Below are 72,089 nucleotides of genomic sequence, written 5' to 3'. Positions count from 1 at the left end.
CTCTCTCTCTCTCTCTCTCTCTCTCTCTCTCCCCCCCCCACTCTCACTTTAACTCTCAGTCACATAGTAACTCTATCTTCCTTCCTGTCACATACTGTTCTCATCCCATCCCATGATTTCTTCTTTTTTACCTCTTCCCTTTGAACATAGAATCATTACTAAAATTTTTTAAATCAATCAAGCCAAACTGAGCAAACAAAAGCTATGTTTTATTGAAAATTTATATAATGTGGTGATTATATGATGTTAATATTTTCTAAAATATTTATTTTATTGTTTAATTCAAATAGCAGTTGTTCTAATCAGTGACTTTTGATAAATGTAAATAAATATTTTAAAATACACATATTTTAAATCCTTTTAAAAAATTAAGTACACAGTGATGTTATTGTTAGATTAATAAATATTCAGAGCACACAGTGGGTCTAGATACTTCATATAACAGTTCAATAGTCAAAAGAATCTTAAATTCTTTAAACTTAGAGAACACTAAATTCTACTTGTAGTTCAGTTCATTACGGAGGATAGACTTTATAAATGGTCTGAACACCTTTTTCTGCCTAAAATACATTTTCCAAACATTTTTCATAATTTTTCTACAGATGTTTTTATATTCATGGATATGGCTTACCTATGGATTTTCATTCTTTTGACTGAACAAACATTATACATCAGATCAATAATTATTATGAACTTTACATAATATGAGCACAACTGACGTATTGTTTACACTTTCCATACGTCATATGCTGACAATTTTTTTTAGCAAGTTAGAATATGAAATATAAAATAAAGTGATGCCATTTAAACATTGCAGGACCATTGTATGTGACCAACATAAAGTTGAATACATATTCTTTTCTAGTTTTACTAAACTGTTTTTTTTTCTTTTTTATCATTTCAACACATGTGTGGGATACACCTGACTTAAACAAGTTATTAAAAAAAAAATCACGGGTTCTCCCTTAGGCCTTATTCCCCAGTTTCTTTGGGATTGTGGATTGTAGCATGAACCTGGGATGGGAGGAAGCTCTGGAGAGTCTACATGGGCGAGCCTAGCTAATATTCTTACTAGCAGGGGATTTGGAGACAGAAGTTGTCACCCAGAGCCAGATAGGACTTCCAGTGGTGGGAGGGGGGACATCAACTTCCACACAAAATGTTCAAACCAAAAATTGTCTTGCCTACAAGTTGGGCAGGGATAAAGATGAAGAAATGAAGGGAACGACAAACCAAAGACTACCTCAACTTGAGACCCATCCCACGTGAAAGAACCAACCCCTGAAACTATTAATGATACTCTGCTATGTTTGCAGGCAGGAACTTAGCAGGTGTACTGGAAACATAAGCAGAGATTCACAGCCAAACATCAGGCAGTGTTCAGGTAGTCTTGTGGAAAAGGGAGTGATGGTGCATAGTAGTGAGCAAACTGGAAGAATACCACAGGAAGACCTACAGCGTAAACTCATCTGGGGATATGAGGGCCCCACAGACTGGACCACCAAGCAAAGGGCATGCAGGGGTTGGACCTGGACCCTACACAATTGTAGCAGATGTGTAGCTTGGTGCTCACGTGAGTTCCCTAACAGTTGGAGCCGAAGCTGTCTGACTCTGTTGCCTGCCTTGAATCCCATTCTCCTATCTGGACTACTAACCTGGTTGTGCCTCAGTGGGAAAGGATATGCTTAGTACTGCTGGGACTAGGTGTCTCAGAGATGAGTGATACCCACGGATGGACATCCCCTTCTCTGAGACAAAGAAGTAAGTAATGGGACTGAGATTTATAAGGCTAGGACTGGGATGAGAAGGAGTAGAGGGGCTTTGATCTGGATGAAAAGTGAATAAATAATTTATTAGGAAAAAAAGGGGGGGGAAAGAAACAAATTAAACCAAGTTGCTTTTTAAAAAGTGAAAGAAGCTCTCAACGGGAGACGCTAAAATATGACACCATTACTGGGGCTATAGGGCATTAAAGGGACCTATCATAACTACCTCAGAAAGAACCGACAAACAGCTGAAAGAGTCAGATGCAAATATGTACACCCAACCAATGAACAGAAGCTGCTGACCCCTCTGGTTGAATTAGGAAAACGCTGGAGGAAGCTAAGGAGGAGGGCGACCCTGCAGGAGGACCAGCAGTCTCAATTAACCTGGGCCCCCGAGATCTCTCAGACACTGGATCACCAATCAGGCAGCATACGCCAGCTGATATGAGGTCCTCAACAGAGAACTCCCGGGTCTGGGTTCAGTCAGAGAAGATGCACCTAACCCTCAAGAAAAGGTATGGAATGTGGAACTTCCAGGGGGAGGTGGACTAGGAGGGGAATTAAAATCTGGAGTGTAAAAATAAATAAATAAATGAGAGAAAGAAAGAAAGAAAGAAAGAAAGAAAGAAAGAAAGAAAGAAAGAAAGAAAGAAAGAAAATTCAAAAAAGAAGCAGAGCAAGCTAACTACAGGGAACATAGAAAAAGCCTCTGGGTTATTCCTCCTGTGTTTTTAAGAGGATTCTTTTGTTGTTTTTGCCCACTTTTTTTTTTTTTCGGGACAGGGGACCGAACCCAGGACCTTGTGCTTCCTAGGCAAGCGCTCTACCACTGATTTTGCCCACTTTTTTATCTCATAGGGTTAGAATGAGTTTCTCCCCTGAAGTGCATACTTTTGTTTCAACTTCACTGCTTATGACGTGTGGTCACACTGTACCTGTCAGTTCCTCTCCAGCTAAAAAGATCCTCGTGGGTGGACATGTGTGGTTATTAGGGAAATCTATACTGGTGCATTAATTTCTGCTATGACAGGGAAAATCTAACTGCAGCTTCAAGCATGCTGAGTCCTGTGGAGCATTGTAACTATTGGGATGTACAGATCTATTTTCCTTCGGTTCCTTGTGCTACCCTCCTTGCCTAGCCTGTCCAGACTTCTTTCAAAAGAAGTGTATCCATACCACTATCTCCCCTCTATCTCACGTTTCCTTGGATCCTCTAATATTATTTCTTTAGTAAATATTTTGTAAAGTGTAATCTTTAAAACTTTGGAAGGGAAATTTATTATTACTATTATTTTTTTTTTACTGAGAAGTCATTAGAATCTCTTGTAAACTTCTAATGTATTTTGTCAGTACCATCCAGAGATCCAATATAAAGTTTAATAATATACACCATATATTATATACATTTTCTCATAATGTACATATATATATACATACCTGTTTTTAATTTTATCCAACATTTTTACAACTGTAGCTTCTCAGCATTATTGTTTCTGAAAACTTCAGTGGTATGTATTCATTACAATTCTTTAAACTTGGTGTTGTTAAACTTCAGTAAATGTAGGAAACGGATCACTTCATTACCTTTAAGAGGCATTTCCTTGTGGTATATTTTAAGATGTTAAAATAGGACATGTTTACTAGGAAACTCAAATATTTAGTTCCTCTCAAATGAGAAGCCCAGAATAGATAAATTTAAACTTATATTCATCAATTAATGCTTCAGTAGTTTATCTTATTTGGAGATGATTTGTTTTAATGAATATTTATTATTTAATTTAAACTTGCTGTACCCTTCAGGTTTAAAGTTATCAACAAGATTTTTTTTTAGCATTTTTTAAAAAACGTTAAGCCAGCCTGGCTGTCATTCAAGTTATTTCTACTGCCAATGAATTTTGTAACAGATAATATGAGTTTATTTGAGTGTAAACTTAGGTCAAATAAAAGTTGTATATCTGCACCATTTGACCTAGATAGATTTGGACATTTATTAACGTTTAAATGGGAGCACATATTTTTATTTTTAACACTTGCTTATCACATTACTATAAAAAAGTTTCCTGGATGTTACTTAATTTTGAGGTAGCAAATTTATATCAATGTTACTTGAAATATATATTCTTAAAATTATTTTAACTACGAGTAATAATGGCCACAATACATTTTTACTTCTACGAATATATATATATACATATATATATATATACCTTTTAAAAACAAGTTACACACTAAATATAATAATGCAGTAGTAGAAACACATAGCACTCGAAATGTAAATAAGAAATACTCAAGTTAATAAAAAATAGATTTCAAAATAATAATAATAATTTCAAAATAATAAAATTTGAGATTTAAACCTTTAAAACTTTAAAAATGCTTCTCTTTTCTCTCTAAGAAGTGATTTAGAGAAGGTATTATTCATTGAATTTGCTGTTTTTCCTAGGTTACTTAACCTTTTATTAATTACAGAAAAAGAAAAAAAATTAAATGTTTTATTTCATTTGTTATTCTTAGACATTTCAACATATTTTTAGAGTTAGATTGCTGCTTCCACCTTACTTTCTCCAGTCCTCCAGCTACACCCCATTAAACTCTCTCCATATCCTCTCCTATAGGTTACTATGTCTTTTCGATTATTTTATATATCCATTTATATATCCATATATGTGTGTACTGACTTGTTTTGTGGGTCAGTTTGACACAGTTAGTGTCAACACACAGAAGAAAGCCTCCACTGAGGAAACACCTCCATCAGATCCACTGTAAGGATTTTTTGCAATTAAGGAGGAAGGCCCTTTCCATTATTGGTGGTGCCATTCCTGGACTGGTGGTCCTGAGTGCTATAGGAAGGCAGGCTGAGCAACCCAGGGAGAGCAAGCAATTAGGCAGCAATTAATCCATGGCCTCTGCATCAGCTCTTGTCTCCAGTATCCTGCCCTGTTGAGTTCCTGTCTTGATTTCTTTTAGTGATGAAGGGCAATGGGGAATTATGAACCAAATAAATACTTTCAACTTGCTTTTTGTTCGTGGAGTTCTGTCACAGCAGTAGAAACCCTAATTAAGACCGCATGTATTACAAATATCTGTAAGTAGAACCTGCTAAGTCTATATTTGTTGGTGGTAGGAACATGGGATAAAGGCTGGGATGAAGGGGCTCGAGACCCCATATGTACAACAATGCCAAGCAACCAGAGCTTCCAGGGACTAAGCCACTACCTAAAGACTATACATGGACTGACCCTGGGCTCTGACCCCATAGGTAGCAATGAATATCCTAGTAAGAGCACCAGTGGAAGGGGAAGCCCTGGGTCCTGCTAAGACTGAACCCCCAGTGAACTAGATTGTTGGGGGGAGGGCGGCAAGGGGGGGAGGATGGGGAGGGGAAGCCCATAAAGAAGGGGAGGGGGGAGGGGGATGTTTGCCCGGAAACCGGGAAAGGGAATAACACTCGAAATGTATATAAGAAATACTCAAGTTAATAAAAAAAAAAAAAGGCTGAAGGAAAGGCCATCCAGAGAAGACCCCACCTTACGATCCATCCAATTCTCAGACACCAAACTCCAAAACCATTGCTGATGCCATGATGTGGTCACAGACAGGAGTCTAGTATGGCTGTCCTCTGAGATATTTCACCAGCAGTTGACTAAGACAGATGAAGATACAGTCAACCGTTGGATGGAGCTCAGGGAACCCAATGGATAAGTCAATGGAAAGACTGAAGTAACCAAAGGGGATTGTAACTCCATAGAAAAAACCTGGATGAGGGCAATGAGCAGGATGCAAAATGAATAAAAATCATCATAACGAGCCAAAATAAAAATAATAAAAATACATCATACATACATACATACATACATACAGGAATGCATGTATGTATACAAGTGAACTACAAGGAGAAATGGGAAAATTGGGGTAGTTATTATGCAAGAAAGAGAGAGAAGATGGGGAAGATGTTTAAAATAAAAATATGGATGTCTGGAAAATTAAAAAAATCTTACTATCACATCGTTTTAAAAAAATTCTACATGCACTTAATTAAGTATACAATTTTAATGTAATTTTCTCATCTTGACTGATGGTGTTCTGTTCTCTTGAAGAAGGAAACAAAACCTAACAAATTCCAGTACCAAGCATGAGTAGCATTAATTTGAGTTCTTGATCAGGAATATTTAATATACTCCCAAAATATAGAAGCTATGTTTCTTGCCTTCCTTTACCCCACACAGAAGTAGAAAATAAGTCCCTATGGCATGTACTTCAGAAACAGCATCTGAAGGCCCCTGAGGTGAAACTGACTTGAATTCTTCTCTGAGGACTAGTTTTCAAGGTACAAGTAGGTCAGGAAAGCTTGTAAAGAAGGGAGGCAATGTGTAAATCAACAGTCCTACCCTGCTATGAGGTTCATGACCCAAATCAATTACCAGGATGAAAAAAATAGCCCCATTGTTGCAGTAGTGACATATGTACTTTGCTAGTTAACAACTTTCTAATTGTACTTAAGATCAACTTAAGATCAAGAAGAGGAAGACCGTGCTGGGTACTGGAAACCTAGATAAATTATTTTGGGCTGGTGAAATCATGTTTATTGGAGGAAAATCTACAATTCCTTTACAAACCAGAAAAATCCTCAAGAACAATTTATAAATATTTATCGCTACATATGGAAGTTTTGAGAAATGTGATTTTTTTTGTATTTCCATGTTCCTTTTGAGATGTGTAGTCTTATTGTTTATATTTTAAATAGTTTTTTAAACTTCTTTAAAATTGACAGGTCTGATTTTGATATTCTAAGCTAATAATCTTAGTTCAATAGAAATATCTCTCTTTTAGATGCAGATATATGTTTTATGGTTGTAATTAGTATGTATATAGTAATATGTGGTCTCTGAGTCTCATTCAGAAATGTTACAGAAGTGTTAAGGATAATAGAGTTAATGCTCCAAACATTTTTTAATAGTTTTCATGCTAGTTGTGTCTATTTGCTCTTATTTCCAAATATACAGCAGTTACAAGTGTGTGGGTGTATTTGTATACATTCTTCTGTTGATCTATGTATCACAATTGTATATCTCAAACTCCTAATTATAATCTTTTTGCAAACTAATATATAATCACGAAAACTTTGGCCTTTCAATTTTCCTATCTTTTTATATGTTTGAAAACTGCAGCATTATATTCATTTCAGTGCCTTTATTCAAAATACCGAGACTTTTTCTCTCTAGGTTTTAAATAACTGAATTCAGTATATCATTGAAAACATACACTGCAAAGGAGCTGAGGGGATTGCTCAGTGGTTAAAGTACTGATGGCTGTTGCTCCAGTGAACCCGGCTCATGCCTCATTCCCACCATGCTGGCAGCTCTGGTTCGAGATAATCCATCACCCTCTTCTAGACACCAGGTGGGCCTGAAGTGTACAGACATACACTATAAAATAATACGATACAAAAGCCTGTTCCCTTGTTGACTATCCCCTTTGACTTTTACCATAAGTAAAAGATGCAAGTAGCAAGCACAGCAAGTACACACACACACATACACGTGCGCGCGCGCACACACACACACACACACACACACACAGACACGCACACACACACACACAGACACGCACACACACACACACGTGCGCGCGCACACACACACACACACAGACACGCACACACACACAGACACGCACACACACACACACACACACACACACATATATATATATATATATATATATATATATATAATAGCTTTCAGCTTACTATTTATATGGCACTGCTGAGTGTGATAATCAATTGGTCTCTGATTCTTATACCTGCTCTTGGGTTCTTTTCCTTCCATTTAGGATGCTTTATCCTTCCATGACATGTTGGATTTTGCTATGCCTTATTATCTTTCTTACTTCCCTTCTTACTTCATTCTTTCTTTTTTTATCCTGTTAATCTATTTTGTTTTGTTATTTTTTATTGGAGTTTTTAAATTTGCATTTAAAATGTTATCCCCTTTCCCAGTTTTTGTCCATAAACCAGTATCCCATTTTCCCTCCCCCTGCTTCTATGAGGGTGTTCCATCACTCAGCCACCCATCCCTCCCCGCCTACCTGCCCTGATATTCCCCTGCACTGGGGTATCAAGCCTTGGCAGGACCAAGGGATTCTCCTCCCATTGGTGCCCAAAAAGGCCATCCTCTGCTACGTATGCACTGGAGCCAGGGGTCTGTCTATGTGTACTCTTGGGATGATGGTTTAGTCTCTGGGAGCTCTGGTTGGTTGGTATTATTCTTATGGGGTTGCAAACCCCTTCAGCCCCTTCAACCCTTTCTCTAACTACTCCATTGGAGACTGCATTATCAGTTCAGTGTTTTGCTGCTAGAATTTGCCTCTATATTTGTCCTTCTCTGGCAGAGCCTCCCAGAAGACAGCAATATTAGGCTTCTGACAGCATGTACTTCTTTGCATTAGCAATATTGTCTGGGTTTGGTGGCTGTGTATATATGGGCTGGATCCCCAGGTGGGATAGTCTCTAAATGAACATTCCTTCAGTCTCTCCTCCAAACTTTTGTCACCATATCTCCTCCCATGAATATTTTTGTTCCACCTTCTAAGAAGGTCTGAAGCATTTGCATTTTGGTTGGCCTTCTTCTTGAGCTTCACATGGTCTATGTATTGTGTCTTGAGTATCTGACCTTTTGGCCTAATATAAACCTATCACTGAGTTCATATCATGTATGTTTTTTTGTGATTGGGTTATCTCACTTAGGATGATATTTTCTACTTCCATTCATTTGCCAATGAATTTTCTGAAGTCACTGTTTTTACTAGCTGAGTAGTATTCCATTGTGTTAGATGTACCACATTTTCTGTATCTATTCCTCTAGTGAAGGACATCTGGGTCCTTTCTAGTTTCTAGCTATTATAAATAAGGCTGCTATGAATATAGTGGAACATGCGTCTTTGTTGTATGTTGGAGCATTTTTTTGGGTATATGCCCAGGAGTGGTATGACTGTGTCCTCAGGTAGTTCTATGTCCAATTTTCTAAGGAATATCCAGACTGATTTCTGGAGTGTTGTATGAGCTTGCAATCCCACGAACAATGGTGGCGTGTTCCTCTTTCTCTACATCCCCTCCAGCATCTGTTGTCAATGACTTTTTTATCTGAGCAATTCTGACTGGTGTGAAGTAGAATCTCAGGGTTATTTTGATTTGCATTTCCTTCGACAAAGGATGGTGAACATTTTGTTAGGTGCTTCTGAGGCATTTGATATTCCTCAGTTGTGAATTCTTTGTTTAGCTCTGTACCCCATTTTTATAGAGTTATTTGATTTTCTGAACTCTATCTTCTTGAGTTCTTTGTTTATATTGGATATTAGCTCTCTGTCAGATGTAGGATTGGTAAAGATCTTTTCCCAATCTGTTGGTTGCCATTTTGTCCTCATGACAGTATCCTTTGCCTTACAGAAGCTTCGCAATTTTAATAGATCCCATTTGTCGATTCTTCATCTTAGAGCATAAGTCATTGGTGTTCTGTTCAGGAAAATTTCCCCTGTGCTTGTGTGTTCAAGGCTCTTCCCCACTTTTTCTTCTATTAGTTTGATTGTATCTGGTTTTATGTGGAGATCCTTGATCCACTTGAACTTGAGCTTTGTACAGAACGATAAGAATCCATTTATTTACATTCTTCTACATGCTATCCTTCAATTGAATCAGTACCATTTATTGCAAATTCTGTCTTTTTTCCAATGGACAGTTCTAGCTCCTTTGCCAAAGATCAAGTGACCATAGGTGTATGGCTTTATTTCTGGGTCTTCAATTCTGTTACAGTTATCTACCTACCTCTCTCTGTATCAATACCATACAGTGTTTATGATTGCTCTGTGATACACTATTGATTATGTAGATAGTTACATAAGAATTCATAATTATAAGCCCCTTTCATAGTAGACTAATAGTGTATTCTTTCATAATTTTTTAATGAAATTAAACAATATTCTACAGGAATAAGCAATAATCCACAGCTCTGTTACAAAGAGGAAGCAAAAGGGGAGTGAGATAAAAGAGAGCAAAATCTATGTACAATTAAACAGTGGGAAAATAAAGAAAGGGGAAGAAAATTAGAGAAGAAAATATAAGAATAGAAAAAATGATTTTATAATAAATATTTCATTGACAATAATTATACATAATTACCATACATATGTAGGAAATATATGTATTTTATAATTTCTATAATTTATTACTTATAAATCTGAAAAGAAACAATCATTTCTAGGTTTAGAAATATCAATGTAACCATTATTTTCTGACAATATATTTACATATTTTATAGTTTTCGAATTTAAGATTTTTATACTGATAATCGACATTCTTTTATTTGCTATTATTAAATAATTTCTTTCCTTTTCATTGGACTTTTCAACATTCCAATTGCTCATCAAGACTGAATCCTAAATCTTAAATCTACAAAACTCAGTTCATACATATAGCTTTCAGTAAGAGTTTACTTCTAAAAATATGATGATTTTTAAACTTTTTCACTGTAGTAATTAACTACATCAAATAAGAGATAGAATTTTTGTCTTCTGGATTTTAACATCATTTGAAAGGACAACCATATCAAAACAATCCTGTCTACTTTAAATTTAGCAATGAATCTTACTCTTAAAAGTACAAATAAGTATGTTATCTCAAAAGAAATAAAACTGAAGTAGGACGAATGATTGGACAAAATCCACTAAGCTTCCTATACTTATTAATGTAATAACATGAGATAAATTTTTACCAGTTCAGAATGCAGAAGTACTCTTTTTGTCTCTTCTACTATATTGACATTTATATTTTTATCTTACCTGAGAAACAATAGAATCTGAGTTGAAATAATATAGTCTTGGAGCATAATCTTTATATTAAATAGTAACAAGAGTTATAGTCCCAGATGACATGGAAAATGGAGATATTTTTGATGACCTTTGCCATGTTTTAGGAAAGATCATAGCTATTCAAGTCTGCACCTTCCATGAGGTGCATTTCCATCTATTGTTTGTTTTACCATGATGGCTATAGAGAGAACACTTCTATTGTAAACAAAATTGTGTGCATTATTACTATATGTACATAGAAGTTTTCTCCTTATATGACCAAAAGTCACTTTTTTTTTCTTTTGGAAAAGTGGGCAAAGTTAAGGAATACAGAGGGAAACACACAGGTAAAGTCACTGGTTTCAAGTTTTCATTTTCTGTTCAACAATCACTGTACCCTGATTATTGCTCTGTTTTTAATAATTATAAATGATACTTTCCCTTTTGACAATTTCTCAAGGAAAGTATTAAAGAATTTATCAATTAAATATAATATTAATCAAATTCAATTTTTGAGTCATTTAAATGAAACATATTTCATAGTTTCTAGACAACTCTATTGCTTCTGCTAGCCCATTAACCATAAGAAAAAGATTCTTCTTCGTTCTTTAGAACAACTCAGATCCAGTGAGAGTATTTGGCACATGTTAGGGTTGGTCATCCACTTGTAGAATACAAGAATATAATGTGACTGTACCATATCGTTGTTTTTCTTGGTAGCTTTCACCCTTAATAAAAACACCAGTGTTTAGAACATTTAATTGTGTAGATGTATACAATATAGTCATGTGTCCTCATGTGTGGGTTGCTGGGAGACCTAGGTTACTGCCTACAATTTGTTTTTGTTTTGAATAAAGCTGGAGAAATCAAACCCAACATTTTATTTTGGCCAGAATGTTCCCTTTTATCACGCGCCTCCTCCCCTTGGGACATAAAGGCACTTCTCTTCTTGGAAGACCCAGCATTTTCAATTTCTTACACCTACACTGGCACAGTGAGATTTTTGTTTTCACAATTTCAACATAAAATTTGGATTGGCATTTTCTTACTTTATTCTTCACACTTCTTATACCCATGATAATAAATGCCATTTGGTACTGTGACTGTTTCTGTTATTAAGTCTACAGTAATTAACACAGCTTAGTTTATATAATGTATATTTTTAGCTTTCTAGAACAATAACCCTATTGGATTTCACAGTCTTTCTCTGAAAAAATATCAAGTATGACACAAGCGTTAATGATTATAGATACATCAGCATTAAAACTGTCTTTTGAAACTAAATCTTTAAAATTCTATGGTTTATAGATCAAGAAAATTGTACTTTGTCCCTCATTATTATCAGTAATTGTCATTTTAATCACATAAATGCATTATAAAATTTTAATTATTATACAGAAAACCTAATTTATTTACACACATATCTTCAACAATATGGGAAGAACAAAAGTAAAGTCATTTTTATAGTTAGAATTTAACATTTTTTGTGCCTTTTAAAGATTACAGTCTTATAAAATAGTCTCTCTAGTATACATATTTCCCAAATCCTGCACCAGAATTTGCCAAGAACTTCCTGTAACAAGCCAGAAAGTTAAATATTTCAGGCATCGATGCCAAATGATTCCCATCATAACTATGGCTTAGGTTCAGACTGTGAAAGCAGATAAAGACAATACCACATCATTGCGCCAATCTGCTTTGTTCTATTTCTGGATGTTTGCATAAGTTTTCAATGACTGCAATAGCAAAATACAATATAGCAGGTGTTTGAAACAATAGAACTCTATTTTCTTACAGTTCAGAAGCCTAGAAATCCACCATAAAATTGTTGGGAATATTGATTTGGGCTGACACCTGTTTCTCTGGCTACAGATGACTGATTTTTCCTTCTGTCCTCACATGCTCTGTCCTTGAAGAACATTTGTTTTTGTTATTTTGGTTTTTTATGTCCAGATTATCTCTATTCATAATAGTAAACTGATTAAATTTATGCTTCCTTAAGTGCTCTTTTAATGTAATTAATTTTCAGAGAACTTTTACAAAAATATAGATACACTTTTATGGGGTTTGTAGAGCCCAAGACATTTATATTGAAGACAAGTAAAACAGTACATAGATATCTGAAATTCAAAATTCATTAAATTTTCAACTACTTTGATATATTTTTCATATTTTCAAACATTTGAAACTACTTAATATTAGATAGTACTTAGCCCATTAGAAAAATGAATGAGGCAGATTTTATTAAATTTTTTCATTTTGCCAGACATTTTCTTAAAAGTTTGTCTGCCTATCATTAAACCACTGAACTGAGAACGGGACCCCCATTGCAGGAATCTTAGAAAGGACTGAAAAAGCTTGAAGGGGCTTGAGACCCCATATGAACAACAGTGCCAACCAACCAGAGCTTCCAGGGACTAAGCCACTACCCAAAGACTATGCATGGAGTGACCCTGGACTCTGACCTCATAGGTAGCAATGAATAGCCTAGTGAGAGCACCAGTGGAAGGGGAAGCCCTTGGTCCTGCCAAGAGTGAACCACTAGTGAACGTGATTGTTGTGGGGAGGGCAGTAATGGGGGGAGGATGGAGAGGGGAACACCCATAGAGAAGGGCAGGGGGAGGGGCTAGGGGGCTGTTGGCCTGGAAACTGGGAAAGAGAATAACAATCGAAATGTAAATAAGAAATACCCAAGTTAATAAAGATGAAAAAAAAGTTTGTCTGCTCTGTTAAATTGTATGGTTGGATTTTAGTGTTTTGTAATCAAGCTGCATACACTCTTCCCTGCATTACAAAATTTATATCACTGTTTATTTCCATAGGCAAATTTAAATAAGTAGTAAACATACTAAGACTTCTGTGGTTTTGAAACATCAGATCATATTTAATGGGTGTGCTTCAGCATTTCTATATTTTACTTTTTCATAATACCAGACACACATACATACACACACATATATATGTATCATATATTTTATGTATATAGTTATATAATTTCTTATGTTTACATATAAATAAAATCACACAGATTTTATAAATTTCATACAACTATAGATGTATATTTTCTGCTTATCAATATAGCCATATGATAGTCTACAGGTGAAATTCTTACTGAGAAAGCAATATTTTGTCAATCAATGTGAGGAGAGAACATGTGTACACATTTAAAATTTTCAATCTCATGTGACATTCTATTTCCCTCCCACAACTTTATAGTAAGACCCTATTTCTGATGACACCAAAGACGTTAGAATAACTTGGAGAAATAAAGCTGTATCTTACCATGGAGCCTCCTTCCCAAGTTTTATCTTTCTTTGTACCCAAAGGTTCTGTTCAAGCTACCAACGGAGAAAGCAGTCAAAAGAGTTACAGAACTGTATTGCCAACAAACCAAAACAATAACCAGAATGTCAAAATATCCTTAACATTCAGGAGCCATCCAGGAAAGGCTAGGACTGGCAGGTAGCCTTTCTGCAGGTGGCTCACCGTTTTTTGCATGGGTGATGATGTGTTAGTTGTAAAAGGCAAGGTCTCAAGAGACCTCATCTCAGGACTGCTACTTGTAGTCGATATGCCTTTCCTGTCACTGTTGAATATCCTAAGTATTCCAGGACATTAGTCCACCATATTGAGCCAGTTTCCTGCAAATCAATATAAAGATAAACTTCCATTAATTAATGTTGTTTACATGAATTAATGACTTTATAGAATTCCTATTATGACAAAAGATTTTAGAAGGAAATATTTAAGAATTTCTTCTAGTTGTTTGCCAGAGATATAATAAAGTAAGAAACAAGAGTAGAATGTTCCCATTCCACAAAATAGTTGGTTAAGGCTGTCTAATAAGGAATACAATAAGCTTTCACAATTACCCTAAAAGGGTAATAGGCTAGGGACAAATTTGTGATCTAGAAAAAAAAGATTCATTGTAGGACAGAGACAAGAATTGAAGCCACAGGTTTGCAGTATGATACAGCCAGGCCATATGAAACTGTTGCTTTGAACTTATAATGAATTACAGAGTGAAACATTGCTTTGAACTTAATATCAATATCCTCTGTTACTCTGCTTTTTTGTAACATTGAATCAATGAGGTAATTTTCCAAGAAATTTTGTCCTTCAAAAGGCTAGAAAAAAGAAATGATTGTGGTTTGTGAGGCTCTGCCCCATCCATCTATCCATCCATCCAAACATAAATGTGGATTTGTAGCTCAGCCTACCCACCAAATGTATAAATATAAATGTGAATTTGTCTATATGTGCAGGTGCAGGCATGTATATGTATATGTATACAAACATGAATGATACTTATAGAGTTGATAAAGAGGCAGATATCCAAGTCCAACTATAATATGCTTGTGTGTGAATGTATATGTGATTGTGCTTGCTGTCAATGTAAATTAATTTCTTTCTTTCATTTTTTTCTTTTCTTTTTCTTTTGTTTGTTTGTGTGTGTGTGTGTGTGTGTGTGTCTGGTACATGGAGAGTTAACCAGTCCAAACCTCTTGCCTGGACAAGAAGCAGTCCCTGAGCCAGGAGACAAGAAAACTCTACCAATTAAGCTTTTTTACTTTTTTCTAAATCACTGTGCTGCTAAACAAGTTTATTACCATAATCCAGCAGCTTTTGGCCTTAGAAGAGCAAAAAGTTTAGTCAAAAGAAGGATTCCCAAAATATGTCAACTTTGGTCCTGCCACTAACTCCACATCCCATCACGGCCTTTCCTAGAAACCCTTTCAGGTTGGGCAGACCACCTGCCTTTAAAGGTACAATAATGACACTTGCATCATGGGGAAATCAACATCTGTTAAATGAACTTAAAATTTAATGGGAAGGAGATTATACCTGGAGCCACAAGCCATGCCTATCAGTGAAACAATGGACCTTTGAGAAAACCAATTATAGTCACTCCCACAAACTAGTATAATACCCAATTGCATTCTAATATTTAGCTGTATACTCACAATTAAGTGTAGTTCTCATCCCTCATCAAGTAAGTTTTCTTTATACCAACCGGAGAACATCATGAGTATTCATATTTGGTCAATATGGTCAAAATGTGAGTATTTTGGTGTATGTTGTTTCTTTTCCTTTATCTTTGCCTCCTTTTGAAGACATGAGGAAGTAAAGCGATCATACTCTTACCATGAACATCCATAGTGAATGGATTCTGAGTCAATGAAAATAGAGGACATCTTAGTAAAAGTTATTATTGCTGCTATTAAACATCATGAGGAAGCAATTTTGAGAGGAAATTTTTATTTGCTGGTCACATCTTTATCACTCTTCATCATCAAAGGAAGTCAGAATATGAATTCAAAAGAGGTAGAAATGTCTTGCCGAGGCTGCTTTTTATAGAGCTTAGGACCACCATCCAGTAATGGTATCACCCATAATCATGTTGACACTTACCCACAAATCACCAATTCAGAAAATGACTTTCACACAGATGTTATGGAGGCATTCTGTTCTAAGTGATTATCTCATGGCACTGGAAACTCAAAAAAAATTTTGCTGGTGTCCCTTGCTGCAACTGAACTTCACTTTCAGTAGACATTTCTCATCTCTCTTCAAGAGCCCTAGCTTTGCCTCACAGAGCCATGCCTCAAATGCTTTTCCATATCCTCTTTGTTTTTATGACTGGTGCCCCCTGGGTGACTCTTACATTACCACATTTGGATGAGATGAAGATATACATCCTTGTCTACCTCTGAAACCCAGCCAATTTGTGCTTCCTAAAAAGTTTCACCTTGGTGATACTGGATACTTCTAGTATTGAAGAAACATTTGCTTCTTCAATACTAGAAGCCATGCATCCATTGTTCTAGCAAAACAATTGTTTTATTTCAATGGTTCTGGTATCATAATAGCTGCTGATTCTTCAATTTCAAATGAACAGGCGAGGGAGTGTTCATATTAAATCATCCAGCAGAATGGTCTTTGCTTCCGAGACAGACAAGTCAGGCCTCCATCATCTTCACTGCTCTCTACATTCTCATCTTCAAAGCTCCTGTAGAACTCCTTGAACTCTCAGTACACAAGGATTTCCTGACTGAAAGTTCCAAAGTTCTTCCTTAATTCTCCCTGCTACCTGGCAGCCAAAACAGACAGACAAACAAACATAAACATCAATCACCAATTAATTAAATATAAGTCTTTCAGCCAGAATTATAGAGGCTTCTTCCCACCTGATGATCTCTCTTTCAGATAATGTATTATTGTGGACACTAAACTAGCCAATAGGCAGGTGCTATTGCATTCACTGAATACATTCCTTGACTATCTTAAAACAGACTGCATCTCCTGTCAGAAATATATTAGAATTCTGAGAGTTTTATGCAGAGGACAGGTGTACAGAATGGGATCATTCACACACATGTCAGGAAAAGGGAATATTCATTGAACTATCAAAGGGAAGTGAATTTTACTCACAACTTGAGTGGAAGAAACCTTTCTTCTCTAGGCAAAGATGAGATGACCAACATGTTGATTTTAATCCTGTTGTATATAAGAAGATTCAGAAAAGCTCTCCTGCACTTTCACAAGAAACAAATAGACAAACAAAACAAAGACAAAAAACGAAAATTGAAACCAAACAAAACAAAATACTCCCCCCTCAAACCAAGAACAACATAAAATTTGCTGTACCACGTTGGTTTAGGATCACAAATAATTGGGAGCAAACCATTTTTCTATCATTTTCTTCTTGTATTTCAAAATTACAACATCTGCACAAGGAAAGATAATGGTTGTGGAAATGTCCTCAGAAGAAATTGGAATCTGTCTTGCTGGAGTATTTGTAGGAAAGATCATTTCACAGACTTTTGAGAATCAATAGTTTCAGTAAATGGGATATGATGTTGATAATCCCTATGGCAATTTGTATTAGGTATATTTTGTAATTTAGGATTTATTTCCTTAACTCTAAGGGAAAATACTAACACTCAAGTGGGACAAGCAATAAAACAGTATAAATTTAAATGTCTGAAATATAACTCAAGCAAGATTAAAACTCAGTTATTTCTAAACATAATGATTAAAATAATGTCATGTTCACATCTTAGTAGATGACTGCAATATGAATTATACCCAGTTATAAAGATGATGCACAGGAAATGAAGTTATTAACAAGCATTAACAAAACAAGTTTTTTTTTTATGTTCTCTGTGTTCTTATTATGGGACTTTGTAGAAAAGCACATAACACAAAAATTACAATATACAGATGAAATATAGTTTGAGATAAATGAGTCATTAATTTTGAAAAATATTATCTAGCATTATGGACAATAAATAGTATATGTTATCTCAAATCTATGTAAAAGAATGCCTCAGAAAATATACAGACCACCAGGTTTAAAATTAAATGCTTACAACATGGAACTAAGTCGCACAATCACTTTACATTTTCACAACTTTTTTATTATGGATTGAATTTCTGTGAAATCCGAGGATTTTTCATGATATGCCTGAACTAATGCCTCATACCTTAAGTACACGTAAATATAGCTCATGCTAGAATGTTTCATACAGTTTTACAGTCTTTGCATGGTTGCAAGAATGCTGCTCATGTAAATAGCATAACCAACTCGATTAGGAATATATAAAAATATACCTCTTCCTCATTTTCCATTGGAATTTGTTAATATTAATAAGTCTTATAGAGATTGAAAAAATAATCTCTTAATGATAAGTTCTATACATAGTAGTCCTAGACATAACTAAACTTTGCAAATAGTGAGAAAATAGGTAGCTGTATGTCACTGCTTTGATGATTTTGCTATAACTGATTTAATTATCAATGAAGATTCAAATATCTTATTGTTTTAGCAAAGTTAAAGAAATTTTGGTCTCTCTTACTATTTTTGTAAAATTCACTATAGTTTATGGCTGAATCATTATGCAAAATTCCTCCAGGTAATTTACTCATGGAGATTTCTTTTACCAATCAATTTTTAATTAATTATTTTATTTACATCCAAAATGTTGACCCCTCCCAGTACCCACTCCCAGAGTTCTTATCCCATCCCCCCTCTTCTTCCCCTCTGAGAGGGTGCTCTCCCCCACCACATGTCTTTTCCCTGGGGCATCAAGTCACATTTTGAAGCCAAGTAAGGCAGTCCTCTGATTCATATGTGCCAAGGTCTTCAGACCTGCCTGGTTATGCTCTTTGGTTGGTGGCTAAGTCTCTGGGAGCTCTCAGGGGTGCACGTTGGTTGACAGTGTTGGTCTTCCTATGACGTTGCCATCCCCTGCAGTTCCTTCAGTCCTTAACTCTTCCATTGAGGCCTGACCTCAGTCCAATGACAGGATGTAAGTATCTGCATCTGTCTCCAGTTGCTTGTGGAGCCTCTCAGAGGACACTCATGCTAGGCTTCTGTCTGTAAGCACAACATAGCATCAGAAATAATGTCAGGGTTTGGTGTCTGCTGATGGGGATGGATTCTAAGTTGGTTTGGCCACTGATTTGCCATTCTTTCAGTCTTGCTCCATTTTTGTCCCTGCATTTCTTTTTGACAGGAACAATTCTGAGACAAAAATTTTGAAGATGGGTTGGTGTCCCCATCTCTCCAATGAGAGTCCTATCTAACTACTGGATATGGCTACTTCAGTTTCTATCTCCCCACTGTTGGACATTTCGGCTAATGTCACCCAAATTGAATCCTGGGAGTCTCTCATATCCCAAGTCTCTGGGACTTTCTAGAGGATCCCCCACTCCTCCCACCCTGTATCTGCATATTTCCATTTATTTCCCCATCTTCCCCCATACCTGATCCGGCTCCCTTTTCTCCCTTTCCCCGTCTCCTTCAGAACTCCCTCCTCCCTCTGCTTACCATGACTATTTTGTTCCCCCTTCTAAGTGGGATTGAAACATCCTCACGTGGGCCTTCCTCCTTTATAACTTCGTAGGGTCTGTTGGGTATATCATGAGTATTCTGTACTTTTTGGCTAATGTACACTTATCAGTAAGCACATACCGTGAATGTCCTGTTGGGTCTCTGTTACCTCATTTAGGATGATATTTTCTAGTTCTATTCATTTGCCTGCAACATTCATGATGTCTTTGTTTTAATAGCTGAATAATATTCCATTGTGTAAATGAATATCACATGGCAATGAAGCAATGTTGAGCAACTTGTTTCTTCCTCAATATCTTTCAATATCTTTACCAACATTCTGAGAGGAAATATTAGTTAGTGTTATGGCATTATTATCTCTCTCTCTCCTGCAATTGATGCCAAGGACAAAAAAAATATGATCCATTGACTCTGCTATTAGTTCTCCTGTTTTTGATTTACTAACATTATACAAGTTTTTTGAAAATATGAAGATGAAAATTATAATCACCTAAGTAGCTATGGCATTAACACTTTTACATTAATTATAATACAATAAACAGTTTTCTCTCACCATAAATGATTGATAATAGACATAATATATTATAAAATATAAGACCAATGAAAGGAAACGATTCAGCATGTTTCTCCTGAGGTAATAAATACTGTCTAAGTAAAAGTAAAAACCTAGGTGGTCTCATTTATTTTACAACTTTTCTAGTAACCAAAATTCAGGAATGGAATGGAATTCTATCAACAAATTAACGGGGTAAGATACTAAAGAGTGTTGGGAAGATGGCTCTACAGAGTAACTGATCATTAAAGAGGAATTTGAATTCAAATACCTAGCATACACATAAAAAATAGAAAATATCTGAGGGTCCATGTAATGTCATCAATTTAGGCTGTTGTTCTCATGTGCTGAAAAGTCCAAGTCCAATTTCCCAAGTTGAAATGATAATGGGGAATCTTGTGTTTGATGAAAAACAGTGCCCCTAAGCATTGATGGACATTTATAAAGGTAGATAATAAATATTCTTCTCTATTTTTTATGTACATATGAAATGTTCTGATATTAGAGAATTAAACTTTGAGGACACTGTAAGGATAATACACTCTATATTTTAAAAGATAATTAATACAATGTTCAGGTTAGTTCTATGTATTGTCTTCTTAGAATTTTTTTGTTTTCTTTAATGAACAGTTCTACAGACATTGATAGAGAAATTCTCAACTTCTTATGGAAAAGCAACAAGAAGAACAACCACCTCAGGATAGTGAAAACAATCCCGAATAATAAAAGAACTTCTGGAGGAGCAATTACTTGTCTCAAGCTGTACTGCAGAGCAATAGTGATAAAAAATAACAGCATAGCATTGGCATTTAAACAGAAAGTTTGATCAATGGAATCAAATGGAAACCTCAGAAATAAACTAGCACATTCACAGACACTTGATTTTTGACAAAGAACCAAAACCAAACAATGGGGGAAAATCCTCTTTAAGAAATGGTACTGGTCTAACAGGATATCTGAATGTAAAAGAATACAAACAGATTCATATTTATTACCCTGAAAATGGGACCTCATGAAACTGAAAATCTTCTATAAGATAAAGTATACTGTTACTAGGACAAAATGACAACATACAGATTAAGACAATATCTTTCATTAACCCTTCAGGTGACACAGTCCTAATAACCTTAAGATATAAAGAACTTAAGAAATTACACTTCAAATAATCAAATAATCCAAATAAAAATGGGACACAGAGCTAAGCAGATGGTCATTAAGAGGGGAATCTAGAATTGCTGAAAAGCACTTAAAGAAAGGCTCAGCTTCCTTAGTCATCGGGGGAAAACAACCAAAATGGCCCTAAGACTCCATCTTTCAGTAATCAGAATGGCTTAGCTCAAAACCTCAAGTGAGAGCACTTGCTGGCTACGATGTGGAGAAAGAAGAACACACCCCTATTGCTGGTGAGACTGCAAGCTTGTACAACCACACTGAAAACCAATCTGTCAGTATTTTAGAAAACTGGAAATGGCTCTGCCTGAAGGCCCAACTATATCACTCCTGGGCATATATTCAAGAAGATTCTACCACAAGAATATGTGCTCAAGAGCATCAGAGGAGGTTTATTCAAAATATTAACATTAGAAACAACACAAATGTCCATTAAAGGAAGAATGGATAAAGAAAATGTGGTTCATTTACACAATGAAATACTAGTCAGGTGTTAAAAACAAAAATATCATGAATATTGAAGATGAATGAATAGAACTTGAGAATAGAATCTTGAGTGAGATAATCCAGATCCAAAAAGACATGCATGATATATACTCATTGATTAATGGATATAAGCCAAAAAGTACAGGATGGCCATGATAAACCCCAAAGACCCAAAAAACTTAAATATGAAGGAAGGACCAAGAGGGAATGCTTGAAACCACTTAAGAATGGGGAGTAAAATGGTAATAGAAGGCGGAGGGAGGGACCTGGGTAGGAAAGGGGATGAGGACATGAATGGTGGGTCAGGTATGTAGCATGTGGTGTAGGACATGAGAGAAGGCCAGAGGGACAGGAGAGTAAATGGGAAATCTGAAGCTATAGGATGTAGGTGTCAGGGGGCAATCTTTCAGAGACCATGAGTGGGGAAGGGAACCAAGAGCCAACGTGAGTGACCTTCACAGAGAGGTGTAATAGTGGGGATTTGGAATCTGAAGAGTCTACCTCCTTTAGCCAGACAGGACTCTCAGTTCAGGGATAAGTACACCAATCCATCCATAAAGATTTCTATCAGATATTCACCCTGTCAAAAATAAATGCAAGGCAAAGATGAAGCAAAGACAGAAGGAACAGACAACAAATTAGCAGCCCAATTTGAAACCCATCCAGTTGGCAAACACAAATCCCTGTCATTATGACTGATACTGTTAGGCTTGAGACAGGGCCTAGCACAACTGTCTTCTGAGGCTGTACCCAGTGTCTCACTGAAACAGATGCAGAGACCCCCACTTAAACACTGGAAGGATGTCGGGACTCTGATGGAAGAGTTATTATAAGGATTGAAAGCCCTTGAGTGGATAGGAATGCCATAGGAAAATCAACCCAGTCAACTAACCTGAACTCTTTGGAACTCTCAGAGACTGAGCCACCAACTGCAGCACATACACTGGCTGGACCACGGCTCCTGGCACTTATGTAGCAGATGCTCAGCTCATTCTTTTTGTGTGCCCCCAACAAATAGAGTGGGGACTGGCCCTAATACTATTGCCTTACAGGTCTAAGGTGTCTGGTCTCAGTGGGAGAGAATGTTCCTAACCTTGTGGAGACTTAATACCCCAAGGTAGCGGAATACCCAGGGGAGTGCTCACCCTCTCAGTGGAGAAGGGGATAGGGATCAGGGAGGGTAGTCCTCTCTGTGTGAGGGGACTGGGAGGTAGGCAGTTCTGTCTTGTAATTCAGTGGTAATGTTTGTCAGTAGCCAAAGCAGACAGCATAATACATTTGTTGTCCTCTGTATGATTCTTAAATGTTCAGTTTTTTTCATAATAGCAATCAATGAGTATCTCAAAATCATTTTCATATATATTAAATTAGTTAAAGATCAGGTTTTAGGAGCTAGAAATTTATCATTTTGTTTATATTGCCATCTGTTGTAATTATGTGTATAAAGATATTGGACACTATCCAAAAATGTATAAGTATTAATGGCCATTAACTTTTTAGCTATAGTCTTTTATATAGTAAACAATGATTAAAGATAAGTTACTCAATTAGAGTAAAACAGAAACAAGTGATAATTGAACCTTCGTTTTCCAAGCATACAAGGGTCTCTTAATGTGAAATTAGAAGAAAAAAAAAAAGCCTTGCAATGCCTGCAATGCTTAAAACAAGGGGGGCAGTGAACAGGCACAAAACTCATAACTATTCCTTTTCAACATGTCTTTGGGGTACTTCATACTAATTTTAATTATTCTGAATCGTGAGTGTGAAGGGTTCATTTTTGATAATAAGTCACTACTTTTCAATCATTTTTTCATGCAATATTTTTTATCGTTTGCCTATCCTGTCTCTTCCCAAATCTTTGCCATACCCTAGCCTCCTAACATTATGTTTTTTTTCCCTCCCTTTCAAAAACATCTTACAAAGCCACAAGAATCAGAATCAAATCTGGGAAATGATAAGTCTAAATATGCCAAAATGAAACAAAAATATCTTAAAAAAATAAGAGTTGATTTATGATTGATAAGCTACTTCTGACCATAGGGTGTTCCTTGAACTGTGACTGATATTCCCAGCAATATTCCATAGAGGAATTTGAAAGGCCCTTCAACAGAAGGTATCAATTTTAAATGGCTTCTTAGGTAAGAGTAGGGCCCTGTTTCTACTGCCTTAACTCCCTTGTGGGATGGAATTTGTTTGAACTTGTATACGACTTCTGTGTACTGCCACAGTCTGTGAGTTCAAATGCACACAATTACTATACTGTCTGCAAGATGCTGTTTCCTTGGTTTTTTTTTTTTTATCACCTCTAACTTTTATAATCTTCTTCTTCCTCCTCTTCCTCCTCCTCCTCCTCCCCCCCCCCTACTCCTCTTCCTTTTCTGTATTCCTCCTCTCTGCCTTCTATCCCTGAGCCTCAAGGGGAGGGCCTACAGAAAGACATCCCATTCAAAGAGGGTACTATAAACTTTCTCACCATCTGCAGATTTGCCCAATTGGGACTGTCACCAATTGGGTGATGCTTTGATCTATGGACATAGCAATGTATCTTTCAAGAAATTCAGTTGTTATATTTTTAATAATAACAACAATAATACTAGTAATAGTAATAATAATAATAATAGTAATAATAGTAATAATAGTAATAATGATAATACATTTTGCTTTAGTCCAATGACTTATTTAGTTTCAGGAACTTGACACTTCAGCAGGGTCATGAATAAATTATACTCAGAGCACAGCCTTAGATATAATAAAACAAATATTTTAATTCCTATAACATATATTCCATTACTTATTTGCAAGTTTGTTTTAAATCTAAGATGCTTAAAGCATAGGAAGAAAAATGCATGACACAATGGGGTGTAGTGTGAAATATTGAAATATGCAATACACCGATACAATATGATTGGCTATTACATTACTCAAATGATTCCTCTGTTTTCTAGGCAAACATATCTTTTAATTATAGCCAGCTAATATAATTTAAGATTATTATTTTAATTTAAATGAAATAAGACAATAATCAAATCCTCTGAAGAGTCAGTTTTTAATATGAAAAACTACGTAACAAAATACAAACTATAAAGTACCACTCAAATTTGAAATTTTAAAATGCCAAAAGTAGGAAAGGTTGAATTGTCTTTGTTTGATTTACATTTCCCCCACCTTTTTTTGTTATTGTAGTTTTCTGTGTCTGGTTGGAGTATATTGTTTTATAACTTCACCATATTTCACCCTGCCTTCCATGTGGGAGTTAGTGAGATGAAAAACTTCGAACTGAATCTGAAACCCCCAGTTCAAATGCTCTGGGGTGATGCTGGGCAGAGACTATTTCTTAAAATAAATGATTTCATCTTCAATCAAGAAAAGTGTTAACTTCCTGGAAGGTTTCCAGTGTGCTGCTCAGAACTCAATTTTGCAGTTTCGTCAGCTCCTGCTCAGCCATTGCACTGGTGAAGAAGCCACACCATGAATAATTGAACGGTGCAGTTAATTTTGAAAGATTTTATATGAAGTGAATTTCTGTTGAAGATTTAACTTTCCACTTGTGTTGTACCTAAGCTAATAATAAAATTAGTTTTTCCTATCCTCAGGGCACAATAACCAGTAGCTCAGTAATCTGTGGTGAGAGAATGTTAGGCACCTTTGTTAGTGAACAGCAAAATTCTCTTAAGCAGTACGTTCATATATCTGGAGAATTGAAAAAAATCATAGAAAATAAATACAATTAAACAGTGAGCAATCCTGTGACCAACTCAACTGCCTGTACAATGAGGAACCTGATCATAATATATAAACATCCAAACCACCAAACTCCATAGACTAGTATCTGAAACTCCCATAGTTCAGTGAATATAAAAACACTCCAAGCATTATAGTTACTGAATCACATGAAGAAGGGTTGTAATACAGTATTCTGTAGTATGCACAGATTCCTCATAGTTTCTAATAATATTTGTGGAAAACCTTTTTGATGTTATTTTCATCATGCTTCATATGTATTTATTTCCTATTTTATTTTGCAGAATTATCTTATTAGGTATATGTTATAAAATATTCTAAGCTTACCAATGAATAATGTCGATATCACTTTCACTTTTCTATATATTATGAAAAAAACCCTTGGTCCAGAGTAGAGAATGAGAAAATGCAAGGAGATTTGAGGAGAAACTGAGGGGGGAGAGAGAGAGAGAGAGAGAGAGAGAGAGAGAGAGAGAGAGAGAGAGAGAGAGAGAGAGAGAGAGAGAGAGAGAGAGAGAGAGAGAGAGAGAGAGAGAGAGAGACTGTGCATGAAATTTAGCTCTTGTTAAGCAAACAGGGAAGTCAATCTCCTGTAAGCCAGCCTGTATCAGTTAGTAATAAACTTACTAGAGAATTATGAGCAAATGGTTAGGAAATATATGCTAAGGAAAAGATTTTATTCTGGCATAAGTGTATATGGGAGAATAATAGCTTAAAAAATGTTAGTGAAAGAAGCAGAGAGATTGCATTCAAGGAAGTTTTTTTTTTTTTTTTTTTTTATTTACTTGAGTATTTCTTATATACATTTCGGGTGTTATTCCCTTTCCCGGTTTCCGGGCAAACATCCCCCTCCCCCCTCCCCTTCCTTATGGGTGTTCCCCTCCCAACCCTCCCCCCATTGCCGCCCTCCCCCCATAGACTAGTTCACTGGGGGTTCAGTCTTAGCAGGACCCAGGGCTTCCCCTTCCACTGGTGCTCTTACTAGGATATTCATTGCTACCTATGAGGTCAGAGTCCAGGGTCAGTCCATGTATAGTCTTTAGGTAGTGGCTTAGTCCCTGGAAGCTCTGGTTGCTTGGCATTGTTGTACTTTTGGGGTCTCGAGCCCCTTCAAGGAAGTTTTTAAGACTGCTGTTCCACTATTGGTTAACTCAATAACACACAAAGACAACAGAACACTAGGACAAGCTTCCATTGAAATCATCTGTGGCCTGTCAAGTCACTTACATGTATTTATTTCTAAACTTTTTCTCATTGATCAAACAAACTTTGAACCTTCCAGGTCTAAATGTGTCTCACAGCTAAGTCATGAAAATATAATTCACGATAAAGATGAAACCATAAGTACATGTGTGAAGAACAGATTGTTTATTAGATACAGTTGGGGAAATTGGCTTATTACTTGGAGAGAAATAAACTTGGATCTCTACCTAGAACCATGTAAAAAGGTGGACTCCAGATGGCTGGAAAACTTAATGAAAAGGAAAACTATAAAGTCAATAAACAAAAATGTTAAATGCTATAGCTGTTACTAGAAAATGGTGATGGATTTCTTAAACAAGACGCTTAAGCACTAACAAACATCTTGAGACAAACAAAACAGAAAGGTGTTTCATCAACACATCTTGAAAAGGTAAAAGAAAACCAGAGTTTACAGGATTAATATTTACTATATAGAAACAATGATAAATAAATTGAAGGCTGTAAATAAAGTATTGGAATAAAGCTATATAAGCAGAAACATGAGCTGCACATAGTTGTTCGAACCTATATGCCCTAAACTTAAGCAACTGAAGCAGAATTGATAGTGAGTTTGAGAGTAGTCTGGGGTGTAATGGGTCTTCCCAGACAGTCTGGATTACAGATTGGAACTCTATCATAAACTAAACATTATAACAAACAAATAAACAAAAAGCAGTAAGAAGGGAACAGAAAAAATGAGCCTAAGAAGAGATAATATTCAGAAGAATAAGCTCATGTACCTTGTTCTCATTATCCATTCATCCTTTGATGTATATCTAATTGTTTCCAATACTGGCTACTCGGAATATATTTGTAAGAATGTGATAGAGTAGGTATCTTTGGAGTAAGAAAGAAAGTGCTTTGGTTACATTCCCAAAACTGGTACAGATAGATCTAGCAGTAGAACTATTTATTGTCTGCCTTTTAGGAAACTCCATGTTGGCTGTACAACTTTACATTCACATCTACAATGAATAAATGTTCCACTGTCCCTGAATTCTTACTATCTATTCATCTTATCATCTATCTATCTATCTATCTATCTATCTATCTATCATCTATCTATCATCTATCTACCTACATACATACCTATCTATTTTATGTGTTTATTTGTTTATATTGGTGTTAACCTTTCTGACAAAATTAGAGGACAGGATGAATACAAAAGGCGTCTGCTAGTTTCCCACATTCTATTATGAGTACTGGGAGTCTTTAGCAGAGTGGCTTTCTACGTGTGTTTGTCACACCATTGAGAAATGGAGATGGGCTAAAAAGAAAGGCTTAGAGAGGGGGCAAGATAACTATAAGGATGTGGATCTTCCCCCAAAAGTTTGAACTCCTAAGGGATATGTGTGGACTATGTCAAATGGCTTCCAAGGGCAGACTCCTGCACGACTAGTCTGGAGATATCTGAATGGAAGCCAGGAAGGATGATAGAAGTCATATCTCAACCTTATTTAATCGTGGAATATATATATATATATATATATATATATATATATATATATATATATATATATTGGTATAATATTATCCCTGTCTCTATCACTGCCCCCTCTCTCTCTCTCTCTCTCTCTCTCTCTCTCTCTCTCTCTCTCTCTCTCTCTGTGTGTGTCTAAGGTGGGGAAGTGTGTACTGCATTTATGAGCATATACATATATGAATGTTTAAGTTAAAATCATAACTCAACCTCTTAAACTCTAATGTTCTTCACGAGCATCCTGAGCATCCTGTTCCAGCCACCTTGTTTTCTGAAATGGGGCGTTTTCATGACTTGTAGCTTTAGGCTTGCTGACCAAGACAGTTCTAGGAATCATTTCGACTTTGGATCACCAGTACAGAACTGTAACTGCACATCACCATAGCCTGCTTTCTGTGTGTGCACATGCTAGTGATCTGACTCAGATCCTCAGTATATTACGATAAGCATTTTACTCATTGCATTTTACCCTCCAGCACATCTGAAGTATTTAGAACAATAAGGAATAGGATGCCGGTTTATGTATGTAATAAAGGATTGTGATCCATTTTCAGCCCAGAGTGCTTTAGAGTCACTCCAACCACAAATCCCAGATGAAGCAGAGACTGCAGTTTGTGCATCTCTAAGAAATGCGATCAATTATGGGATGTTGGTGTAAGCAGCCCAGGTGATATTGGGGACTTATTTTTTTCAATGAAGATTACTTGAATCCTGAATAATCTTGGACATAAATATGTGTGTATGAATGCATATATTATTATGATCATTATATGTTTTGTTACTCATATTGCTCATTTTGGATTCTTACAGTGATTGTAGCATAAGATTAGCTTCTGTGTACTTTTGTGATGGCACAATTTAGCATTTCTTTCATTATACAATCAAATACGTCACGCTAAGCTGATATCTTTTACTGCCATAACCATGGAATCAATCGATACTACAGGAAGTAGCGTTTCTTGTAGTGAATAGCATAGGGGGTAAGAATCTTTTTTTTCTCCATTATTAACTTGGGTATTTCTTATTTACATTTTGTTTGTAATTCCCTTTCCGGTTTCTGGGCCAACATCCCCCTAACCCCTCCACCTCCCCTTCTACATGGGTGTTTCCCTCCCCATCCTCCCCCCATTATTGCCCTCCCCCCAACAATCATGTTCACTGGGGGTTCAGTCTTGGCAGGACCAAAGGCTTCCCCTTCCACTGGTGCTCTATAACAATCTTAATTCTTTCATTATCTTTAAGGGTTATAAAGTAAAATCCATCTAAATGATAAAGATAAATTGAGTATAAATAGCCTATAACTTCTGCAAATAAACAACTATATTTCATGTTTATTCTATGCGATTTAGAGTGACATTGCAATTTTCACATTAAAATATTTTTCATAAATGAGATGTCTCTTATTTTTCAATATATTAATATATCCCCCTGTAGTCAACCAGTCATTGGCATCTACTTATCTAAGCTTCAAGTCATTCAGAAATGCAAGGAAGAAAGGAAGTGAAGGAATAGAAAGGAGAGGTAAATGAAGAGGTAGGAGAAGTATTAAGTTGGAATGATATATATTTATTAATGTAAATGTCATTTCTATTAACGTTTTAAGATTTCTTTCAATCTTTTCTCTCATACTCTTTTCCAGTAAATCCTTCTTTTTTATTGGGAGGGGGGACATGGGTTGCACCATACTTTATTGATGGTATTCAAGAGAGTAGGGAAAGCTCCATAGGTCCCTCCTGTTATTATGGGGGTATGGGATAGAAATTGTGAGGGACATGCGCAGTGTTGGGGGACAAGTTTGGACCTTGGGTTAAGCAGTTGTTGGTGCAGGATGCATTGCTAACAATCAATCATAAATGAGCTGTCATATTTCTCGTAGATCTCACCCATCACAAATATAGGGGCATTGGGTGAAGAGGATGACATTAGCTGAAATACTCAACAAAGGGAAGCGAAAACCTGTATTGACCATATGCAGAGGTTAGGCACGTGGTCCCTAGTTGAGGGGTGGGGCAACCCACCCTTCAAAACAGACACAGCCAGAATACAGCAAACACAGAGGCGAATGCCAGCAACAAACCACTGAACTGAGAATAGGACCCCGGTTGAAGGAATCAGAGAAAGAACTGGAAGAGCTTGAAGGGGCTCAAGACCCCTTATGAACAACAATGCCAAGCAATCAGAGCTTCCAGGGACTAAGCCACTACCTAAAGACTATACATGGACTGACCCTGGACTCTGACCTCATAGGTAGCAATGAATAACCTAGTAAGAGCACCAGTGGAAGGGGAAGCCCTGGGTCCTGCTAAGACTGAACCCCCAGTAAACTAGATTGTTGGGGGGAGGGCGGCAATGGGGCGAGGATGGGGAGGGGAACACCGATAAGAAAGGGGGGAGGGGGAGGGGGATGTTTGCCCGGAAACCGGGAAAGGGAATAACACTCGAAATGTATATAAGAAATACTCAAGTTAATTAAAAACAACAACAACAACAACAACAACAACAACAACAACAACAAAAAACAGAATTGCTTCCTGTCTAAAGGAAATGCAGGGATAAAGAGTAGAGTAGGGATTGGAGGAAAAGCCATCCAGAGATTATCCTACCTGGGGACCCATCCCAGTGACAAACACCAAACCCAGACACTTGCTGATGCCAAGATGTGCTTGCTGACAGGAACCTGATATGGATGTCTCCTGAGAGGCTCTGTAAGAGCATTACTGCTCAGACATGGATACTTGCAGCCAACCATTGGACTGAGCACCTGAACCCCAATGGATGAGTTAGGGGAAGGACTGAAGGAGCTGAAGGGGTTTGCAAACCCATAGGAAGAACAACAATGTCAACCAACCAGTCACGCCAGAACTCCCAGGGACTAAATCAGCAACCAAAGAATACACGTGGAGGGACCCATGGCTCCAGATGCATATGTAGCAGAGGGTGGCCTTGTTTGGCATCAATGGGTGGGGAAGCTTTCAGTCCTGTGAAGGTTCAGATGCCCCAGCATAGAGGAATCACAGGGAGGTGGGTCAGAGTGGGTTGGTGGGTGAGAAGGGGTAGCACCCTTGTGGAGAGAGGGAGGGGGTAGAATGAGTATTTTCAGAAAGAACCCTTGAAAGGGGTAACATTTGAAATGTAAATTAACAAAATAACCAATAAAAAAAGAAAAACAAAAGAAATTCTAGGCTAAAAATGTAAGTATGATACAAAAAATATGGAGATCTTTATTCAACCAGTTGGACAATTTTAGACTCTGACCAAGATCATATAATTTTATATGAAATAATGATTTATATGAAAGTATATATGCACATATATATATGAAAATGCTTTCATTTTTGTACCTTTCACACTCTTTTCCTTTCTTTGCCACTGTGAACTTACATAACTACCATGAAGAACTAAGTAAACTCTCTGAGGAAAAGTTATTTCAAAAAACAACGATGGTCTGCTAAAATGTATATTAAACATACAACTTTATTTTTGCATAAACACTTTTATTTTTCTTCCCAGAGTACATTTTTCTTCACTCATTATCTCTTTCAATGGTCTAATAGAGCGTTATATAATGTGGTACTGAAAAGTTCCATTTTCTAAAGTTGTTCACCTGAGCCCCAATTAACTGATTTGTTACTGTGTTATGATAAACCTGTCTTTTTGATGAGGCATGAACTATAAACTCATTTTTCTATAATTGATAAAGTTGGGTTAATGGTTTTAAAACACCTAAATTAATTTCACAGGATTACTGTGCACATCTTGTTTTGCTCCCCACACCTTGCAAATTCAACCTAAAAGTCATTAAATAACATAGCAGCAGGATTAGATGCTATAAAAGTTCTCATAAAAAAAGCAGCACTTGCAGAGAAAGTATTACATATAATGATGAAGTCTTATTCTAGTAAAGAACCATATCATGAAAGAGAGAAATGACCACAGGCATATCATTTCTAGCAATGAAGGTATACACATAATTAATACTTTAAAACTATTTTTCTGAGTAATTACATACATCATTAATACGAAAAATGAGTTAAATAGAAACACACCACTAAAGATGCTTTTCTGTTTATGCATTTGCTAAGTTGGAATTAAATTGTTTTCTATAATATGCATTTAGAATGATATTTAGCAGCTTTGATTTTAAAAGCATTAAAATAATGACAGTGAAAGAGGTATATTCATGAAACTATTTGATCTGTATTCTCACCCTGAGGTCAGAAAAACTATAATTATTAGTTTCTACAGTAAACAGCAGACATTAATTTGACCATGATATTTAATAAATAATTCTGTATTCATCATGTATTTTAGGAAGAACAAAACAAATATACATATATGTGTATGTATATATGATACATATCAATATATATCAAAATATATATTAGATATTAAACATCAATGTATATGTGTATACACATATAATATATACATATGTTTAGAAAAGAGGCTGAAGGAACGCCCATTCAGAGCCTGCCCCACATGTGGCCCATACATATACAGCCACCAAATTAGATAAGATGGATGAAGCAAAGAAGTGCAGGCCGACAGGAACCGGATGTAGATCTCTCCTGAGAGACATAGCCAGAATATGGCAAATGCATAGGTGAATGCCAGCAGCAATCCACTGATCTGAGAACGGGACCCCTGTTGAAGGAATCAGAGAAAGGACTGAAAGAGCTTGAAGGGGCTTGAGACTCCATATGAACAACAATGCCAAGCAACCAGAGCTTCCAGGGACTAAGCCACTACCCAGGGCTGACCCTGGGCTCCAACTGCATAGGTAGCAATGAATAGCCTAGTAAGAGCACCAGTGGAAGGGGAAGCCCTTGGTCCTGCCAAGACTGAACCCCCAGTGAAAGTGATTGCTGGGGGGAGGGTGATAATGGGGGGAGGATGGGGAGGGGAAGCCCGTATAGAAGGGGAGGGGAAGGGGTTAGGGGGTTGTTGGTCCAGAAACCAGGAAAGAGAATAACAATTGAAATGTAAATAAGGAATACCCAAGTTAATAAAGATGGAGGAAAAAATATATATACATATGTAAATGTACTTAAAATATATATTCTCTCTAAATATATTATACACAATGTTTCTGTGAATGTGTGTGTGTGTGTGTGTGTGTGTGTGTGTGTATTGTATCCTGCTAAATCCACTTAGTCTAGTTTGAATGTATACATGATTTTAGCTAAGAACTTGGGTACTGAATAACCTATAAAGGATGTTTGTATTAAAGAAGATTGATCTTTCTTCTTTCAACAGCTTTAATTTCCTGGAGTTCTTCCTCTAGGATCTCTTGAGTTTTTTTTTTTTTTTTTATACATTCTGGCATGTCAACTGCTTTTGAAACTACATTGTTAATTTTTTATAACAATATTCATTTTTGTATAATATGACTTCCCTGCCATATATAGTAGACAATTCCTGCTGCAGATATCATGGTCCTCTACCTCTTACAATATATCTGCATCTCTTCCTCAAAATCCCGGTGCCATCATAGTAGGGGCTGAGTTGTAAACATATTAATGGGGAATAGGAAATCTGTGATAAACTGGCCTGTGCATTTTGTCTAAATGTTGACTTCTATCATTGTCTCTATCTCCTTCCAAAAGAATTTTCTATGATAGAAATAGCAATTACATGTATCTCTGGATATAGTAAATTAAACTGTATAATGCAGTTAATAGTGATAATTTTTAAGAAACTGGGAGAAGTGTATTGTCTTATAAGTAACACAGATTCACTAATGAGAGGTAGTTGTTTAAGTTCACTGTAACCGACAAGTATTTCTTCCTATTGAAAGGTGTTATGTCCAATTACACTGCTATTTGCTACCCCCAAAATATGTGTCACTGTTAAGTCCTTCCACATGTCTTATAAAAGTGGTCATTGTTGGGATTCATGGGTTTTACCATTTGGTACTGTTACTGACTGATCATGTCTGGTAGTGACTGATCATGTGACAGCATGCATATAGCCAATTTAGATGCTATGAAGTCTCAGCCACAGTGAGGAAGCTTCCAGGTCACGTCAGGCTCAATTTCTCTAAGGCCAGTATCTGAAGTGTATGGTGTTTTCATCAATCTATACCTGCCTTCTAGTACTTGAAGGCAATCAAGGGTACAGGCAATAACTTATTTGGTGGGAAGGCTGTAATAAGTTCTCCTCAGCAATGACTCAAATAGAGGTTCCCCATGTCTGCATTGGAGCTTTGTTAGACAGTGAGTGTGTGTCAATTTAGTCACTAATGTAAGTTTAGTTCCACCAATATCAGAGACTTTTGCTGCATGTGTCACTACATCTAATATTATTGACTACATAGGCATTAATCCAGAACTAGGGAGGTTTAGGTAGTAGGACTGCTTTCACTCTAAGTCAGCCTGAACTGCACAGCAACTACTAGCCAAGAGTACAGGGTAAGGTGTTTTGTGAATGAGACAAAACAACAGAAATAATGTCAGCAATGCATTCTTTACTGTAAGAAAAAACTAAGCATTAGTGACAAGAAATAACAGATCAATTCTTGATTCAGTCATAGCTGTGGTATTTGAGAACAATTTAAAACTGTGGAAAGTACAAAGTCTATGAGTAGAAGCAGAGGATCCACTCAATGCAGTGCACTGTAATGTTATATACATCATCTTTGATAATGGACAAGTGAAATATATAGTATCTATTAAACATTTATGATGTAAATAGCATACTTACTAATATATAGTAATTAAATCAGCCAAGTGTTGTTATTCATTTGTACTTTTTACACATTCTGCATCAGGACTCAGCCCTTGGTGTTAAATTTACATGCTTATCAATACAAAAGTATTAAAAAGACTGACCTTTCAATAATATAATTGATTTTCTTTAAATAAATGGGAATTCTAAATGCTAACATAATATAATAATTAGTAATCTTAAAAATTCTATGGTGTAATTTTGCACTGGATTCCTTTTTGTATGTCTCTCTTTGCCCTTCTGTCTTGATGGATAGATAGGTAGGTAGGTAGGTAGGTAGATAGATAGATAGATAGATAGATAGATAGATAGATAGATAGATACATATATCATACACACATAAATACATAGATGCATATAGAAATATGGTAAATGTTGATATAATGGCATAGCATTTCAGTAATCAAATTAAATATTGAGAAATTCATAAAATTTCTTTTTATTTAGAGATATGTGGTTTGCCTCCACATGTTTTCACATGTACGTTCACAAAGGTCACAAAGGGGCAAAGCATAACATCAAGTGCTGCTGCTCACTTATGATTCAACGTATTCTGGAAATTTAATCTGGGTTTTATGCAAGAGCAACAAGTGCTTTGAACATTCAGCCATCTCTTCATTTGTGTTCATCATTTTTGTACCCATGTAGATCTGATATTACACATTTGTTAAATAACAAATTTTAAATTTTAAAGTCATGAATTTCAATTCATTAGCTTTACGTTAATTAAGGAGTTAAGTGATTTGCATGAAAATATTATGAAAATCACTGAGTTCTAAAATCACACAAAGCAAACAGATTGTTTAGTTTTTCATTTATTTTCTTAATTATTTTCTTTTACTGCCTACCACCAAAGAATTTTTTTTTGTGGCCTACCAACAAACAATTCATCATATAAATAAAAACTTGATTTATTCAAGTCTTCAAAATGTGTGTGTATTAATTCTTTGAAAAATAAAATTCAAAATCATGTAATGAATATCATTAAATCATATTTACGTTTCCACAAAATTTGAATAATTTATGATTAGTCATACATTTAAACACATTAATATTGAAGCCCTTTTTCTAGTTCTTGTATGGAGCATTATATTTTAATACCAATTTCATTGAATTTATTTGCTAATTTCATGTTAAAAGATATGTGGTTTGCCTATACATGTGTATTCACATGTACGTTCACGAATAATAATACATTTGGAGCCTGAAAACAGATCAAAATCAACACTGACATGTAAATGAGTATTTGCCATTTCAGTAAAATTCATATATTTTAGGAGCTTAGCTTTGTTATAAAACTCGGGTTTCGAATGAGGCATGATTGCATACCATGCATATTTTATTAATCCCAGCACTTAGGAAGCACAGTAGGCATATCAACTGGGGTTTCCTTCATCTACACAGGGACCTCAAGCACAGCCAGAACACACCATGTTGAGACTAAGACTCAAAATGGAATCAGGTTGCTTTGTTGTTGTTGCTGTTGTTGCTGTTGTTGCTGTTGTTGTTCTGATTTGTCTTTTGAGAATTATTGAAAAGCAGTATAATTTATGAGTTATATAGGATTAAATTCTGTCTTCTGAGTGGGTCATGGCTCTCCAAATATGAGCTCACAGCAGCTGTGGTTACTTGGGAGAAAAACTCTCTAAGAGCTAAGCACAGAAGTCCCAGCATAGGTTGTGCAGATTATCACCATGCCTTGTCCCTTGCTGAAGAGCTATTAGTTGTTGATACATTGAGAAGGAAATAAAATTATTTGTTTTTAAAGATATCATCACTGATAGGATTCCCCATAGATTACTGCATATCTATGCACATGTGGGCAGTACTATCTTGACTTTATGTATTTTTTTTAATAAAAGGCATGAAAGTTTTTGGAGGATGTTGAAAAGATATGAAGACAGGAGAAACAGTATATATATATATATGTATATATATATGTATATATATATGTATATGTATATATATGTATATCTCACTCTATAGATGTATGAAATCCTCTATAATAAATAAAAACAAAAATATGGAGCATTCATTTGTATTGGTACTAACTTATTTTGTGGTTTCACAACTGTTTGTGTGACCCTTTAATTGAAATAAAATGAAGCACTTATTTAAACAGTTCTACTCTTACCCAAAAATCAAGTACAAAAACGTGGACTATACTCTTCCCTGACTGAGAGAACAGTTCTTTGCTGTAGCATCCGAACATTAAATTTTAGTTACACTATGATTAATTGATTCAGGATGGCCTTGTTGAGTAATTACAGTCAAGAAGAATCTGTCAATACCATTTGTTTTCAATTGTCACATTAAATCAAATATAATGGGTCCAGGTGTGCCCAGTGAGGTAAGAAATAGTGCTACTAAGTGAAAAATTCGAATAAATGTATATGCAGTGGTGAACTAAAAATAAGTTAGTTAAAATAATAGAGGAAGAATGATTGATTGCCTTCAGGGTGCTGAAAAGTCAAACATGTCAGTTAATGATTTAAATGTTCCACTTAGTACCCTGCAAATATTCCCTAGACATACTTCATAAAATAAAGGGTCATGAGGCATAGATAAGGTCACTGAGTAATTGAGAAACTGGCACAAATGAGCCAAAACTTCAAAAATCCACTGTGCTTTCAAAAGAACAAGGTTAATAGTTTTATAGAGTATCAAATGTAATTTATCACTTAGAAACTATTTAATAAGGGTGAAGTTAATAAATCGTTCAATTGAAATTTCCCATATCCTTCTCCAGTCGTTCTTATGAAATGGCATTCTCATAGTTATAAAGTCTACATTTGCAATAGGCCCTATCAATACATTAATAAATGCTAAAATGTGAATCACATTCACTTAATAAACTTTAAAAATAGTAAGCTATACATATGAAAAATTTATGTGCAATTTTAGCATCTCCCTGCATAGATGTTGATTCCACTCAAGTTAAGTGTTAATGGTTAAAGAAAAAATGTAAAATAGACTATTTTAATATTGTTTATGAAAGCTATGGGCACTATTTTAGTAAGTCAGAAAACATTTAACTTTTAGAAAACTGCATTTTGAATGTACTCCTATATTCTGTAACTCATCTAATTTTAGCCTACTCTAACTTCAAGTATTAAGGTTTCAATTTAAAGCAAAATTTTATTTTTAGAAAAATGCAGTATGCCCTAGTCAAGGATCATCTATACTCAACACTTGACTTCAAAACCAAATAATATTAATAAGTTTTAATTAGAGTTTTCATCAATAATGTTAACTTAGAGTTAATATCAATAAAGTTAAATTAGGATTTCCTGATAGAAAATAGTGCTATGTTTTCTTCCTTCCTTCCTTCCTTCCTTCCTTCCTTCCTTCCTTCCTTCCTTTCTTCCTGCCTGTCTGTCTTCCTTCCTTATTCCTTCCTTCTTCTCTTTCTTTTTCCTTTTTTCTTTTTTCTTTTTTCTTTTTCCTTTTTTTTCCCCTTTTTCGGGAGCTTAGGACCGAACGCAGGGCCTTGTGCTTGCTAGGAAAGCTCTCTCTACCAGTGAGCTAAATCCCCAACCCTTCAGTCTTCAAATTTTCTTTGGGTTTTGATTAATACATCTTAAAGCTAAAGGATGCAATTTATAGTTATTTTAAGGAGATAAATACTATATGATATACTATATAATTATATTTATATGCTTTATAAAATATTACACATAATTTTATACATGTATATTAAAATTGAGACTACATAAATTTATGAATTTTAATACATATGTATTTCTAGGGTTGTATCAGTGTTTCGGTGGTTAGACGTTTGTCCTCTCTTCCAGAGGACCACAATGGTATAGTTACCAACACTCATATCTGCAGTTTATAACCACTTGCGATTTGCAGTTCTGGATGCCAGATGCCATCTTCTGGCCTGCAAAGCACCTATAACCACATGCACATATGCACACAGAGACACAACACGTACACACATTTATACATTTTAAAACTTTTAAAAATAAACCAAGTTGCTGCTTGTAGTGTAAGGACTGGAATAGTCTGATCATAACCAAGAAAACAAATGTTTAAGAAATTCTGTTACTTAAGTCTTCGTGTTTTCCCTAAGGATAAATGTAGAGGAGCATTTACTATTCACTAACATCCAGATGCTGGTGGGAGAAGCCACACCTACTCCATCATAGAAGCCACACCTACTCCATCATCTTGGGATCGGACTCCATCTTAAAAAAAAGAAGAAGGAGGAGGAAAGGAAGAAGAGAGAGAGAGAGAGAGAGAGAGAGAGAGAGAGAGAGAGAGAGAGAGAGAGAGAGAGAGAGAGAGAGAAGAAAGCAAGCCTGAGAACTTGACTTGCAGCAGGACCCAAGCTGCAATCACTTACCTGTAAGGACTCCACGACTTGGCCAGAGTCAGTCTCTAGCTACTTCCTAGCAACAGTTAATCAAAGATCAGTCTGATTGTTTCAGATGTACTTTCAGACCGTTTGATTGTACATGGTCTTGCGTCAGAGCACTCATCTGTTGACTTCCAGCCATTCTATTAGACACTCCCTCTCTCGCTCACCCCTTCACTTGCTCCTATTTTCCTATAACAAAAACTTGTCCTACTGAGGGTTCAAGGCTTCCCTTCCTGATGTGTCAGGGTTGGGTTGGAGGAGAGCCCAAGTTCAAGCTTTTAATAATGAGACCCTAATGCTATTACATCAGAATCAGCTTCTTGGGGTTCTTTTGGGGTTCATGAACTTGGCACAACAGATGCTTTGAAATGATGAGTTTGAAAAGGCATGTGAGTATTTTTCATTCGACCCTCACCCCTGTTTGTAGGAGCAGTTCAGTGATCTCCCACAAACACCACAAGCTTTGATACAAAAATTACTTTTGTATAATATAACTGGGGGTTTGTAGGCAATTTAGCAGGTCCCTGATATTTTTATTAATATGATCATTTCTTGTTTTTTAAAAAAATAATAAAATTCTATATATCATTTAACAACTATGCTTAAAACACACAATTCTATGAGGTCTCACTCCACCAAGAAGATCTATTAGAATACAAGAGTGAATAGGAAAAGCAGAGAGTTTTTTTCAGTAGCAGTGAGGTACACTTGATCTTGTGAATAGCTCTGCACCCGTGCTCCTGTAAATAACTCTTTCTGAACTCAATTCAACCAATTTCTCTGACTCTTCCTAGATCTCTCTCTGTCTCTCTCTAGCTCACTCTTATTTGTCTCTGTCTTTCTCTCTGTCTCTGTCTCTGTCTCTCTTTCAAACACACACACACACACACACACACACACACACACACACACAAGTAAAACAGCAATATAGCGACTCATTGTAAAAAGAATGAATGCCTTTGGTGAAAATGGGAAAAAGATAAGAGAGGGTAAAGAGGCTTGAATATTATCAGTGTGAACTTATATGTAATGAAACACATTCCTAAGTATTTATCACAAACTAATTATTAAGTATGATTAATGACTCTTCAATTGTGATGCAAAAGCTACAGATAAACTGAATAATGGCAATTACTTTTATAACTGACATTGGAGATGATAAGATTAAATTGGAGTTGCATATGAAAAATGCTTAGTGGAATTAAAATATTTCTAAATAGTAAATATACTAAATATTTATTATATAGAAAATATATTTTCTAACTATTACTAAATAAAAAATCCATTGATCTGTACTCTTTCTATGAGCAGGTGAATTTAGATACTGATGGTTATAAAATGTGTATCCATATATTATAAAATATATAAATTCATACAGGAAAGTAATACTAAATTAAATGAAAACTAAATATACTTTTATTAGGCAACCCTTAAAAGGCTTATACTTTTGATGTGAGGAAATATAAAATTTAACAGTTTATTTCAAATGATTTTTTCTTTGATTAAAGAATGCTATTAGGGAATGGAGATGATGACTCTGTATGTATGATGCTTACTTAGTAATGTGAGCACCTGAGTTACATTCCACAAAACTCATGGAAAAGGCCAGGTTTTATTGATGTGTCTCTGTGAACCAGGGCTGGGGGGAAGGGTAGGACATATCTAAAAGAATTTTCATATTTGCTGGCTCTGCACTTGGTCCAGGATCAATCAGAGGCCTTGTCTAAAATAAACGTGCTGGTGACTGTTTAAACAGGAATAAAGGACTTCTCTTGCTTTGCAAGCTCCTATGTGGGTATGAGCATCTTCACACATGTAGGCATACACCATGTAGATGCTCAACAAAAACAATTGAAACAAAAACAGAATAAATATAAGCATTTTTGTGTTCTTCGGAATTGCACTCAGTAAGAAATTTATAAAATGCCAAACTTATAAACACTAGTAAGAATAGTTTATATGGTGGTTTGCATATGCTTGGCCTAGGGAGTCGCACTATTAGAAAGTGTGCCCTTATTAGAGGAGGTGTGTCACCGTGGCTGTAGACTTGGAGACCCTCCTCCTAGCTGCCTGAAGATGTTCAGTCCATTCCTTGCTTTCTTCAGATGAAGATGTACAACTCAGCTCCTCCTGCACCACACCTGCCTGGACGCTGCCATGGTCCCACCTTGATGAAAATGGACTGAACCTCTGAACCTGCAAGTCAGCCCCAATTAAATGTTGTCATTTATAAAAGTTGCATTGGGGGCTGGAGAGATGGCTCAGAGGTTAAGAGCACTGACTGCCCTTCCAGAAGTCCCAAGTTCAAATCCCAACAACCACATAGTAGTTCACAACCATCTGTAATGAGATCTGATGCCCTCTTCTGCTGTAACTGAAGACAGCTACAGTGTACTTATAAATAATAAATAAATCTTTAAAAACAAAACAAAATAAAATAAAATAAAACTTGCATTGGTCATAGTGTCTGTTCACAGCAAAAACCCTAACTAAGACAGAAGTTGATACCAGGAGTGTGGTATTGCTGTGATAGGCCTGACTAGGCTTTTGTTTGGAAGAATGTGAATTTGGGGACTTTGGATTTGGAAAGGAGTGGAATGCTTTAAATGGGGCTTAACCAGTTATCTTAATAGGAATTCGGAAGTCTTTGTTATGAGAGTAATTTGAACTCTTCAGACCTGGCCCAAGGTGGTTCAGTGAAGAAGAATTTCAGTATGTGGCCTAGAGGCTGTTTATGTGCTATTTGGGGGAAAAATGTGGCTGCTTTTTGCCATTGTCCAAAGAGTGTGCTTGAGGTTAAGGTGAGATTTAGATTAATTGCTTTGAAAAAGGAAGTCTCAAAACAGCCTGGTGTCAATTCTGTTGTGTAGTTACTAAAGTTCACTCTCATGAAGAGCATTTTAATGAAGAAAAAAAAAAGAAAGTTGAGAAGGGAAAAATACAAAATATATTGTTTGAGTATTAAAGGGACAGCAGGAAGTGAAACATAGCTAAATCCTGTGTTCAAGGACATTTAATTGAATTAAGAGAGTAATGACCTTGGGGCAAGATCCCACACAGTTATGTTAGCTCCAGGCAACTTGGTACAAACCTTTAATCCTAGGAGGCAAAGACAAGCAGATCTCTGAGTTCAAGGCCAGACTAGAACAGAGAAAGTTCTAGGTGAAGAAAATCTTAAATCTAGGTGTGGTGGTACACACCTTTAATTCCAGAAGATAGGCATATGGATCTCTAAATTCAAGGTCAATCTACTGAGTACACTAGTAAATAACATCCCTCCATGGCCCATCAGCTCCTGCTTCATGACCTGTTTGAGTTCCAGTCCTGACTTCCTTTGTTGATGAATAGCACCAGGGAAGTGTAAGCTGTATAAACCTTTTCCTCCCCAACTTGCTTCTTGGTCATGATGTTTGTGCAAGAATATAAACCTTGACTAAGATAGTTTATAAACAATTATACTATTGAAATGACCAAAACACATCGGTTAAACTTAGTGTCATGGATTATCATGAATAAATTAGTGATTAATGGGACAGAAGATTTTTTGAATGATTCAGTTTTGCTTCACAAATTGCCTGCACTTAAAAGTATGTTTTCAGATGTAAATATTTAAATATAACATGTGTGCTTAAGAGTTGTACACTGATTTAAAAATATGATTTCGTTCCTAAACCTTTTAATATTGTGGCAATTTTGCAACACTGAGCAATATCATGAAAGTCACAATGTGTTCTTTATTAAATGAAATGAATGCAAGATAAATCTGTAAATTCTCTTTTACTTTCTGTTAATATTTAAAATTTTGTTTTTACAGACACTCAAAAATTTAACTTCACTAAGTTGAAAAACACAGTGACTTTCTCTTGTACCAAAATCATGGTGTTTTGTGGAAATTCCTGGAAATATGTCAGCAGAGATGAAGGTTTTTATTCCTTATTCCTCCTTATTCATGATTCCTTCCTACGATAAAATATTATTATATAAAATTATAACTTATGATTACAATTTTCTGTAATAGTTTAATATCTAGGTAAAAGCAATGTGTGGAATACTATAGTAACGTATTCATTTGTTACAGTGTTGACATTACATGATTCAATTTCATGATTTATTATCAACTTTTTTCTGAATTTCATTGAGAAAATTTTCTTCTAGCTTTATAATATGGACAGGGCATTGTTGGCAGCACAGAAAACCTTAGTTAAGTTGCTGGAATTCATATGTTAGAAAGATACCTAATCTCCAAAATTAATTGTCTTCTAATCTCTATGTACGTATTGTGACAGCCTCTTATAAGTATTTATTGCACTACACATATACACAAACACACTAAATAAATACATGCAAATAATTTTTAAAATTGGAATCAAAATATGAAGATATAAGAATTGGATTGTGGAATATTGAATATATGAGTTACACAGCTAAAGCAGGAAAACAGCTGCATGCATGGTTAAAAAAACAAGCAAGGACAGCAAAAGAAGCGCTTATGAAAAATGGAAGAGAACCTCTCATTCAGAAGTGTTGGGAAAATGACCTTCTTAAATATTGGGGGAGTGACAGGTGGATGATCTTCTTTGGCATAATATAGCTAAAGAGGTATGAGACAGGCTTAGCAATAATAGCTTCCTCTGAGCAAACTCTACATAGTGCTAGTGAAAACAGTTGCTGGGGGAAAAAGTGAGGAAAGTAAAATGTTTTTGAAAAAAATAACTCTTAAGTAATGAGGAAAGTAATGAACTCCAGTAAATAAACCTGAAGAAAGAAAATAGGAAGGAAGGAAGGAAGGAAGGAAGGAAGGAAGGAAGGAAGGAAGGAAGGAGGGAAGGAAGGAAGGAAGGAAAGGTAAGTAATTTGGAGAAAAGTAGACCATAATTTTGAGGAGAAGGTAGCCAAGTCATTGATTTTTTAAAGAATATATAGACTAAGATAGTAGCCAGGTAGTCTGGCTGGGTCCTATTGTCTACAAATGGGTGAGCAGAGTAAATGAAAGTGCTGATGAAGGAAACTATTCTAAAACCCATCAGAGGGGGTGGGGTGGGAGGGAGGGAGAGAGGAAGGGGAGGGGAAGGGGGAGAGGGGGAAAGAGAGAGGGAGGGGGAGACAGAGAGAGAGAGAGAGAGAGAGAGAGAGAGAGAGAGAGAGAGAGAGAGGAAATGACAAATGTTAATTTAAGAAATAAGTCGAAGTGCATCAAATCTGAGAACCTCCACATACCTGCTCAGCTTGACCAAAGGTGATGCAGAGCCCTCTGTCCTGTTCAGCTATGCATTGCCCTCTAATCCCTGGCCGCCCCAAGCCAAATCACTTGAAGTCAATCTTGAAACTTTGAGCCTGTCTTATACTAGAAAGGTGATTTCTCTTCTGGCCACACCATCTACCTTTTCCATTAAGCTGTCTGGGCTTCATTTTAGAACCTTGCCCTGGCTAGAGGCTGAGATGCTTTGGGCGGCATTTAAGGAAAGTCAACCTAGTTCAAAATGTTTGAAATCCTGTTTATATACACACAGTTTTAACTGCTTTTTCAATATCTATATCTATATCTATATCTATATCTATATCTATATCTATATCTATATCTATATCTATATCTATATCTATATCTATATCTATATCTATATCTATATCTATATATCTATATCTATATCTATATCTATATCTATATCTATATCTATATCTATATCTATATCTATATCTATATCTATCTATATATATGTTTACCTGTGGCATTAGAGTTTCCTAGTCACTATATTAATTTCTGCACATTCATAGTATTGGATGGGAGTATGCTTGTCTTTGGACGTACCTCCCCATTCAGTGCTCACATTAAGTAGCAAACCTGTGTGATTCATTAGGGCCATTTGCAGCTATTGGGCTTAAAATGCACTCTTTATATATATATATATATATATATATATATATATATATATATATATATATATATATATATATATATATTCTTTGGAGGATTAGGGAGGAGAAAGAACAAAATAATTGAACTGTATTCAATTTTACCACCCCTCTGTTCTGTTTTCATTTCTCTCTTCTACCAAAAATTATTCTTCACAAAGAGATTTCTTTCTGTCATACCCTGTTTTAGTCAGTGTCCCACAGAACAATCTTTTATATCTTATCAGATGTGAGTGGGTAATTTTTTTTCTAGAACAGGACAATTTATCAATAGTCAGACCATGAGAGAAAACACCCTTGCCTGCACTGCTACACTCTTAGTCCATGATGAAATATTTATGTGGCCAATCTTGAACAGGTCTCGTCTGGATATGCCCAGCTTCAATGTGTTAATGAATGCAAAAGCCCAATCATGTCCAGAGAGTTCTTTTTGCTGCACATCTCTCTGCTGACCTCCAGGCTTTTTGCCCCTTGCCTCTTCATTGGTGTGTGGGAGATGATGTAAATATAGTCCTCAGGTCACAGCACTCCACCATAAATTTCTATGTGCTTGTCATTGTTGAATGTAAGTAAATTCATGAAGATGTTTATCTTGATCAGGAGGAAATACATTTTAGCAGTTGCTAATGTGAAGAATTTTGTCCTTTAGACTAATATTTAGGGTATCTTACTTCATCTTCAGATCTTTACTGCAAATTGAGGAGCTCTTTGGTCCTGTTGCAGAGATAAATGGACAGTGGAAACAGAGTGCCAGGTGAGGATACCACAGTCAGTTCCTGAACAGCAATTATACTGAGGAGTTCAGTGACACCAGGAGCACTTCTTGCATATTAGTCATTGTGTCTACGTGTGGAGAAAATAAAGGGAATGGAGAAAACAAACCACAATGGGGTGGGTTAGTCATCACTGCAGGTTGCTAGAGAGGAGATGGATGTGGGTGACAAACACAGAAGTAGGAACAGGAGAACAGGCAAAGATGGAGAGCACAGGTATCTGAGCTTAATGATTATAGTCAAATGAGAGAAAGAGGAAGGTACACAATCAAACAAGGCATAATGTCACCAAGTGGGAGATTAAGGCAAGGAGGCTATATAGAATAGGGAAAGTAAAAAGAAAAATGCTAGGATGTCAAGGGAAAAAAGTAAAATTAGAAAGAGAAATAGAGAAAGATAAAAGTGAGTTGATAACATCGCTTTATTATTTAAAAAAGGAGCCAGAAGTATAGAGAGGAAAAGGTAGTAGATGAGGTTGGTTGGGGAAGAAGGTTCTAGGGATATTAGGCGAACAGGGTGGGGGATGGATACTTCAAACTTCAAGTGGTGGCTCAGTGCTGGGGTAAGAGTGTCAGTGAGCTCTGTACCTCAAGAGTCATACAGGTCAGAGGCGAGCATTGGACCTACAGTTATATTTTGATAGAAAGTCATTTTTTCTAGACCCAATTAACTTTAGTTAATTAAAAAAAATGGAGTCTAATCATGTATATGTTTGAGCTGTATGTTTTAATTCCTATTTGTGAGTTACAACTACACACACACACACACACACACACACACACACACATATATATATCCACATGTATACATTTATGTGTATACATGTATATGTGTATATTACTTAAGAAAAAATATTAAATAACTCTTCAATTTATTAAAAGTATATAATAGAAAGTGAAATATGATATTTCTAAATAAGTATAAATCATACTAATTATGATGCAAAGCAAAACAAATTAAAAATCAATCTGGTTGGCTTCTATTTTCTTTGAAATGATGTTAACTAGAATCTCTAACATCAAATTTCTAATTTATTTAACTTATTTGTTGTTTAATAATTCTGTCTTTATTCATGCAAGATAATTAATCATAGAAGAATTTTACAACTTATTGAATATAATATAGAAGTGAGATATATTAAACTATAAATTAGACAGAATGTGAATATTATATCAAAATATAATATTAATTACATGAATCAATAATATTTTAATAATAGCTTCAGTTTTGTACTTTCTAAGCTAAAGTTTCTATGGACAGAAAGTTTCTCATGTGAATTAATAAATAACATAGTTAAGAACATGATTGAGAGGAAAATTGTTAAGTATTTTCTTACCTTCAATAGTATTTGATACGCAGTTTGTTGTACTTTAATCTGATAGATCTAACAATGAAAAATTGTCTTATCTTTTCAATTTATAGGTCTGTGTACTTTAATCTTTTAGAATTGAATGATCTCATAGTGTTGATATAATCCTGTAAGAAATTGGAGGATATTTAAGACACATTAATCTGATTCATACTTGTAATTTGATTTTTCAAGATATGTCAGATGAAATTGCTTTAAAGGTTTATTTTTTTCCTCTATGGTAGCTCAATTGCTTCCAGTGCTGTCTCCGTGGCAAGATGTTGATTATGAGACAGAAAAGAAAACTCACCTTGGATTTACAAAATAAAAATCATTTTGTTTACAAAGACTAATAGTGCAGATAATCTTACAAATAACTACTGTTGGGAAGTCATATCAATAAGTGATTTTACCAACAAAAGATACTTTTAGGAAAATAACCTTGAATAACGTTGCTTACCTAAATATTATATTTACACGTACATGTTTAGAAAATGGATTTATTTATTTACGTTGTCTGAGTTTCTTCTTCTGCATCCTAAATGTCTACCTCATTTCATATTTTAGTGCTAAATATGTGACCTCCTGAGCAGCACAAAATGTATTTAGTATCCTCTCTAAAAGTCCAAAGTCAGATTTTTAGGAAAACCAGTAAATTTAAATAAGCTTCTCTTTCCAAGTCCATCTTAATTTCATAACTATTTTCTAAACCTTTATTTCTTCAAATTTGAAAAGAAAATAATTTCGCATAGTAAATATCAATAAATATAATAATATTAAATTCTGGACTATTAAGCTATAGGAAGGAAAATTTAGAAAATTTCTATGTGATTATCATTAATTACCTTATGTAACACATACTTTATAGTAAAACATTTATTATTAATGAGATTGAGGTATTTATGCTTCCTCTGGACTATAGGTTTTATTTTTGCCATCTTAAAGGACTAAAGAGCCTTGAGGAATCCAGTGTAATAAGCCGTTCTACAAATGTGTTTCATCGCCTCTACTTGTCATTTATGATCTTCATAACTTTAAACTTGTAGGTACGTGAAGTCAAATGTTCAATTTTCCCTCACACTGCACTTATTCTATGAGTACTCCAATGTATGCTCTTTTTTATTGTCTCCTTAATATCAAATTTATTACAAAGAATTAGAAAAATCAATTAAGTAGTGATCAGGAAGCTTCCTAGTTTTTGAATAGTTCATGGTGAAGGCCTATGTACACTGCTATGGGAAAATGTATTGGAGTCTTAACTTTCTGTGAACCTGTGAATTTGAATAATGATCAATATGGCAAGATCTCCCTATGAGTACCATAGTTGTATGAATGGTATAGTCAGTCATCTGTTTTCTGATTGGATTTAAGTCCTGATCCCATGTGGGAAACACAAGCCTAGTATTGTAAATATGGCTGAAACTCCACATCTGGAGGTGGATCTCACAGGCGCTAGAAAATAATCTATTGTTAATATTCTGCTAAAGAGTAGAGTATCAGATTGAATTGTAAATTCATATCAAGCTACCTGTATATTTGTACAGCTCTCAGACCTAATCATGGAAAATCTCTTACGTAATGGACAGTCTTTGACACAGAAAGAGCTACTCATGGGAGAGAGGATCAGGACAATATATAGAGAAAGGAGACATGAAGGATAATTAACTCTAAAGAAGACTGAAAAAGCCTCAGGGAAACAGTTTTGTTTTTTAATATAAAATGCCATATTCACTCATATACATATATAAATTGCTTAAATTAAGTTACATCACTTTGGGGTTATAATGTTCCATCAAGATACAGACACTATTAATAAAAACCCTAGAACCAAGAATGGAAAATCTTCCTTTAAATTGTAGGTGGTGTGGGTTGGAGATGCTTATGGTTCATTAGTCTCTTAAAAACCAAATCGGCTATTGATTACAAATATTGTCCTTGGTTTCTTTCTTAAGAACAGGAAAGAACATATAATTTCTAGCCTTCTCAACATTCTTAACAATATCATTTCTGCATTACAATTTAATTTCAATAAAATACACTTTGTAAATTACTTATTTCAATAAATATATTTTATTCTGTTGTATATAAACATTGCTATAATACAAAGGCCCTTCAGATTTACTCTCAAAGCAGTTTATAAGACTTAGTTGTGTAATTTTTATACTTAGATTTATAATCCATTGTAAGGTAATATTTGAATTATACCAGGTCGAAGTCTAGAATAAAGATTTGCATACGAATGCCCGGTCATAGCATTGCTTATGATGCTTTGATTAAAGCTCAATTCAGTGCTATTTTGCTCTATGCTCTATGTTATGGTGTTTTATTTCTTTCCATTAATCTTTTTCCAATAGTGTACTGTCCTCATTACTGTAATTTTATGGTAAGCATTGATATCTTGTACTGTCAAACTCTCCAATGGTCTATTTATTTATTCTCAGTTTTCTAGCCTTATTTCCCAAAGAGGTAAGAACGATTCTTTCAGAAATGAAAAACTAGAACTTAGCCAGCAAAAATTTGAAATGAGCTCTTGGTTCTTTACAATAAAATATAAAATTTCACAATAATTTAAAGCTGTGATATATATATCATATATATATAATATATATATATATATGATATATATCATTGCTGCTTTCATCTCCCTCTCCTCTATATGATAACAGACTTTAATGTTTCTTCACACCACTGATTTCCTTCAATATTTAAGATATATGAAGAGCATTCATTTTTTAGATGTTTGCAATTCTTCTTTAGGTTTTCAGATTTACTTTCCTCCCTTATTAAAGGAAAAGTTGTCTACTCATGTATAATTCAAGTTTGTAATAAAGATATGTATAGCAAATAATCTGGTCCCTGTTTTATATGGCAAAGATTTTTTTAATTTACTTTATTCTAAACACTAAGTGTAATAAACTTATTTATTTTATGTAATATATATATATATATACAATAAATTTACACAACCTATATTTATATAAAGTACTATAAAATCATATGGTAAACATAATAGTTTTTCAGTAAAAAATTATTTAGAACCTGGTATCCTACTGTTATGCGGAATTCTTTTAAAATAAATATTTTAAACTTTTTAATCATATGTAGCTCCCCCTCTTTCTCTCTCTCTCTCTCTCTCTCTCTCTCTCTCTCTCTCTCTCTCTTCCTCTCCACCTCCCTGTGTATGCTCTGCATGTATTGTTGTGTGTCCATCTGTGTATATGCGTGTGTACATGCACACATGTGTTTGTGAATTCACACAAAGAGCTATGTATATGTAGTAAAGGTACCTGCAGAGAGTCGAGGAGCCAAATCCACTGGAATTAGAGACACATGAAATGTATCTTTAGTACTCAATAAAGGCTGTCTCGAATTGAATCAAGTTCATTTAACAACTGAACAACTTCTGTAGCCCCTTGCCATAAGATCTTTTAATGATCACAATTTTGATAACTATGAGGTTTCTCAGAATTTTAATGAGATTTCCCTTATGACTAAGAAATCTGAACAGTTTTAAAAATATTAGCCATTTGTGTTCCTTCTTTTGAAAACAAAATTCATTTAATTAGCCAATTTTATTATTTAAGCTTTAATTTCTTGGAAATTCAGCTGTTCTTTGCAAATTCTGGATATCCAGGAAAATCAGTTATGTTATAATTTTAAGAAAGAAGGGTCAATTGTTCAACTTTTATTCCTTCATCTTTTCTCTTGTTTTGCATTTGAGATAGGCTTATATTTTGGTAGGTCAGACTAAGTGGTATCTAAGTGTGTGTCCTCAATGTTATCCTCACCAGGAGCTCATAAACTGGCTCCTCCTCAAAGACCCTGGATTACAGGATATGACACCACTAGGCTATCTCCTCCATCTTGACCTCAAAGGACTGCAACATGAGGTCTTGAACCTTAGAATAAAAATGAGTTGTGAAATTGTACACACACACACACACACACACACACACACACACATATATATGTGTATATATATATATATATATATATATATATATATATATATATATATTCGCAGCAATTCCCTTCTTAGTATATTTATAAAATCCCTTACTAAGTGAAATCTGGGGAGAGTAGAATGTTTGTTTCTGAAACTTTGGAGTTGAGCATAAATCTCTTTGTGTCTTAAATATGGATAAAATAATGTCTTTAAAGATGTAAGTATTATAATTAATTCATTTCCCACGCCAATTGAAGTTTCCCCTTCCTCCTCTCTTCCTAGTACCTCCATCTCGCCTCACCTTCCACTATCTTCCTCTCTCTTTCTCCTCAGAACAGAAGAGACTCCTCATACCATCTTTAAAACTGTTTAACTTCAAGGATTGTTCTGTCACTGCTCTTAATTGATCTAAGATTTGTGTTACCTTGACTGTTCCTTTGTAAGTATAGCATTTCCTATGTTCTAAAAGAAGCACTAAAAGAGTGCTAAAAGAGTGAGTGCAAAGCCACTCACTCATGAAACAATATGAATTTGTATTTATGGTATTACCTTGTACTTTTGTGTGGTATGAAGATGAGTGCATGGATGGGGAGCACCCTTATAGCAGCAGGGGGAGAGAGGATGAAATAGGTGCTGTCTGGAGGGGAAACATCTGAATGTAAATAAATAAAATAACCAATAATATACATATATCTATATAAAATAACTTTGTATACATTGTTAGGATTTTGTTGAAGTCACTCATCCTTTTATAAAATCTCCTTTTTGATTACCCAGAGGCAGAACAAGAAAGGGGAATAAAAGTAATTTGAGGTTATTTTTTTATCCACATATTCTGAAATACAGTTACAGCTTGAAAATGTTCTAACTTCCCTGGTCCCAAACCCTGTGAGAGAGAGAGAGAGAGCTCACAGCCCAGACAGGTGGGCACTCCTGAGACTGCAGGGAAGGAGGGATTACCAGTACTGCCCACCCTTGTCCACATCCCTGACCCAAGAGGAAACTGAATAGGGCCTCTGGGAACAGGAAGATAAGGGCACGCAATGCTGCAGTACAGAGCGTGTCTGCCCCTCTGAAGGGACCCAGTCAAACAACTTCCTGCACCCAAATCCAGTGGCTGGGAGAGCTAGACCTTCAGAGGGGCAGACAAGCCTGGGAACCCAGAGGAGAATACTCTTTGCCCACATTTCTGACTCTAGAGGAAAATGCCTAGTGCCATCTGGGACCCTTGTGCACTGTGTCCCGGGGCAAAGGTGGGGCAGGCCCTTCTGGTGGCTGCCTTCATGGAGAGCTGAAACCTGGCTCTGAGAAATGACTCCTGGCCTGACACCAGAGGTAAGACCAAATTTTCTGATCCAAGTGAACTGCCTGGTGGACTCAGGTCTCATGCCCACAGGAACACCTTAAGACCAGTAGACAGGAACGACTACACGCCTGAAAGCAAAACACTCTGTTCCCATAACTGGCTGAAAGAAAACAGGAAAACAGGTCTACAGCACTCCTGACACACAGGCCTACAGGATGGTCTAGCCACTGTCAGAAATAGTAGAACAAGGCAATACCAGAGACAACATGATGGCGAGAGGCAAGCACAGGAACCCAAGCAATAGAAACCAAGACTACATGGCATCATTGGAGCCCAATTCCACCACCAAAGCAAACACTGAATATCCAAACACACCAGAAAAGCAAGATCTAGATTTAAAATCACATGTGATCATGATGATGGAGGATGTCAAGAAAGACATAAAGAATTCCCTTAGAGAAATGCAGGAAAACACGAATAAACAAGCAGAAGCCTATGGAGAGGAAATGCAAAAATCCCTGAAAGAATTCCAGGAAAACACAATCAAACAAGTGAAGAAAATAAAAAATGGAAATAGAAGCAATGAAGAAAGAACACAGGGAAATAACCCTGGATATAGAAAACCAAAGGAAGAGACAAAGAGCTGTAGATACAAGCATCACCAACAGAATGCAAGGGATTGAAGAGAGAATCTCAGGAGCAGAAGATTCCATAGAAATCATCGACACGACTGTCAAAAGCAATGTCAAACAGAAAAAGCTACTGGCCCAAAACATATAGGAAATCTAGGACACAATGAGAATATCAAACCTAAGGATTATAGGTATAGAAGAGAGTGAAGACTCCCAACTCAAAGGACCAGTAAATATCTTCAACAGAATCATAGAAGAAAACTTCCCTACCCTAAAAAAGAGATGCCCACAAACATACAAGAAGCCTACAGAACTCCAAATAGATTGGACCAGAAGAGAAACAACTCCTGTCACATAATAGTAATAACACCAAATGCACAAAACTAAGAAAGAATATTAAAAGCAGTAATGGAAAAAGTCAAGTAACATATAAAGGCTGACCTATCAGAATTACACCAGACTTCTCACCAGAGACTATGAAAGCCAGAAGATCCTGGAGAGATGTCATACAGGCCCTAAGAGAACATAAATGCCAGCCCAGGTTACCGTATTCAGAAAAACTCTCAATCAACAAAGATGGAGAAACCAAGATATTCCATGACAAAACCAAATTTACACAATATCTTTCTTCAAATCCAGCCCTACAAATCTACACCCTAGAAAAAGCAAGAAACTAATCATTTTGCAACAAAACAAAGAGAAGACAAGCACAAATATAATCTCATAGCCAAACACGAATATAACTGGAAACAACAATCACTATTCCTTAATATCTCTCAACAATAATGGACTCAATTTCCTAATAAAAAGGCACAGATTAACAAAATGGATACGCAATGAGGACTCAACATTTTGCTGCCTACTGGAAACACACCTCAGAGACAAAGACAGACACTACCTCAGAGTATAAGGCTGGAAAACAAATTTCCAAGCAAATGGTCTGAAGAAGCAAGGTGCAGTAGCCATTCTAATATCGAATAAAATTGATTTTCAATCAAAAGTCATCAAAAAAGATAAGGAAGGACACTTCATTTTCATCAAAGGAAAAATCCTTCAAGATGAACTCTCAATCCTAAATAACTATTCTCAAAATACAAGGGCACCTACATACATAAAAGAAACCTTACTAAAGTTCAAAGAACCTCACACAATAAACCCCACTTTCATCAATGGACAGATCATGGAAAGAGAAATTAAACAGAGACATAGACAGACTAAGAGAAGTCATAAACCAAATGTACTTAACCAATATTTACAGAATATTCTATCCTTAAACAAAAGGATATATCTTCTTCTCACCACCTCATGGTACTTTCTCCAAAATTGACCATATAATCAGTCATAAAAGAGGCTTCAACAGATATGGAAAAATAGACATATACCCACAAGTCTTAGCAGACCAGCACAGGTTAAAACTGGTCTTCAATAACAATAAGGAAAGAATGCCCACATATACATGAAAGGTGAATAATGCTCTACTAAATTATAAACTGGTAAAGGAAGAAATAAAGAAAGAAATTAAAGATTTCTTAGAATTTAATGAAAATGAATGTACAACATCCCAAATTATGGGACACAATGAAATCTGTGCAAAGAGGGAAACTCATAGCTCTGAGTGCCTGGAGAAAGAAACAGGGGAGAGCATATATCAGCAGGTTGACAGCACACCTAAAAGCTCTAGAATAAAAACAATCAAATACACCCAGGAGGAGTAGAAGGCAGGAAATAATCAAACTCAGAGCTGAAATCAGCCAAGTAGAAACAAAAAGAACTATACAAAGAATCAACAGAACCAAAAGCTGGTTCTTTGAGAAAATCAATTAAGATAGATAAACCCTTAGCCAGACTAACCAGAGGACACAGAGAGTGTGTCCAAATTAACAAAATCAGAAATGAAAAGGGAGACATAACAACAGAGCCAGAAGAAATTCAAAAAATCATTAGATCCTACTACAAAAGACTATATTCAACAAAACATGAAAATCTGGAGAAAAAGGACAATTTCCTAGACAGATACCAGGAACCAAAGTCAAATCAGGAACAAAGAAACCATTTAAACTACCCCATTACTCCTAAAGAAATAGAAGCTGTCATTAAAATCTCCCAACCAAAAAGAGCCCAGGTCCAGATAGGTTCAGTACAGAATCCTATCATTCCTTCATAGAAGACCTCATACCAATACTGTCCAAACTATTACATGAAATTGAAACAGATGGACTACTACTGAATTCCTTCTATGAAGCCACAATTACTCTTATACATAAACCATACAAAGACCCAACAAAAAAGAGATCTTCAGACCAATTTCCCTTATGAATATCGACTCAAAGATACTCAGTAAAATTCTTGCAAGCCGAATCCAAGAGCACATCAAAACAATTATCCATCACGATCAAGTAGGCTTCATTCAAGGGACGCAGGGATGGTTTATTACACGGAAAACCATCAACATAATTCACTATATAAACAAACTGAAAGATAAAAACCACATGATGTATAGATGCTGAGAAAGCATTTGACAAAATTTAACACCCCTTCAAGATAAAAATTGTGGAAAGAACAGAAAATCAAAGCCCATACCTAAACATAGTAAAAGCCATATACAGAAAACCAGTAGCTAATATTAAACTAAATGGAGAGAAACTTGAAGCAATCCCAGTAAAATCAGGGACTAGACAAGGCTGCCCACTCTCTCCCTACGTATTCAATATAGTTCTCAAAGTCCTAGTCAGAGTTATCACACAACAAAAGGAGATCAAAGGGATACCGATCGGAAAGGATGAAGTCAAAATATCACTCTTTGCAGACGATATGATTGTATACTTAAGTGATCCCAAAAGTTCCACCCAAGAACTACGAAACCTGATAAACACCTTCACAATAGTGGCTGGGTATAAAATTAATTCAAATGAATCTGTAGCCTTCCTCTATACAAAAGAGAAACAAGCCAAGAAAAAAATTAGGGAAATGAAACCCTTCATATTAGTACCAAATAATATAAAATACCTCAGTGTGACTTTAAGCAAGCAAATGAAAGATCTGTATGATAAGAACTTCAAGCCTCTGAAGAAAGAATTTGAAGAAGATCTCAGAAGATGGAAAGATCTCCCATGCTCATGGATTGGCAGGATTAATATAGTAAAGATGGCCATTTTACCAAAAGCGATCTACAAATTCAATGCAATCCCCATCAAAATTCCAACCCAATTCTTCATAGAGTTAGACAGAACAATTTGCAAATTCATCTGGAATAACAAAAAACCCAGGATAGCTAAAACTATCCTCAACAATAAAAAGACTTCCGGGGGAATCACTATCCCTGAACTCAAGCAGTATTATAGAGCAATAGTGATAAAAACTGTATGGTATTGATACAGAGACAGACAGATAGACCAATGGAATAGAATTGAAGACCCAGAAATGAACCAACACACCTATGGTCACTTGATTTTTGACAAAGGAGCCAAAACCATCCAATGGAAAATAGATAGCATTTTCAGCAAATGGTGCTGGTTCAACTGGAGGCCAGCATGTAGAAGAATGCAGATCGATCCAGTTTTATCACCCTGTACAAAGCTTAAGTCCAAGTGGATCAAGGACCTCCACAACCAACCAGATACACTCAAACTAATAGAAGAAAAAGTGGGGAAGAATGTCAAACACATGGGCACTGGAGAAAATTTCCTGAACAAAACACCAATGGCTTATGCTCTAAGATCAAGAATTGACAAATGTGATCTTATAAAACAACAAAGCTTCTGTAAGGCAAAGGACACTGTGGTTAGGACAAAACGGCAACCAACAGATTGCGAAAAAATCCTTACCTATCCTACAATTGATAGAGGGCTTATATCCAATATATACAAAGAACTCACGAAGTTAGACTGCAGGGAGAAAAATAAGCCTATTAATGATGGGGTTCAGAGCTAAATAAAGAATTCAGAGGTGAGGAATGCTGAATGGATGAGGAACACCTAAAGAAATGTTCAACATCTTTAGTCATAAGGGAAATGCAAATCAAAACAACCCTGAGATTTCACCTCACACCAGTGAGAATAGCTAAGATCAAAAACTCAGGTGACAGTAAATGCTGTCCAGGATGTGGAGATAGAGGAACACTCCTCCATTGTTGGTGGGATTGCAGACTGGTACAACCATTCTGGAAATCAGTCTGGAGGTTCCTCAGAAAATTGGACATTGAACTGCCTGAAGACCCAGCTATACCTCTCTTGGGCATATATCCAAAAGATGCCCCAACATATAACAAAGACACATGCTCCACTATGTTCATAGCAACCTTATTTATAATAGCCAGAATCTGGAGAGAACCCAGATGCTCTTCAACAGAGGAATGGATACAGAAAATGTGGTACATCTACACACTATTCAGCTATCAAAAACAATGACTTTATGAAATTCATAGGCAAATAGATGGAACTGGAAAATATCATCCTGAGTGAGGTAACCCAATCACAGAAAAACACACATGGTATGCACTCACTGATAAGTGGATATTAGCCCAAATGCTCTAATTACCCTAGATGCACAGAACACATGAAACTCAAGAAGAATGACCAAAATGTGAATGCTTCACTTCTTCTTTAAAAGGGGAAGAAGAATACCCTTGGCAGGGAATAGGGAGGCAAAGTTTAGAACAGAGGCTGAAGGAACACCCATTCAGAGCCTGCCCCTCATATGGCCCATACATGTACAGCCACCAAACTAGATAAGATGGATGAAGAAAAGAAGTGCAGGCCGACAGGAACCAGATGTAGATGTCTCCTGATAAACACAGCCAGAATAAGGCAAATACATATGTGAATGCCAGCAGCAAACCACTGAACTGAGAATAGGACCCCCGTTGAAGGAATCAGAGAAAGGACTGAAAGAGCTTGAAGGGGCTTGAGACCCCATATGAACAACAATGCCAACCAGAGTTTCCAGGCACTAACCCACTACTCAAAGACTATACATGGACTGACCCTGGGCTCCAACCGCATAGGTAGCAATGAATAGCCTAGTAAGAGCACCAGTGGAAGGGGAAGCCCTTGGTCCTACCAAGACTGAACCCCCAGTGAACGTGATTGTTGGGGGGGGAATGTGGGGAGGATGGGGAGTGGAACACCCATATAGAATGGGAGGGGCAGGGGTTAGGGGGATGTTGGCCTCAAAACCAGGAAAGGGAATAACAATTGAAACATAAAGAAGAAATATCCATTTTCACAAAGATGGAGAAAAAAACAAAAGAAAATGTTCTAACTTTTGTTTCTTTCCTTTTGAAATAAAGCTTGTTCTGAAAGTCACATACATTATTTAATTCATATTAAAGATCTATGGCTTATTTGCACATAATCAAAGGATTTTAAGTAAATTAAAATACTTTGTTTTTTTTTTTTCAATCTTCTTAAATAGGGGATAGAGCAAGACTCTTACTGAGCTTTGATGCCCATGAAGGAAAAAGAACACAGCACAGTAACCCAAACAGTGTAGTGCACGTCAATACATTCTGCTGTTAACCAAAGGCTCTCTAATTGGACTTAAAACTCAAGAAGAAGAACGCCATTCCTGCTAATAAAACTCTAGCCAAAATGCAGGGCTGATGATGTTATGGATAGGAAGGAGAGCAAACAACATCCACTCTATTAAAACAGCATAATCCCTAAGTCCTTTCTAAATATGTGAGCTTAACCCTCCCAATAAACATAGCCATCATCCCTCATCAAGGCATCTCTTTGCAATAGAGGAGACCATAACCACACATAACAATCAGGAAAATTGCATAATTGTGGAGCACAGTCCAAACGGATACATATAAACATACAACTGTGAAACTTAAGTCTCACAGAACAGTGAGGAGGAGGGAGTAGAAAATGTTAGGGAACAGTAGATAATAGAGGCACCAGTAAGACTGTGTCCTAGTACTATCAGAATGTACACCCATAACACCCAACATAAATACCTAATGATGAGCTGAACATGAACAAACAAAAGGAAGAAGAACCAGGCATGCTAAAGTGGAAAGGGAAAACTAAAAGACCCAAAAGTAGCTGTGAGAGCCAGATGGAGATATGTGCACCCAACCAATGACCAGAAGCTGCTGACTCATCTAGCTGAATCAGGAAAAACTAGAGGAAGCTGAGGAGGAGGGCAACCCTCTAGGAAGACCAGCAATCTCAGTTTACCTGGACCCCTGAGATCTCTCAGACAGTGGATCACCACCCAGATAGACACCTGCTTAGATAAGTCCTCCAACACATATACGGACTCCTGGGTCATGGTTCAGTCAGTGAAGATGCACCTAACCCTCAAGAGACTAGAGTCCGAAGGAATTTTAGAGGTGGGGTGGGGTGGGTGGGGTGAGGACATCCTTGTGGAGACACTGTTGCGGGGGTGAGATTTGGCAGTATCGTGGGGGTGGACCGGAGGGGAATAAAATCTGGAGTGTAAAAATAAGTAAATTTTAAAAATTAAAAAAAGAGACTCTCACTGAAAACTTTCTTCAGAAAATCTCCTATCAGTGTGACTATAGAAGTTTGAATCTCTTTCTTTAAACATCACGTCATAAGTGGGAAATTTGCCAGAGCTCTGACCAGAAAAGCTAGGGGAAAAAATCCCTTTTCTGTGCTGAACAACTGTTTTTTACATTCTGTTACATTACATGGACTTGGTTTTCTAATTCCCTCATTTTCATTATGAGACAAGTAATATTTCCATTTCACAGATTAAGTGTAGCAAGGTTAAGCAATTTGTCCATGAACCTTGAGCTTATGAATGACAGAGGGTAATTTACTTATCCTGTCTCCTTAAATAGGTATTTGCACTGCACTTTCTGTGATTATTTCTATTAATTCTCTGTTTAATTCATTTACAATGCACTTAGATCTGTCTCACTACATGTCACACAGTGCTCTACAAGCTTTAATAACATTCAAAATGCTTGCCCATTATAATTCTTTCGGCAAACCATTATTACTCTTGTTTTAGAAAAGAGAAATCTGGGACCAGAAATGTTGAATTGCACAACATGATGTAGCTTATAACTACTTTTCTTTCGCTTGATGTTTGGTAGAATGAAGGGAATTAATACTTTGTTTTCAGTACATAGATATACATAACTGAATGTAATGTTCCTATCCATAGTGTGCTAATGTTCTAAAGTCACTGACGATTTGGAAATTTAGTTCGGCTTTAAAAGGTTTTATTCACAGGTAGAATGTTTTTGCATTTGCTTTATTGCTAGTGATCAGTTATCCATACTTGAAATATGTTTAAGTCTCAGTCATGCTAACTGTCATTACCACTGTTTCATTTTGGCAGCTGGTAGACTTCCAGGCTGAGAAGTTTGGGATTAATCATGATTTCCTGGAGAAATACATTAGAGATCTGGTATATTTCATTGATGACACATGTCCTACTTTCTCAGTACCCTTCACTGCAGCCAAGGCTGTCTGTGAATGAAAGAAAGAAGTACTTTGCAGTATCTGTGAGACAGCAGGCTCCTGACAAGGACCATTAACTAATTTAGATTTAAGTGTCTGTGGAATAGCTGGCTGGGAGTGCTACAATGGTGCCATTGGGTAATAAAAGCTTACTTTTCTCAGGAAACCTCTTGTTTTGCCTGTCATAAGTCTTTCCATTGGCACTTAGTACACTAGAAACACTGTGTGTTTGTGAGTATTTGTGTGTGTGTCTGTGTGTGTGTGTGTGTGTGTGTGTGTGTGTGTGTGTGTGTGTGTGTGTGCTGACTCTGGATTTGGAGATGTGTGTATGTTTTCTAGGCTGACCTCTCTGTAGTAGAAAACCTTAAATGGGCTCATTCCCAGGAGAGGACAATTCTTCCAGATCATAAGCTGCCTTTAGTTCCTTGATTAGGGATGGTCAAATGTTACAGTTAATATGACTGAATTTGCAAACACTTGGGCATGGGGCAGAGGGAGCAGAAGCCGTGAACAGAATGTGGGCGTCTGTGAATATGACGGAAGGACTTCTGTCACAGCTTCGGTGAGACAGCTCTCCTGTTCCAGGTTAAGGGATATAACTGCTCTTAGGGGCAAGGGTAGAAAGGGCTCATTGGTCCTAAGACAGCATCTAATTACCATATGGGCAGAAAGCTAGACCAGGACTTATGGGCTGAGTCAAGTAGCACTTACAGAGAGCACTGAACAAGTCATTCTTCAAAAAAGGTCAGGCATGTGTCCTCAGAGGCAATCTCCAAATAAAGTCAGACTGCGAAACAGAAGCCTCGAAGAGAAAGGGAGTCCTCCATTTTGTACCCACCTCAGAAAGATACCTGGATATGATGGAATGCAGTCTGAATAGCACTGTTCACCGAGATCTGCTGACCTTGGTCATTTTTCTGCCTGTAAGTAGCATATAGCATTTCTTCTAAATGTGTTTGTCATAGTCATCAATTGATGACTTCCGGCTCCATCTATAGATTTTCTCTTCTTTCTCATCTTTGTTTCTCATATCAGATCCTCCCACTTGACCCCTCACTGTTTGAGACCAAAATTCCTGTACATTTAGGTCATTCTGGTATTTGTGAATAAGGTAAAAAAAATGAAAAGAAAGCTATTCGGTTCCTTTGTGTTATATCAAACTAATGGAATGGCATATATTTTTAACTAATTTTTTTATATGAAGTCATCTCCAAGTGTCAAATCAAGCAATTATATTTGTATATTTGAAATCTTAGAATACTTCATCGTCATGGTAGCCTTAAGATGTATACAGTATAGTTGATTTATGCATTGAATTATTAATTGTTTTCAGAATATGAAACCACAGTAACTCCTGTTTGTGCTGAAGTAAATGTTCACTTGCATTATAAATACATATTGTGGGACTCAAGTACTGGTGGATTCCCCAGAGATCTCTGGGCAGCTAGGTACTTGGGTTTGGGCAAAGCGATGAAAACTCAGGCAGGGAGGGGGAACAGCTTTCACCACCTCCGCTACTGGTCCTTCTGCTACTCTGTTGCTGGGCTGGACACATTCTCACCTCTGGAGGAGGGGTTGCCGTCACTTATGGTCCCCCAGGGATTCAACCTATCTCTACCAGGAATCAGGGTACCTTTCACAGCCTGCCGCCATACAACATATATAATTATTAAATGCAAACTGCATTTAAAAACTAGGTATCAAGATTATTCCATGTGTTCCAGCAGAATTTGGTGCAAAGATTTTTGCCTTTCATTCCGGTTTGCATTGGCTTTTTTTGAAAAGATATGTTGATCATTTATTCTGAGTTAACTGAAAAACTGATTACTTAATCTATCATTTCACTGTTGTAGTCTAATTTTAAATACATATTACATAACTTTTAATATAGATTTAAGTATATGTTTTGTGTTATTGCAATGCCATCACAGAAGGATATACCTGGAATATCATGTTTAGGTGATAACAAGTTCACAATTCTGAGATGTATTTTGAAAATCCAACAACATCTTATTAAAACCAAGAGAAAGCAACTGAGCAAAAAGCAATGGAGAAAGGAAGAAATATTAAAAAGAAATATTTTTCTTGTATTGAATATTTTTATTTACATTTCAAATGTTATTCCCTTTCCTGGTTTCCTGGACATAAGCCCCCTATCCCATAGACCACCCCTTCTTTTATAAGAATGTTCCCCTCCCCATCCACACCCCTTTTCTGCTCTCCCAACATTCCCCTACACTGGGAGTCCAACCTTGGCAGGACCAAGGACTTCTTCCACTGGTGCCCAACAAGGCCATCCTTTGCTACATATACAGCTGGAGCCATGGGTCAGTCCATGTATAGTCTTTGGGTAGCGGTTTAGTCCCTGGGTGCTACATTAAAAGAAAAGTAGGCAATGTCAGATCCAACAAATATTTAGTGCTAGTGAGAAGAAGCAAAAAATGTATAACATAAATAAAACCATGCAAGATTGTGAAAAAGTGCAAAGAAAATAGGAATGTGGAATAAATTGCTATCAAGTATTGTCTTAAATTAAATTATTAGAGAAATCTTTTCCAGGAAGCTGACATTTGAACATATACTTGAAAATTGGGGGGTCTCAGCCAACAGGAACAGCTTGAGAATGACATTCATTCAAAAGGAACTGCAAATAAATTTTTATGAGGAATAGGAATGAGGGCATTGTTATTGAATTCAATGGAATACTGGCATTAGATAAATGTAGAATACCAACAGGAATGAATTCTGTAATAATTGGAAATACATGTTATAAAGTTTGAGTTTTATTGAAAGTTCAGTGAGAAGATGTTGGAAAATGTAAAGCCAGGGAAAGAAATATGAAGTTTCTCTTGCAAAAAATAACTCTGACTCAACTTATATCATGAGTAATCACTGAGGAGGCAAAGGAGAACTCTAAAACTGATAGGATGTGGCTGACACTAGAATCAGAGCCACAGAAATACAGACAGATTTAAGTAAATGTCAGACATTGAACTCAGACTGTGAATGATGAATTTCATGGAGGTCAACAAATCGAATGATAAAATTGATGTCAACATAAAATTTAGTCTGAGAAATTAAAATATTATCTTTAAGTTAAATGATTAAATTAAACAACTTTTCGTAGGATACAAGAATAGCATTTGGAATAATTAATACAGCTAAAATACATATTCACAAGTTAATTTATACCACTGCTTAGAAATATTATAAATCTTTAGAAGTATGGAGTATGAAAGCCATTGTGTATATGTGTCAGTATAAGGTCAGTAATTATCAATTGCATTATCATACTATTGCTATAAACAAATATCACTCTCAGATATTATTACATTTTTAGTTTTCAAATTCATTTGCATAAATAAATCAATGCATATAGATTGGACTGATGGCTCACTGGTTAACTGCTTTTGCTGTTCTTGGAGAGAATGAGAGATTGGTATCCTGCACCAACAAGGGGAAACACACCAACTTCAGAGTATCCACCATCATTTAATTCTCTATGTGAACAAGCAAACCTGTGCAAATGTGCATACACACACACACACACACACACACACACACACACACACACTCACTCACAAATATATGTACTGAGGCAGAGACAAAGAGAATTAGAGGCAGAGACAGACAGGGAGACAGAGACATAATGACAGACAGGGAGAGAGAAGCAAGACAGAGAAAATGAATCTTAAACATTCATATTCCATGTTTAAAGCCCAGTAATTTGTATAATTATGATGTTTTTGTTTTGTTTTGGTGTTTTTTAATTTTTAAAAAATTTTTATTGGTTCTTTTATTTATTTACATTTCAAATGTTATCCTCCATCCTGGTTTCCTCTCTATAAACCCTCTATCACACCCATCTCCCCTCTACTTCTATGAGGATGCTCCTCCATACACCCATTCACCTCAGCCTCACCACCCTAGCATTCCCCTACCATGGATCATTAAGCATTCGCAGAACCAAAGGCTTCCCCTCCCATTGATGCCAGATAAAGCCATCCTGTGCTACATGTGCAGCTGGTCCAATTTGTCCCTCTATATGTATTCTTTGGTTGGTGGTTTAGTCCCTGATATCCCTGTGGGGTCTGGTTGGCTGATATTGTTGTTCTTCCTATGGGGTTGCAAACCCTTCAGCACCTTCAGTACTGCCCCTTACTCCTCAAGTAGGGTCCCTGTGCTCAGTCCAATGGTTGGCTGCAATCATCCACATTTGTAACAATGAGGCTCTGGCAAAGCCTCTCAGTAGACATCTATAAAAGGCTCCTGTCAGCAAGCACTTCTTGGCATCAGGAGTAGTGACTGGGTTTGGTGGCTGCATATGGGATGGATTCTCAGGTGGAGAAGTCTCTGGATAGTCTTTCCTTCAGTATCTGCTCCACTCTTTGTCTCTGCATTTCCTTTAGGCAGGAGCCTTGAATTCTGCACTGAATTGAGCTCAACTGAATTCAACTCAGCTCAACTGGAATTGATATATTTGAATAACCCAGAGAAGAGAGAGTTAAAGTGAGAATAAAAATTGAAGAATGTGTAGTATGACACATTGGCATTGAGGAAAATTTCCAGAACAGAGCACAAATGGTTCAGGCTCTAAGATCAACCAGAGACAAATGGTATCTCCTAAATTTGAAAAGCTTCTGTAAGGCAAAGGAGACTGTCAACAGGACAAAATGGCATCTTAGAGATTGGGAAAAGATCTTTAACAATCATACATCTGATAGAAGTTTAATATCCAGTATTTACAAAGAAGTCAAGAAACTAGACTCCAGAGAACCAAATAACCCTCTTACTAAGGGGCCCAGAGCTAAACAAAGAATTCTCAGCTGAGGAATCTCAAATGACTGAGAACAACTAAAGAAAGGTTCACTCTCTGGCATCAGTAGAAGGAGACGCCCTTGGTCCTGTGAAGGCTTGTATCCTCAGGTTAGGGAAAGGTCAGGGCCTTGAGGTGGGTAAGGGTGGGAAGGAATGGAAGCATCTTCATAGAAACAGGGCAAGGTGGGAAAGGGGATAACATTTGAAATTTAAATTTATAAAGTATCCAATAAAAGTAAATAAATAAGGAAAGAAAGAGAGAGAGAGGAAGGAAGGAAAGAAGAAAGGAAGGAAGGAAGGAAGGAAGGAAGGAAGAAAGAAAGGTCCAACATTCTTAGTTATCAGGGAAATGCAAAACAAAACAACCCTAAGATTCCACCTCACAGAAGTCAGTAAGGCTAAGATCAAAAACTCAGTGACAGCAAACGCTGGCAAGGACATGGAGAAAGAAGAACACTCCCCCATTGCTAGTGAGATTGTAAGCCTTACAACCATTCTGGAAATCAGTCTGGCAGTTGCTCAGAAAACTGGGCATAGTGCTACCTGAGGACCCAGCTATACCACTCCTGAGCATATAATGAAAAGTTGCTCTAACATATAAGAAGGACAAATGCTCCATATGTTCATAGCAACTTTACTTATAACAGCAAGAAGCTGGAAAGAACCCAGATGCCCCTCAACAGAGGAATTGGTACAGAAATTTTTGTACATTTGCACAGTGGAGTACTACTTAGGTATTAAAAAACAATGACTATAAAATTTGAAGGCAAGTGGATGGAACTCGAAAATATCACACTGAGTAAAGTAACCCAGTCACAAAAGAACATACATAGTTCATGATCAATAATAAGTAGATATTGGGACAACATCTCAGAATAACCATTATACAACGTAAAAACTTTACGACGCTAAAGAAGAAGGAAGACCAAATGTGGATACTTCAGTACTACTTAGAAGTCAAAATAAAAAAAAAAACACACAGGAGGTAGATTGAGGGACTTGGGGGACAAAAAGAAATGGAAGAATATGGAGGAGACGCAGAGAGGGTCTAGACATTAAACAACAATATGTAGCAATGGGGGATGAGGAACTGATGGTAACCAACAGAAAGTCCCAGATGCCAGGAAAGCAAGAGGCTCCCAGGACCCAATGGGGATTAGCTGAAACACCCAACAAAGGGAGACAGAATCTTACTTTTTTTAATGTAAGCATATAGTTTGTCCTTTATCAGTTTTTTTTTAAATGTACAGATTTTCTATAGTACGGTTCATCTGGCCCCATTCAGATTCTGCAGAATAGCAGAATTTACTGCTCACTATAAATTCTATATATATTTCACACATCTCTTTATCGATATCTTCTCAGAAGATTCTGAGTAGTTGTTAACAACTACTAGCATGGAATAAAGATCCCTCAGCTTAACTCGATATATTATTCTCAGAACACAGGAATAATTCATAAATGTGTAAGAAAGTCTTATTTCTTTCATCACAATATTACCACTCATTATTTTTTACCATGAGAAACAAGTCGTGCTGCAGGTCAGGATTTTAGTTCTTCATATATAGCCTTGAATATAGTTTATTTTACTCCTTTGAACAAAGTTGTGCATTTACTTTATATGTACATATTATTGTCATCAAGCTGGTGAAAGAATAGATTTGCAATTTGTTTTTATTTGTTCTTTTAAACATACATGTAATGTGTGTGTGTGTGTTTGTATGTGTAGGGTGTACACGTATATGGCCTATGTATGATGTACAGAATTCAGAGTACAGCTTGAGAAAGTTCTTCTATTTGAGTTTTGGAGACAGATTTTACTAGGTCTTCTACATTGAGGCAAGCACATCAAACAAATGCGCTCCACAATTCTGACTTTTTTCATTAAGTTCTTTGCCCTTTTCCAACAATTCTTTTTGATTCACTGATCATCTGAGGTTATGTGTCATTTTGCATTAGTTTTAATACTAGACTTTTAGTTTTTTCCCCTAAAATTTACACTCTACTATCATTTTATTCAACTAAAAATTCACATTGTTGAGATTATTGTTTTCTACATCTTCACCTTCCTTCTCTATTCATCTCTAAATCCTAAGGTTAGAAGCCTCAGCTTTTACATTGTTTTAATGATGGCACAGATGAAATGCTGAAGGTTTCTTCTCTGAATGATTGGGAAATTTCATTTAATTGTGATGTATTATCTTAATCTTTGAAAGGTTTTATTAATACAAGAATTGATATTGTTTACAATCAGATTTCTTCAATTGTTATTCTCATTTTGACTCTCTCTTCTCTGGGTTATTCAAATATATCAATGCCAGTTGAGCTCAGTTGAGTTCAGTTGAGTTCAGTTCAGTGCTGAGCACCAGTTTAGGGCAGTTCATTTAAAGCAGTCTCAGGCAGAGGAATTCAACTTGGAGCTGAGAGAATTTAATGCTGAGTCAGTTCAGTTTGGAGAGGATATGAGCCAGAACAGCTGGGTTTAACTAGCTTCCCGTGTTCAGAAAGAACCAGAAAGAATGGGTTTATTCAGTAGTAAGTCTCCAAGATGAGAATTACCTCAAGCGAATAAAAGTTACTTTTACAATTTAATTGTTGATGTGCATACAATTTGTTTATATCCTTTAGTAACCAGGAAGAGTGGCAATGAGGGTGGATGAATGGTTGTCTCTGGAGTAGGAAGTAAGCATGGTGAGTAGACGACGGGGATTAAGATATGTGGATTCTCTGCTGGTAAAATCTTCCAAGTTGGCCTTTAAAATGTTTGTACTGACTTACACTATTCTGAAAACAAGAGGTCCCCTTTGGCTACATCTATATGACTTTTTGATGTCATTTTATTCCTAATGATATTCATACTGACTTAAATACAGTAGAGTCAAACCATGGTTTTAAGTATTTCTGTTTTTTTAAATTTTTTTTAATTTAACATTCCATTATTTTTACATCTCAAATGATATCCTACTTCCAGGTTACACCTCCACAATCCTTTCCCCATCCCCCCTCTCCCCCATCCCCTTTGCTTCTATGAGGGTGCTCCCTCACCCATCCACCTATTCCCCACCCCACTGCTCCAGGATCCCCCTCCACTGGCGCATAAACCTCCACAGGTCCAAGGACCTCCCCTTCCATTGATGTCAAACAAAGCCATCCTCTGCTACATATGTATCTGAAGCCATGGATTCGTCCCTATACAATCCTTGTTCGGTGTCAAGTCACTGCGCATACTGGGTGGTCAGCTCAGCTAACACTGTTCTTCCTATGGGGTCACAATCCCCCTCCTCCAGTTCTTCTGGCAACTCCACTACTGGGGTCCCAGAATGTATGTCTAATGATTAGCTTCAAGCATCCACATCTACACTGATCAGGTGCTGGCAGATCCTCCCAGGGACCAGCCACATCAGGGTCCTGTAAGCACCTCTTGGAAACAGGTCAGTGTGGGGGTTTGGTGTCTGGAGACAGGGTGGATCCCCCGGTAAGGCAGTCCCCCGGATAGCCCTTCCTTCAGTCTCTGTTTCATCCTTTGTCCATGTCTTTCCTTTAATCGGAAACATTTCTTGGTTAAAAAGTTTGAGGTGTGTGAATGGCCCCATCCTTCTGGAGGTGGTCTCTACATGTCCTATCTCTCTTGTCTGAGCAGTTTGGCTAAAGTAATCCCCATTTGGTCCTGGGAGCCTCACGTTTCCCTGGTGTCTGGGAGCCTCCAGTGGCTATCCCCAGTTCCTCATCCCCCACTGCTTTCTTTCTTTCTTTTTTTTTTTTTTCCGGAGCTGGGGACTGAACCCAGGGCCCTGCGTTTGCTAGGCAAGCGCTCTACCACTGAGCTAAATCCCCAACCCCTCATCCCCCACTGCTATATATTTTATTCAATATTATTATCTTGAAGAACATAATAATGAGAACTCTGTAAATCTTTATTATCATTTCATTTTCTTTTTTAAGAACCTACTGATCATTCCATGGCTCGTTTTAAAATTGAATTTTGTATATTAATTTGTAATTTCTTCTGTGATGCTTGTTTGTGGCCAAAGCTTATCCTATGTCAGATAAATTTCTAACAAATTTTCTTCCATTATGTGGCCTATCAATTTCTTTGCTTCCCACTTCCATTAATATTTTGCTTTGGTCATGGTATTTTGTCAAACAAGAGAAGAGTAACTATTGTAGATGTTGGTGTCAAATAGTAGGCTGTTGATTTGGAAAAACTGACATTTATATAGTTTGGGTCAAAGAGTAGAAAACCAAATGCTATAAACAGAAGATAAAGATACTTTTTAGTAGGAAAATGGTTTCAACGTACATCCAAGGCATTGCTGTACTGTGTTGTATTTTCAAATTTTAAGTTGATGTAACGCGAGAAACAGTTTTATTCCTGTGATCTACTCATTATTCACTAATATGATAATTAAGCACATGATTCATGAAATTATGAAAAATTAATTGATTTATTTAATCTTTATTACATAAAGATTGAGTATATGTCAGATGGAATATATGGAGTGATTTCACATTTTCTGAAATTGTTTATTTTTTGGTATGGATAGGAGAAGCCTTTATATTACCTATTGAAATATCTTTCCTTTGCTATGCCATTCCGTGAGAGCAGAGGATTGTGTCCAGAGACCAGTTCACTGCCATGGCACAGGGCCAGTTAAGTAGAGGACAACCAGAGCCCTGCCACCATGCCACATGATCGTATGGGTGAGCACAGTACACCAGGACGCCAGTCTGCAGTCATGACACACAGTGTTGGTGGGTGAAGGACACCCAGATGCTGTTGGATGCCAAGCTACAAGGTCCTGACAAGGGAAGACGCCCAGAGGCCCACCACCAAAAATCACTATGATGTGTAACTCTTGGTGAACAGATGAAAGAGGAAGAGAAACAGACGGTTTGGGCATTCTGAAGTGAGGTGGAAGCGGAGGCTTGAGAGTGGAGAGAAATAACTTTTGTGAATAGCCTGCACCTCCACCTGAGGTCATATTGAAATTACTGCTGAAAAGAGACATGACTGGGTATGTGGCCATGTAGCAGCATGGGTCTTTGGCTCATATTACTTCCAAAGACCATGCAGACATCCCTGGTCTTGGCTGCCATCTTGGACCACATTTATGTCTAAGAGCTGTGCAGAGATGATCCTACCCCTCACTGGCTGCAGCGCTCAGGAGAGCAGGTACTGCACTGACCCAGGCAGCAGAGTGGAGCTGGCTCTGGTGGCTGAGGGCATGAACAAAGAAGTTGAGCCCTGTCATGCATATGCTTGGAGGGGCCCTCCTCTCCTCCTCACTATCTGCTTCAGTTGTGAGAGCTGTCCGCACATGTCATGAAAGCAGGAGAGCAATCTCTGCTATCTCCCAGCTCTAGTACCTGTAGAACGGGCCTGTACTTCTCCTAGGCAGCTAGCCTAGGTGCCCCATGCAGAGGGTACAGGTGGGCCTGCCCTGACAGTATGAGTATGAGAGAGCTGTCACTACCACATGCCTCCTGTGAAGTGGCATGGATGGAGGGGAGATGGCCACCCACCCCTTGCCACACGAAGCAGTCTAGAGAACTGGCACTGAAACAATGATAGTGGGAGAGCTGGCCCTGACATCTCAGGCAGAAGCATTGGGTAAGCTAAGAGCTCACCCAAGAGAGCTGGAGGACTAAGCAATTCAGCTATAACACAGGCCCAGATCTAGGGCTTTGACGTGGCCCATGCCAACATCTACCTCATCTATGAACTGCTAGGGCATAAAGGGCTGGTCCTACAGATGCAACACTGTAGGATCTTCATGATCCAGGTAAACATTAGGATATCAAAGAGGAGTCCCACTTATAGTCAAGTATTGATGATGTAGCAGAAGCCAGAGGCTCTGAACCAGACCAATGACTCATTGCAATGAACATTTTTAAGGAAAACTATGTGTGAACAAAAGGGTATATTGTGGGACACACTGTGACACACCATAGCCCCCAAGACATTTTTTATGATGCGTTTTGTTATTTTTTAAAATTTTTGACTTGTTGTTTTCTGGGTTTTTTTGGGGGAGTTAAGATCTCAAGGACAGAGAATGGGAAATTAGGAGTGCTATTGGGGACATGATGTCAAAATCTCACAAAGAATCATCCAAACGTTAGAATGGATATGGTTATTGCATTTGGGTAGCTATCTTCTAGATTTCTTGGATGTATAATGCTATTGAAGTTTAGTGTTTCTCTGTGTACCTCTTGTTCAGGTGGCATACATATTAGAGAAAATTGTATTATAATTTTGAAATCAACTACTGTTACTGATTTAAAGTTAATCTGGGAATTTATGTGTAGCAGTAATTTTTTATTTAGTTTTTATCTACTTTTACACTCCAGATTTTATTCACCTCCTGGTCCACCTTCCAATTGTTCCACATCCCATACCACATCCCTGCCTCCCCTGCACTCCTTCCTCCCATCTCTACATGGATGTCCCCACCCCATCCACTCCAACAGAACTCTAAACTCCCTGTGGTCTCCAGTCTCTTGAGGATTAGGTGCATCTTCTCTGCCTGAACCCAGACCAAGGAGTCCTCTACTTTACATGTGTTGAGGATCTCATATCAGCTGGTGTATGCTGCCTGGTTGGTGATCCAGTGTCTGAGAGATCTCAGGGATCCAGGTTTATTGAGACTGCTGGTCCTCCTACAGGGTTGCCCTCCTCCTTACCTTCCTCT

This window comes from Rattus norvegicus, chromosome 11, assembly GCF_021556685.1.
Source record: "Rattus norvegicus strain SHRSP/BbbUtx chromosome 11, alternate assembly SHRSP_T2T, whole genome shotgun sequence".
NCBI classification, from domain to species: domain Eukaryota; kingdom Metazoa; phylum Chordata; class Mammalia; order Rodentia; family Muridae; genus Rattus; species Rattus norvegicus.
Note: the sequence above shows the minus strand (reverse complement) of the source record.